General features: G+C 44.8%; 1 protein-coding gene across 1 annotated transcript; it reads left to right on the top strand.

Moving 5' to 3' along the window:
* The first annotated feature begins 9,053 nt into the window (after positions 1-9,053).
* LOC120989821 (5-hydroxytryptamine receptor 3A-like) lies at positions 9,054-59,846 on the top strand. The gene is made up of 6 exons (XM_040418206.1): positions 9,054-9,116; positions 10,132-10,241; positions 34,594-34,763; positions 43,062-43,219; positions 45,218-45,428; positions 59,623-59,846. The coding sequence occupies exons 1-6, from the start codon at positions 9,054-9,056 to the stop codon at positions 59,844-59,846; spliced, it is 936 nt and encodes a 311-aa protein (XP_040274140.1).
* Positions 59,847-65,308: the final 5,462 nt, after the last annotated feature.

Here is a 65,308-nt window from a genome sequence, read left to right as displayed (position 1 = left end):
TTATTAAGAAGCATGTGTATGAAAAGCCAGTCTTTAGTCAACGTGCCTCATTGTCCTTTTAAGTACCTCTAGAAGGTAGTTGTGTCTGCTATACATTGTATGCGTAGCCTCCTGTAGATGTACTGCTAGTATATGTGATTAGGAACATGTCTCTTCTGGTTCTCCTGTAATGACACTAACATTCAGTAATTGGGATAAAATAAAAGCTAAATTGGAAATTGCGGAGATTCTTGCATTTCTTCCTATACTTGAAGACTACTCAGCATTTCACAAAACCTTTGACGTGACAGAAGTTTTGCTCAGTAGGGGTCCAGTTGCTGAGACTAAAATGAAGGGACACTGTATTGGGCTTTGCTCAGATCTCCTTGAAGAGCCATGTGTGCGGTATATGGACTCATATACTTTCTATGGATCCGTACACTAGAGAACAGCAGAAGGGGTGCATCCCTCTTCTGAGCGCTTCTGTCCCTTTGTTTCAGGAATAGGTAGGCATCTCAGGTAGTGTTGAGCGAATCAAAGTATCCGAAGTGAACTTCGATCCGAATTTCAGGGAAAATTTAATTCGCCAAGAAGCCGAAATTTCCTTGTGCTTCGTGGTAACTAATCAATTTTCCCTGAAATGGCGGTAAAATGAAAAAATTAAAAAATCATACATGAAGAGACAGCTGTGGGTATCTTAGTTGAAGATCCTGCTCATATCTCGTGCATGGTGACGTATGGCCTCACCACGCTGGCCAGAGTGATGATGTCATGATTTTGTGCTGGATCTTAAAGCAAGATGGCTGTGGTGGCCTCTTTGTGCACAAATGGATAAGGTAAGTACAATTTTTTTTATTTTTTATGATTAACTCCTGGAAGGCCTTAATATTAATCTCAGATGCCGCGATCAGTGATGAAAGTGGCATCTGAGGGGTTCAATTACTTACAAAGAAATGCACTTTGTGATGAAGTAGTTAGTCTCAAATCAAATTTTTTTTATTTTTATTCGCGAAGCAAGCATATCAAATTTTTAAGAACTTCTCTCATCTCTAGTCTCAGGATCCAAATACTCACCAGTCAAAATGATCAGTGATTCTCAGAGTGGTCATCATCATCATCCACGTCAAAAGTTTTTGAAACTTCTATTTGTATGGCTGTAATGTACTGCAGCTCAATAATCCAGGGACACATCAAATCCTTTTATGATGACATCATTTTTTGGCAAGACACAGAGGCTTTTACTGTGATTGTATCATTATCACACTACTTAGCACGGCGCTTTCCGGAAACACATTAATGTACATTCAATGGCTAATCACTGAAAAAAACTCTGACAACTCACATTTAGTTGATTTTCTGAATTCTCAATATCCCACCTTGCCTTGAATGGAAAAGATAATAGACCTATAGAGATAACCACTGTGAGTTGCTACAGTGTGGAATCCATACTGCAATGGCAAATACAGGCGACTTTAAACTTTTACAATGTTTGAGAACATAGGATCGTTGTGGTCATCAGTTTCTCCGAGACCCTTTTGACATTCCCAAGCAGGGTGCAGGGATATAAAAATGATGAATGCAATAGTTAATGCACCAAATTCCTGTCTCCTCCACTCCAGCAGTATGGTGTGCCATCTACACACACATCACCACTGCCAGCCAATCTATGCCCTCAGCGGTGATGTCCATAACATGTAGGCACAAATAAGATCTATGTTTCTTTCTTCAGTACCCCAGAAGGACTGCTGCAAACAGTTAATTACCATTGTTTCTTGAGTTAAATGTTGTGATTTGTTGGGTACATGACACCTTGACAAATCGTGTTAGGTTGTTAGGAGATGGACTGGGTCCACCTCTTAACCAGTTACACTTGAGGGAGTCTAGTCTGAGCAGTGCAAGGGAGAAGACATGTGTGTTACAGCTCCAGCACAACCAGGCCCAAGTACAGAAAACCCTAATCTCTGACCATACAACTGCCCAGAAAGCAGCCATGCTACCAAAGTACCCCAGACAGAAAGAGAGACTAGACTTCTAAGAAGGTCTAGAACTCACAAGGCCATGCATTGGACTCAGATAGCAAGGTTTTGTGCTTGCTTATGTCAGAAAGACTTTGCTGATCTGGAAGGGAATATTGTTAAAACATCCTACCACACTTAGAGATTTATGAGCCACCAGCAGGGGCGGACTGACCATTCGGGCACTTAGCGTACTGCCAATATAGGCAGATACTCTGCTAAAGCACATTAGAAGATGGTCCGGACATTATCAGCATATTATCAGGTGTCGGTATACCGCATACTATCATATTATCCGGAGGAGACCGTCACCCATTAGCCATAAGTGCCGGAAGTACTGCCAACCTCGGCACCTATACTCGAATATGGAGTGGAATGCAGAGACGTACGTCATGTGGAATGCACAAACCGGAAGTAAGATATCAGGCAAGGAAGGGAGACCTCTAGTTGCGCAAATACAATAAACAGGAAGATGATACTGCCCTGAGTAAGTGGTGACATGTCTGTAACGTACAATCTGCCCTGCAGGATGGCAGTGTACAGTGTTCATGGCGTTTAAATCATCATAGGTGCAGATGTGGACAGGTGGCACTGTGATAGTTACTAGTGGCATAGATGTATTTTACACATGTAGCCTACCTGTGCTCCCACCTCCTGTCCCCCCCACTAGTGACCCTGCTCCCCCCTCCTCCTGTCAGCCCACTAGTGACCCTGCTCCCCCCTCCTCCTGTCAGCCCACTAGTGACCCTGCTCCCCCCTCCTCCTGTCAGCCCACTAGTGACCCTGCTCCCCCCACTAGTAACCGTGCTCCCCCCTCCTCCTGTAACCCCACTAGTGACCGTGCGCCCCCCTCCTCCTGTCACCCCACTAGTAACCCTGCTCCCCCCATTAGTAACCTTGCTCCCGCTCTAGTGACCCTGCTCCCCCCTGCTACTGTCCCCCCACTAGCAACCCTGCTCCCCCCTGCTACTGTCCCCCCACTAGCAACCCTGCTCCCCCCTGTACGGAGAGGAGCCTGTCTGGAGTGTGGTGAGGCCTAGCTATGTGTCTGTCCCTCTGTGTGTCTGTCTCTCCCTGTGTGTGTGTCTCTGTGTGTGTGTGTGTGTGTGTGTGTGTCTGTCCCTCTGTGTGTCTCTGTGTGTGTGTGTGTCCCTGTGTGTGTGTGTCTGTCCCTGTGTGTGTGTGTGTGTCTGTCCCTGTGTGTGTCCCTGTGTGTTATCTGTGTTGCTACATAGGACTGCAGGGGACATCTACTATGTTATCACTGTGTAAAGGGGCCCGCTGAGACTTTATCGCCCAAGGGCCCACATGAGCCTGGAGCCAGAGCGGCACGATAAGTGAGTGGGGGCTGTGTGTGGGTGTGGCTTGAGGGTCAGTGGGACACAGGGGCCCCATAATCTCCTAATGCCCGGGGGCCTCATGAGTTGTCAGTCCGCCCCTGGCCACCAGTATCTTAGTTCTTCGCCCTTTGGTCCAGAAGGACTTTACTGTATGCCTGTGGTTCTGCTGAGAGACTGCAAAGTATCTTTAGATAGAGAGTGTGATAAGCACCATTGCTGCTGCTGTCTATACGCTGCTTCTGAGAGAATATTGCACTGATAAAAATGTGGAACTGTGCCTTGCTGCTATTTGTACTACTACCCTATCATCAAGTAAATAAAAAGAAACTTTAATGCGAAAAACAGGCCTGATCATTGTGTACATCGTTTCACTGGTCCCACCTTGCACCCAGCAAAACATCTAACATCAAGGGCACCCAAATCTGCAGCAGACAGGAGCCCCAGTACCAGGGTGTGCCCAGAGGGAAATAAGGGTGCACCCTCCTGTCATTGCTCAGACTTAGAAAGCGCTAGAGTGGAGATTGCCACCATGAGCACTAGCATCACCACATCTACTACTTCCTTTCTTCACGTACTTTCCAGCAGTCCTCTGCACTCTGTGTTGATTCCTGGATGTGGTGATTGGAACAGGAGGAGATAGCTAAAATATGGCGGCTTATTGGTTCTTGGCATGTTTTGGTAAGTTTTTGTTGGAAGGGAATGCAGCAGTGCAAAACCATGGGTGGGGGGGGGGGGGTGGTATTATAGGGGCTCCATGTCAGGTAGATATGTAAGCATACAGCGAGGGGGCTACCTTTGGTTGTATACTAACATAGCATAAAATACTTCTAGGGTACTACAATATGATTTAAACTATTTTAAGGACACTTCTTGGTGTATGGCACAATGTAATGCAATTACATGTATCGAAACAATGGTATGAACAGGTCTATACATTAGATAAATATCAGTGGGACCTGCCAATATCAGGTGGACTGGCTGACCATCTAATGTGTATGGGGCCTCCCAACTGTCCCCTGCTGCCAGATATTGGGGCATCTGGATTTCCACAAGCCCTTTCCTTTTGTTCTTAGGGAGTTGGGCAGTGATTTTCTTCCCTCTCTCCTTTTGGTCAGGCATGCATGTATATGGGGGATCAGGAGAGATAAGTGTTGGCCAACCAAGTGCTCTGCTGACAGTAGAGATGAGAGAATTGATTCTAACAAATCGATTCACCTCATTAGGCAGACTTTTTCACAGGTGATGATGTGCCCACCTGCCATATGACAGACAGGGCCGGACATCCCATCTTATCCTGTCAATCTCCTGCCTTCACCACTGACAAAGCTCAAACTCATCTTTGGAAGCAACCTTTTGTTTCACTCCTCTGCAGCCAATTGCTGGCTGCAGAGGTGACCTGCTCCCCTTGCGTCTTGAAAAATGGTCAAGTGATGCAAGGGAAGCCATTTACCGCTGCGGCATCAAACAGAAAGTTTACAACCAGGATGTCAAGTGGAGCAGCCGAGCCTAGGGAGCGAAGGGGCCGGTAGCCAGTGCCAGGAAGCAGGTAAGTATGCTTTCCCTTAGTACCGTAGGTCTGCCCAGGAGGAGGGTTTACCAACATCCCCAAACTTGCACAATCCTTTGTGAAATTGTGCAATTTCATTAATCAGAAATGAACAGATATTTACAACTTCTTATTGTGACTTCTTATTTCAAGTAGAAAGCTGTAAATCTCTTGAGAGTTAGATTATAACAGAAACAACAGGAGCTCAAGCACAGATAGCATAATGGAAATGTAATATCTGCTTTGATATTAAGCTAAAATCTCAAAGGGAACTAGAAAGCAAGATGGAGCGAAGCCAGAGAATAACCAATATCTCATATTTAGGAGTGGACATAGTTTTTCTCCTTCATTTTAGTGAGAAGAAGAAGAAGAAGACTAAGAAACGGGTCATTTCTTAATAATGATCAGAGATCCATCAGATACTGTAGAAGTCGAGGCAGAACAGTAATACAAATTGAAGATGTATTCTTTATCAGCCTTGATTTTCAGACGCTTCTCTTCAATCAATGCAATAATGGGGCAAGGCTGGATTCAGTATAGCGTCTTCTACCTGCTTCTTCTAATAACTTCAGGTTCAGGTGAGTACATTATGGATGAATTGAACCCGTAAAGCCTTAGATCATGAGAATCCTCTTGTGACAATGTAACATACCATGTTTACATTTGTTGCATTATTTCAAGAAAATAGAAAAAATTCCCAAAAATAGGACACGGGGCAAGGTCCTCATACACCACAGCTTCACCAGCCGCCTATTAAACCAAAGTAGGTTAAACAGCTCCTTTATTCATAAATCTATCTGATATTCCATAAAAAAAAAAAAATCTGAAATACCTTACATATTCATTTCTCCCATGTTCAGGCTGCCACGTCTCCGTGCATTACAATCCACGTGCACCCAGTCGGCATTTCCATATAGAAACATCCACAAGAGCTGGAGCAGCAATATTGCAGACAGCTGAAGACCGATGTTTCAGGGTCACATCCCTTTTGTCAAGCAAATATGTAACGTATTACTGATTTAATTTTTTTTTCATGGAATATCAAATGGATTTCTGAATAAAGGAAATGTTTGATCTACTTTGGTCCATAGAAAATAGAAACTTCATTCTTTAGTACATTATTCCACAAGATTAAGAAAGTCAAATTTCAGTTATCATATCACCCATCAAAGAATATGCATTTTAGGAAAAGTTTGCTAATGACACATTCAGACTCACAGGTATGTAAAAAATAAGTGGAGGTCAATGAGCTTGAATTGATTCCCTTTACAGAGGTTCAGCCAAAGGGTTTTGCCATTGTAAGTACTGTTCTTCTCAATACTATATTAACTGTACTGCTCTATACATGTACTGTACTGCAGTCTATACTACATATACTGTACTGCTCTCTCCCTGTACTGCATTTACTGTACTGTTCTATACACATACTGTACTGCTCTCTGCCTGTGCTACATTTACTGTACTGCTTTATGCATGTAATGTACTGCAGTCTATACTACATATACTGTTCTGCTCTCTGCCTGTGCTACATTTACTGTACTGTTCTATACACATAGTATACTGCTCTCTATCTATGCTACATGTGCTGTACTGTTCTATACATGTACTGGGCTGCATTATAGATGTACTGTACTGCTCTCTATCTTTACTACCTGTAGTGTACTGCTCCATACTGTACATGTACTTTACTGCTCTCTATAGTACATATACTGTACTGCTCTCTACCTGTACTACATGTACTGTAATGCTTTCTATAGTGCATGTACTGTGCTGCTCTCAACCTGTACTACATGTACTGTACTGCTCTATAGATGTACTGTACTAGTCTCTACCTGTACCATATGTACCATACGGCTGTATACATGTTCTATATTGCTCTCTATAGTACATGTATTGTACTGCTCTCTACCTCTGCTACATATACTGTACTTCTCTCTATAGTACATGTACTGTACACCTTTATACATGTACTGTACTGCTCTCTTATTTTGTTACTTATAATTAGAACAATAAACCCGCTCTCTATGGTACATGTATTATACTGCTCTCTACCTGTACTACAATTACTGCCCTATATACTACATGAATCGTATTACTCTCTGTACAGTACTGTACTGCTCAATACTACATTAACTGTACTGCTCTCCACCTGTACTAAATGGGAACTGGCTCAGTTTGCTCTCTGTACTGTCTTGTCCAGTCTCCAGAGAGGTATTTCAGAGCAGCAGGTGGCTTAGCTACACTGAAATGGACAAGCTTGTCCTCCACCGATGTACAAAATATCACTTTTGTCAAAATGAACCATGCATGGATTGGTAAGGATTTTCAGACACCTCCAGCTGAGGCCGAAGAATAGATCTGCCCTTGCTGACTGTGGTTATTAATCACCGGCCCATTCCACCACTGCTACTGTCTGGCTGCCTACCATCATTTTCTGTACCATATGGCTGCTGCGACCGCACCATCACAGCTGCTACTTCCTTTTGCTAATCCCTTACTGCCACTTCCATTACTACTACAGCAACTTTTAACTTTAATTATTGCTACTTATTTTCTTGGTTCGGTCCCCATCTTATTTTGTATGGGGTGCTATGAATTATAGTTACGCCCCTGGTGGGGACATATAAATAATGGAAAATATATTAATTAGCAGCTTGCATTAGTGTTATAGTGTTATAAGCTATATTTTATAAAAGCGTGATAACCCATTTACCAAAAATGAATACCAGGCAGAAGCATGGGAGCAGCGCTGCGGTAACCAGGCAAGGCCACTACTCAGTGTAGGCGCAGCTGATCGGGGGGAGATGCCGGGAGTCACACTCCAGCCAGTCTGCTTTTGATGACCTAAATATCATCAGTAATTAGACCCGGGAAAATCCCTTCAATATATTTGCTTATTTTTCCTTACTCTACAGTTTTTCTTATTTTAAGTTGACATTTTGGGAATTCTCATTAAAATATTTCCCAGTTAAAAGGCTGTCAAGTTACCAATATATATTGTAAACTGTGCTCTTGTTCTAACATATTACTTGCTTGTGGTTTTTGGACAGGAGGCAAAGGAACCATGAGAAGTGCTGAATATTTAAATTTGACCCAGGTCCGTCTAGTGCACTCCCTGTTACAAGAATATGAAAAGGATCTGAGACCTGTAAGGAACTGGAAAAATAGCACCATGGTGTATATAGACCTAACTATATATTCTATTACTGCCGCGGTAAGTACAGATAGCTGGCTGTCCCCCAACTGGACTTTTCATTTAACCTTATACAGTAAATACCATAATGGAAAAAAATATGAGGTTAGTTTTTAACCAACATAAGACTAAGCAAGGGGTAGACTGGGAACTTATATTGGCCCTGCAAAACAATCTAAAAGCGATGTCATATTGTAGGCAAGTCTGAATTGGTCGCAGGTAGGACCAACACAAGTAGGCAGAGTCGGCAGACCATCTGTCGTAGCCACATTGGCAGTAGGTGGGGCCATTGCAACAATACAGTGGCATTCTCCTTTAAGGTAATAGGACAGAGCTCCTTGAATCTTGTATGCAGCACTGTAGGCAAATATGAAGCACCATTATTTTTAAATATAGTCCTTGGGATCGCCATAACATAGTGACATATTGAACCCCAGTCATATATGGGGCATCATTCTAACACATACAGCACTAGTAGATAGCACCTTATGTGAAGAGCCGTACTAGTGAAGCCACAAAATATATGGGCTTCAAGGTCTTCAGTGCCATGCAGTCCTGAGTTACTGAATAGTCTTTTTTTTTTTGGGGGGGGGGGGGGGAGGGGGGGAGTATTATTATGTGATAACCTGACCAGTCTTCCTGGATTCTTCCTTGTGGAGCCCAGTAAAAAAGAGAACATTACCCATGAGCTCCTCCTGGTGTTCCTTTAAAATCTGCATTCAAACCTCAATATTTATAGCCAGGGTGGAGGCCTTTTATTTCTTACTGTCGGAGAACCTCTTATGATTTATATAATATATGTAGGTATTTCTCATTAGACTGTGTTCACATTGATAGAGTAATGTGGCGATATTGACACTATGTAGTGGGGTCCCTTACGCTTGCATTTCCATCCATTTAAAACAGAACAATTGTATCCATCATAGATATTTAAGCCTCGACGCAAATATGAACAGATTTTTTTTCTATTCTTGGATGACATGTTTGCGCCTTTGCAGGATGAGAAGGAACAGCTGTTATCAACATGGTGCATATATAATCAGGTAAGAGAACCAAGACTTCACCAGCTTCATCCAACCTTACATTATAAGGGCATTCATCATATATCCGCAGAATTTGTGACATTTTTACATACATGGGAGTCCATGGTGGGGAAGAGAAGTATGGAGTGGTGACCGATCACTCATGCTTCCACTCCACCCAACTGTAGGCACAGAGACTGCCCAATACTCTAACCAAAGGACTTCATTCTAGCAATTGCTGGGGGGTTCCAGTGGTTGGTCCAACTCCATCCCCATCTAATAGTAGGACTCTGACCACAGTCAATAGTTGGATAGGTGACGGAGCTAAGCCTATCCTTTTGATTCACTTCAAGATAGAGGCTTTTGTGTATGCCATGTGCATACCTGTTATAATTGATGTGCCATTTGTGAGTTGTTTGTCATCTTGATTTATTCCACCCCTCAGATATGGCCTTCTCCTCACACTGCAGGGTCTCCATGTTTTCATTTCAGCTTGAGCCTGTCTTTTCTCTCCAGTAATTTCTCTATTCTCTGTCAACTTTTACAAGCAGGAGGTAGGGAGACCGGTGTGACTCTCCAGAACGACACTGGAAAGTCAGCAAACACAGATGGTATAGACAAGCGGTATGAGTCTGGAGTTTTATATAGCTGCAGCTAATCACTGTTTACCCTCAGCTACTATATATCTGCACCCATGGTCCTTTAGATAGGGGAGACTTTATATGTTCAGCAGAATTCAGAAATATACAGAGGAACATGGAAGTTGGGGAGGGGTGGGGCCTGTGAGGTGCCAGATGGTTATGTCGTTTTGTAGTTCACAGGAATTCAGCCACATGGCAGAGAGTGATCTCCTGTTTCCAGATTAGAGCAAGCTCTAGACTGCTGGTTAGACTTGAGGTCACATGACCAGATTCCCATAATGAAAAGGTTCAAAATATATGGATGCAACTGAGTTAGGGTGTAACAAATTAGAAAATTATAAGTACAATGAAATTAATAACATTAGTAATATAATTTAATCATATTTTCTCTTTAGTATTGGAAAGATGAATTTCTAACATGGGATCCACTGGAGTATGACAATATTTCTCAAATTTCTCTTCCCTCTCAGGAGGTATGGATCCCGGATGTGTATATCAATGAATTGTGAGTATAAACACTAACTCCTTGTGGATATTGAAAAAAAATGAAACAAATAAGTTTCCTGCTGTTGAAATGGAAAAAAGGGCTGCTACAAATAATGACACACATAGAATCTCTCTGCAAGAAAAAAAAAAAGAGACAAAAATCTGATTCGACCCACCTGAATTTGGTAAAAATTAAAGTTGCACCCCAATCTGAAATTTTAGGTGGTTTGATTTGGGCGAGTTTTAAATAAAATAAAAAATTAAAAATAAATAAATTAAATAAAGTGTAGAAATAAAATAATATGACTTATAGGAAACCTCAAGGTGTCATGTACAAATTTTCTGGCCAGTTCAGGTAGAATCAATTCAAGTCGCTAAACTGATTTGTCTGAATCAAACCCTAATAGAATTTTGAGTAATTCATTAATCTCTAATAGGCGGAATTTATCTATCCTCCCGATCCAGAAAAATGGCAAAAATGTTTTGCAAAAATGAGCGACTTTTTGCCCCTTTTGAGGCTGAGTTCACACTTCAATTATTTGATCAGTTATTTCCATCAGTTATTGTGAGCATTAACAAGACGTGGGTCAAAAGCACAGAACAGGAGAAAATCTTTCCATTACACCTGATCTCTGAGTAGGCTTCACTACTGGTTTTGGCTCACAATAACTGATGAAAATAACTGACTAAAAAACTGAAGTGTGAACTGCACCTAAGCTGTGCTCACCACTTTTATACAAAAGTGGGTGGAGCCACAGGCAGAAAGAGTGTGGTGTAGGTGACCTAACAAATTTTCAATTACGGTCATAAATTATACAAAGAATCTACCTCAGGTAGGAGCAAAATTCTACTTCCTAACACACAAACATTTTAAGTGGAATGGTCACAGTGTTGTGCGTGACCGTAGAAGAAGAGAGTTTTGATTAAATATAACATGACACAGACAAATCACATACAGAATAATAGAGAGTAAAAAGTAAATAAACATCACTAGCCTAAATACAATATGGGGTAGGGCTCCGGTCAGCCATGCTATAACACATGGCTGTTTACCACGTTATAACACATGATCAACACCCCAGGGTGTACAAGAGATAGGGCAAATCAATACTTACATCCTACCTAGGATGAAGTTCCAAGTGGAGTCCCAACTAATATATGTGTGTAACCAGAGTTATATTCCTCGTTCCCACCCCTAGTGTGCATCATGCATGTCCTGAGATAGGTCTCTGAGATCACTACTTAGGAATGTGATCTTATCAACAGAATGGAGGGGGGGATGGTGAATATGCCTAGCCCACTACATTACAAGGAATATCTTACACAGAATACTAAAAGTAATATAAAAGAGAGAGAAATAAAGGGAACAGTATTAAAGGGGACAGAACCAATCAGTATTTAAAAATACCCTTATAATACATTCCACCCCGGGTTCTTCAACTTTAATTCATTGTCAACAACCAATCTCAGGACCTATTCTACATAACATAATATAACCTCTAGTCATTTGACAGAAAACCACTTTGGAACCATTGTCTATCTACAAAAAAAAAACTGTGTGTTGGACTAACAAGAAGTATCTTTTACAGAAGTCTTCTTTACTTCTGATCATTTTCTTGGATCCTAAACCTACAAAGTCTTTGGTGCAAAGTCCATTCTCCATTTTTGGTGTTCGTAGCACAACACAGCAACACATATGTGGTTTCCAGCTCTTTACAAAGTTCAGTCTCTTACCCCTCCTTTCTGTGTGTTCATGTGGAGGGGATTGCCGGTGTAATCACAATCTTTAGTGCATGTTTCAGAGTGTCCTTTTAGTGGGTGTAAGACAGTCCGTTACCTTGCCTGTGGGAGGAGCATTAACATTGGTACCTCCTCCCCTCACTGGTCTGCAGGTCATTACATCAGACCTGCTGGTTGATCAGAAAGTCTTGGGCAGACCATTACCTTTGAGGTCCACCTCTGGACAGCCGAGGCAAGGCCTTGTTCAGCATGGCAGACCAGTGATTGAAGTTGTTTCTTGTTGGGTGGCCTAATGTCACCGAAAGCTGTGTCTTACCACAGCTGGTGTCATTGACACTGCTGAGGTTGCCAGTCCTGGCTCTGTTAAACAGCTGATACAACCTGCTCTTAGGAAAGAGGTACTTGAACAGTTCCACACAGTCTAAAATATGTAATTAACTTCAATTTAAAAAAATCAGTCCAGAGTTTGAATAACATTTACCAATGATACCATAGAGGTCCTCTGCAAAAGCAAAAAAAACTTTGCTAAACCCTAAACCTAATCGAATTATCTGTTATTAAGATTAGTATTACTCGATATGTAATAAAACTTCAAAACAAACATATATATAATTTTTACAAGTAATAGAGATCCTCATCCTCGTTCCTCACCATTCTTGAACACATTAGATAAACAATAGCAATTATGGATTAGATGCTAGCTCAAGTGTCTTCTAATGCAAGATAACACTACAATATTTATCATATCACATTGTGATGTAAAACAAAAAAACATACATTTGTTGTAATATGTCTAAACTTGCTCAATGTCATCTGCTAGTTTATTACCAACCCTGAAACTGGACGTAATTAATATCATTTTTTATTCATGAACCTTCTTAAGTAACTAGTGCTGCAATCTTGTATCATACCTAATGAGGTTTTGTGGCTTACTCTGCCCTTAATACTCTTTGGCATTTTGGTTTGCAGATGTACCTGATGTCGAAAAGAATAGACTCTTCATGAATGCATACACCAGAACACAAGACTTCTTTCATGGGGTGTCCTGTAATTAGAGGATGGACAAAAGGGCTGTCCTTTTGTCTGTGACAACCACCCTATACTCCTCCCTCCCCTCTATGTCATCTAAGTCCACCCCTTTCAGTTGGACAGTTCAATCCTCTCTCTTCTAGTCAGTCTACTCTTAACCAGTCATGAGGACAGATCTCTAGTGTTATCAGAACATTTAACATGTCACAGTGATCATATATTACAAACATACAAACAAACAAATCTGACAATACAGACATGAACACATGAAGGGCCCATAGGAAGCATTTCATTGAATTCAATAAAAAAAATTGTATAGCTCAATCAAAAATTTGGCACCAATAAATACCAAAAATCTCTCAAGAAAAATGTTTTCATTCCCAATCCGTATTATAAAAAAACTAATATTGTACTCCATACATTCACATTTTCATTTATACATTTCTTGCTGCAGCATATTGTATTCATATCCACTCAAAGATTATAACCACGCCCTTATACTTGAAGTACAGACTGCACACACAGTTCTGCTAAGCATCCATCAAATACTTCACAACTGCACACATATTCATTCAACACAACTGCAACTTAAAGCCACGCCCATTCATATTCCACGGAATCATTTATGAATCTCAGCTACACAGCTTTCCTAGGAAAAAGATACACACACCCAGAATTACTAATAATCTCTATTGCTGTTCGGCCATTACTTGCCAATGCCTTCTGGTCTTCAATCTGTAATCAATCAAAATCTTATAACAAGACAGCATTCTAGTTATAATAATAAAACAACTTTCTTAAAACCAAATCATTTTATATGACTGAATTGGTGGTGCGCTTATAAAATTTTATTTAAGGCTGGGTTCCCACATTACAATTAGCTGCTTGGGAAAGAAGAAAGAAAAATTATTAAATAATCTTCACTTTTCTGTGTCTTGTAAAAAGCTATTGCATATCACTGACTAAACACACCCTACATTTCAGCAATCTTAGACTCTATTTGTCTTACTCTTCTGTCTGATACCTCATACCCCCTTCCCCTCCAATCCAAACCAGTCACTTCCTAAACAATCAAAACAATCAGCATTGCACAAAATCCAAAATCTCTTATCTAAGGAATGTTTGAGCCTAGCAAACTATGTCTCTTAACAAATGTTCTTAGTTGAGGCTGGGGGATGGGATCAGCCCACTGCACCAGTCAGTCCCCCTTTCCTGACTATTATCTCTCAAGAATTCTACTTCAGGGAAAGTAGGAAAAAAAGAGCTATACAATCAGACTAGAAGGTGGATGGGCCATAAAATACCACCATCTATGGGTCTATGTCCCTTAAACAAAAAACAATTCACAAATATCCACCATCTGTACATCTGTGCCATCTGAAACCAGAACAGAGATATACAGTATTTTTAACGCCTTCACTGTCTTTTTCTTAGTGCTAGCCATAGATCTATTGGCACACACTAGGTACGATGCTTATTCATTATTAACCGAAAAACAGTTCCTGATGTATCACACTTACTGTCCTTTAGTTCATATATTTGTTACAAACAAATCTAATCTATAATACTATGGTCAGGACTCACAAACAGCATTAGGGTGCCAAAGACATAAACCGTTCATTTCTGAACATTTAACACAAGTGCCCTTGTGATCATTGTAGACACTTGTGCGCTTTCCTCTTCCTAGTGTCATCAATTACACAGTACTGTTACAAACTCATCAGAAGCCCCCTCAACATTACAAGAGCTCTGATATCCACAATCTGCAAGCTCTCATTACACAAAGTCTTACAGATTTTCACTAGAATCTTTTCAGTTCTACAACTACCAAAAGAACCTTGCTAGATTCTACCGAGCCTACTGCAGCCCTACTCAGAGCTCATAACATATTTGCACAATATGTGCAACCACTAATAATGCGGTAGCAGATTATTAGAATCTCGTGAATGCCCAGGTTCCCATTTGGAGTGGCAGGTCCAAACCCCCCTCTATGTGAACACACTAGCAACAAAAAGCATATTCATAATTTAAATCCCACTTCTGACACCAACTGTAATGTGAATTCAAAAGATTTGAGAACGAATAAGCATATACAGGCCAACAGTGCCATTCGACCTCGACTGCGTGCAGCATGATGTAGGGCGTGCTGCGGGCTCTGCCCCCCCACCTCGGACCGCCCATCTCTCCTCTCTCCTCGCTCTCTCGCTCCAGCTGATCGATTCACGGCGTGGTGTGAGTGCAGGGCCGCCGGACTGACTGGAGCACTGACTGGAGGTCTAGGCGATGTGTAAGAGGAGCATGGGTCTTAATTGCCTTGTTCACCATGGGAAGGGGGGGGTTGGGGAGGGGGGGTTGTTTCACTGCTGCGGGACCCGATGTAGAATTAGGAAGGGAGCGGATGATATGGACCATCGTCCAATATAGGGTAAATGTCATGTATTTTGACATGGAATGTCCGCGGTCTGGTGGACAAACTTAAACGGAGAGTGGTCTATGATACCATCTCTAGACATCTACCTGCCATCGTGGGGTTGCTGGAGACCCATTTAACTGCTGAAAAAATGTATTATATGTGAAAATCCTGGACACAGTACGAGTACCACTCCCACTATTCGGCCTATTCCCACTATTCATAGAAATGTGGATTATGACCCATATGATCAATGGATTGATAAAGAGGGCAGATTTGTATTTTTATATGGCTGATGGATGGGACTGGTATGCGTGCTTGCGTTTGTATATATTCCCCCCCCCCCCCCCCTTTTCCTCTGAGGTGTTGAGAAAACTTGCAGAATAAATCTGTAAATGGGACTCGTGCCCCATATTAGTGCTGGGAGATCTCAATGCTGTTATAGATAATAAGGACAGGGTATCTGTGGTTAGGGGAGGGGGGAGCGCTAACGACCAGCCTACGACCCTTAGCAGGATCTGCCAGGAGTTGGGCCTTACGGATGTGTGGCAGTCTCTGTATTGAAAAAAAAGTGCCTTCTCCTGTTTTAGCAGATCTTGCAGGGTCATGTCTAGGATAGATTTATCCCTGGCGACCCCAGGATTTCTGGAACGGATACAAAAAATGAAGTATGAGCCACATGGTATATCCGACCATACTCCAATGTTGCTATCAGTGGTTGACTCTGCGCAAAAGGGCGGAAAACCTTTCAGGTTAAATCCACATTGGATCCATGTGGTTGGGGATCAAGAAAGGATTGGGGAGGATATTTTAGAATTTTGAGCATTAAACTACGGATCCACACATATACACTTTGTGTGGGATTCCCTGAAGGCTATGATAAGAGGGGTATACTGTAAGATGATAAAAAAAAAGGCGGAATATGCCAAGACTGAAAAGGAACTGGCAGAGAGTGTTGGGGCCTTGAAGGTAGATTCGGCTAGACAGAATGGGGAAAACGCCCGATTATTATTAATGGAGGCTAAGAGGGAATATCAGATCTTTCGATATGAAAAGGTGCAACATAAGGCCTTCTTTGCAGGACAGCGGGCCTTCTTTGAAAAAGGAAAACAGGTCGATTACTGGCATCCGTAGTCGCTAATCAAAAGACCCAAGCCTCGATAAAGCAAATTAAGCTACCTTCTGGCGCCTTAACTAATGATTACTTAAAGGGAACCTGTCACCAGTTTTATGGTGTCCTAACTAAGGGCAACATAAATAAGTGATTGATTCTCTTAGCACAATGCTGGGTCACTTTCTTTAATTGACCCAGTCAATCTGCCAACATCTTGTATTGAAAAGCTCCAGCTGATAATGATGAGTCATGAATATTTATGAGCTCCTGACTCTCCCCGCCCACCCGCTGCTGAATGACAGTTTGTTTCCATAGGAATCAGCAGCAGGTGGGCAGGGGAGTGGCTATAGCTCTGAATTAAATATACGCTGGACTCAATGACATCACGCTGGACTCCAATCAGCTTATTAGCATGCGGCATGAGGCATCTTTGTGTGTATATTATGAGGTAACCATCTGTCACACCAGTAAGTGAATACATCTAAGGTACTTTTTAGTAGTTAATGATTGTATATAATTAGTTAGATTATAATCAAATATCCACATGACAGGTTCCCTTTAAATATTAAATCTGCCTTCATAGAATATTTCACTAAACTATACCAGTCGGATCTCGGAGTGGAAGATGGAGCCTCGGTTCACTTTTTGGATAAAGTGGTACTCCCTCGCCTCTCCTATCAAGACCGTTCTAAATTAAATTCGCCAATTACTCTTGAAGAGTTGGAAGCCACGGTTGATAGTATAAAAAGCAATATGGCCCCGGGCCGAGACGGCTTGCCCTTTGAACTATATAAAGTACATCGTAAAACGTTATTGCCTCTCCTTCTTCAAACGCTTAATGAATCTTGGAGGAGCGGTTTACTTCCTCCCTCTTAGAGGGAGGCTTCCATCTCTCTAATTTTGAAGAAGGACAAAGATAAGACTGAAATTGGATCGTACCATCCAATTTCATTACTCAATACCGATTACAAGATACTAGCTAAATTGCTCGCTAATAGGCTGAGGGGGGTTATACACTGTCTGATCCATTCGGATCAGACGGGGTTTATCCCAAGACGAAATATACAATCAAATATCCGTAGAGCTTTTATTAATATATATGTTGGGGATGGGGAGGACCGCTCCATCCTGTCTCTGGATGCCGAGAAGGCCTTTGACAGGGTGGAGTGGCCCTTCCTATGGGAAACCCTGAACAGAATGAACCTGGGTGAACATTTTATTAAATGGATACAGTTGCTCTACTCTGGGTCCACTGCCAGTGTTAAGATAAATGGGATTGATTCAGAACAGTCCCCCCTACAGCGAGGCACCAGGCAGGGATGTCCCCTTTCACCTTTGATATTTGCCCTGGCTTTAGAGCCCCTCGCATGCAGAATTAGACAGTCTAAAGAGATTGTTGGCTTCGGCGGGAGAGTGTAATGACCGGCGTCACGCAAAGGGAGGGAAATGGGAAGGCCCTGTCAAAGGGAGAGGGAAAGGTGGTGACCCCTGACTCACCTTGCGGCTGGCACCTGACTGCCCTGACGTCCCTAGACGGGTTCCTCACCCGTACGCCGATCACGTGCCTAAACCCTGGCTTTCCCTAAGATGAGCCCTGTGTAGTGAACAGGGCGGTGGGATCACTAGTCCGCACCACTGACACTAAAGGAAAACACCAAGGAGAGGACAGACAATACAGACAAAACATATAATCCCAGGTGGGCGACAACAGCAGACCACCAAGGCCCACAGGGATCCGGAGGGTAACACTCTGGAACAACAACCAGGGAACACAGTTACACAGCTCCAGTGGGTCAGTATAGAAGTCCAGGCAGGAAGCTCTATATCTGGCAACCAGAGAATTGTGAGAGGGGAATATAAGGAGGTTGGGAGTGCTGGACAAGAAACAGCTGAGGAGAATGAGCTACTGATCCCTGAGTGAGCCAAAAAGGGTTGCAAGGCAAACCCAGAAAGCTACCATAAAGAAACAGCACTATGTTTCTACATAGAGCGCGCAGCCACCCGCTGCGACTTCCTGACCCCGGGTATAACGGAGTCAGGCGTGGCTCTTGACACCCTTGTGACAGTACCCCCCTCTCTACGAGGGGCCTCCGGACACTCAGGACTAGGTCTCTCAGGATGAGAGGCATGAAAAGCCCGAACTAACCTGTCGGCGTTTACCTCAGACGCTGGAACCCACATTCTTTCCTCGGGACCGTAACCCCTCCAATGCACCAGATATTGAAGAGAGCGGCGGACCCGACGAGAATCAATCATTTTGGATATTTGAAACTCTAGATTACCATCCACAACAACAGGAGGGGGTGGCAGCGGTGACGGTTCTAGAGGTGGAACATATTTCTTGAGTAACGACTTATGGAAGACGTTATGGATTTTAAAAGTCTGAGGTAGCTCCAGGCGAAAAGCCACGGGGTTAATGATGGCTACTATTTTGTAAGGGCCAATGAACCTAGGACCCAGTTTCCAAGAGGGAACATTTAATTTAATATTCCTAGTAGACAACCACACATAGTCATTCACTCCTAGGTCCGGACCTGGCGACCGTCTCTTATCAGCCATGCATTTATATTCACCTCTCATATTTTTCAAGTTAGCTTGCACCTTCTGCCATACCGATGAAAGAGATGATGAAAACCGTTCCTCTTCGGGAACCCCAGAAGACCCCCCCTCTTTGAAAGTACAGAATTGGGGATGAAAACCATATGCACTAAGAAATGGTGACTTGCCAGTAGATTCCTGACGGCGATTATTTATGTCAAACTCGGCTAACGGTAAATATGATGACCACACCTCTTGGTTTTCAGACACAAAACATCTTAGATATGTCTCAAGGTTTTGGTTGGTACACTCAGTCTGTCCATTCGACTGAGGATGGAAAGCTGAGGAAAAGGACCCCCAAACGGGAACAAAAAGCTTTCCAAAATTTAGAAATAAACTGGGTTCCCCGATCCGAAACAACATCGGAAGGGACCCTGTGAAGCTTCACGATTTCACTGATGAATACCTGAGCAAGAGTCTTAGCATTAGGTAGTGCGGGTAACGCAATGAAGTGTACCATTTTGCTAAACCTGTCCACTACTACCAAGATAACTGTTTTACCCGCAGACAAAGGTAAGTCAGTGATATAATCCATTGACAGATGTGTCCATGGTCTATTGGGAATGACAAGTGGCAATAAAGACCCTGCAGGACATGTATGAGAGACTTTCGCGCGCGCACAAGTAGAACAGGAAGACACAAAATCCATTACATCCTGACGCAACCTTGGCCACCAAAAACGACGAGACAATAGCTCCAAGGTTGCTTTACTACCCGGGTGCCCAGCAAGTGGCGAATTATGATGTTCCTTTAATAATTCGAGACGCAGGTTCAACGGTACAAACAATTTCTCTGAGGGGCAAGAGACCGGGGCGTCCCCCTGGGCCTCTAACACCTTCCCCTCCAGAACAGAGTGTACAGCAGAGACAACCACTACTCTTTGTAGAATGGGTACCGGATCACTCACATTACCCCCTCCAGGGAAACAACGCGATAATGCATCTGCCTTGGTATTTTTTGCCCCAGGACGATAGGTAATAACAAAGTTAAACCTGGTAAAAAATAGCGACCACCTAGCTTGTCTAGGGGTGAGACGCTTAGCTGATTCGAGGTACAGAAGGTTTTTGTGGTCCGTAATCACAGTAACGGGGTGGATTGCCCCCTCTAAAAAGTGACGCCATTCTTCAAACGCTAGTTTAATAGCTAATAGTTCCCTATTGCCAATATCATAGTTCTTTTCTGCTGCAGATAGTTTTTTAGAAAAGAAAGCACAAGGACGCCATTTGCCAGGAGACGGACCCTGAGACAGCACAGCCCCCACTCCCACCTCTGACGCATCGACTTCAACAATAAAAGGCTGGGAGACATCAGGTTGGATTAGTACAGGTGCCGAGGTAAACCTCTCTTTTAGAGAGGAAAAAGCAATTTTAGCGGCGACAGACCATTTATAAAAATCAGTCCCCTTCCTAGTCATGTCAGTAAGGGGTTTTACAATCACCGAGTAATTTTTAATGAATTTTCTATAGAAATTAGCGAAGCCCAAGAACCGTTGCAGTGCTTTGAGGTTCTCAGGAAGATCCCAATCTAAAATTGCCTGGACCTTCCTAGGATCCATACGGAAACCTGAAGCAGATAATAAATAACCTAGGAACTGTATTTCCTGAACGGCGAAGACACACTTTTCAATTTTAGCATATAATTTATTCTTCCGTAGGACCTGCAGTACCTGTCTGACATGCACCTCATGTGTTTTCAGATCAGACGAATAAATTAAAATATCATCTAGGTATATCACCACAAACCTGACGATAATATGACTAAAAATGTCATTAACGAAATGTTGGAAGACAGCAGGAGCATTGGTCAGACCGAAAGGCATGACTAGATTTTCATAATGCCCCTCAGGGGTGTTAAAAGCTGTCTTCCACTCATCCCCTTCCTTAATACGAATCAGATTGTAGGCCCCCCTAAGATCAAGTTTGGAGAACCACCTAGCTGTCACGGCCACGGTTTTGGCCGTGACTCCTTGGGAGCCGCATACTGTTGCCCGCGGTTTTGTGTTGTAGTTTCAACCGCAGCTTGAGGCATAATATAGTTGGCCTCAGGTGCGGTTGCCGCGGACAACAGCTATGTTTGCGGTTTCCTAGGAGTTGTGTGTATGTATGCACTTTTGTATGTCGGTGTGCACTCTCTGTTTTGTGTGGTGTACACTTACATCTTCTCCTCACTGTGGTTGCCCATGGCAACGTTTGGTTGCATGGTGTACATGTGGTGGCAGTGTCCCGGCCTTCGGGCTGACTCCCAGGACATGGTTGCCACCCATGTCGTTGCCTGCGGCAACAGCCACAGTGTGTTTCTGAGTTGGACACTTTCCCTTTTAATTTATGTTTCCCTTCCCTGGTGTTGGAAGGGTTAACCTCCTTCCTAGTGTGTGTGTGCACTGGGTGTGTCTGACTGTGGGTGTGGCTTTCTGGCCTATATAGCCTCGCTGTTAGCATGGCTCAGGGGGTTGTTTCAGCCATGCTTGCTGGAGCAGCCTCCTGTGTTATTATCTGCCTGTGAGAGCCACCCCCTGTGGTCATAAAGAAAATGTCACTTTATGTTTTATGTCATGTTGTGTGAGATGTCCATCTGATGTTCTGTTGGGTCCTTCCTTCGTTTGGTTTGTGCAGCTAATGGTTCTGGATTCTGTGTGTTCTCAGGGATCCAGTCAGCAAGGCTGTGGCAGGTTGGTTGAACTACTTAGTTCACCTGCCATTTCCGTTAGTCTGTTTTGGTTCCCCTTTTTCCCAACAGCTTGGCCAGTGAGACTCCTGCTCCTCCGTGCCTAGGAGGAGTAGGTCTTCTTACCCTGACTCCTAGCGCAGGGACCGGACGGAGGGTGAATTAGGGATCCGAGGTTCCTGCGCATGGGTCCTCCTACCTTTAAGGTCGGCCCATGCAGTTAGGAGTTAGGGTCAGGGTAGGGACGCTGTTAGGAGGTGACCTGCTCCCTATCCTGTTCTCCTGGCCGAGTAGGCCAACAGCATCTGGCATCGCACGGCTGAGGATTTCCCCCATCCTCAGCCGTGACACTAGCACCCGCAATCTGATTAAACAGGTCAGGAATGAGAGGAAGAGGGTATGGGTCTCGGATGGTTATCCGGTTTAGTTCGCGGAAATCTAGGCAAGGACGCAGGCCCCCATCTTTCTTTTTAACGAAAAAAAAACCTGCAGCCACGGGTGAAGAAGAGGGTCTGATGTGTCCCTTAGCCAAGCTCTCGGAGATAATTTTTCATGGCTTGTCTCTCCGGACCCGAAAGATTATATAACCTGGTCTTGGGTAATTTTGCACCGGGAATCAGGTTAACCGGGCAATCATAAGGACGGTGAGGTGGTAACTTCTGACAACCCTTTTCAGAAAAAACATCCTCAAAGTCCGAAATAAATGTAGGCAGGGTAGCTATGGAGGCGACTAAGCAATTGCTATTTAAGCAATTTTCTCTGCAATGCTCACTCCACTCCAATATCTCCCTGGCCTGCCAATCCACCACTGGATTGTGCGCTACCAACCAGGGAAGACCCAACACCACCGGAGTGGGAAGCCCCTCCAGAACATAACATGAAAGCAACTCGTTATGGTGGTCCCCTACCCGAAGGTGTAAGTTATGGACAATGTGAGTGAGGTTTCTCTGAGACAGAGGAGCAGAATCAATAGCGAATATGGGAATAGGTCTCTGTAGCGTACAGAGAGACAAACCCATAGTGTTGGCAAAATGGGCATCTATCAAATTTACTCCTGCTCCACTGTCTAGAAAAAAAAAAATAGTCTCCATCTTAACGCCAAAAACAACAACCGCTGGCAACACAAATTGCGATGTTCGTATGGAGGAAACGTATACCCCCCGGCTGACATCCTCCACACAGCCTGGGGTTAGTAGTTTTCCGACGGTCTTTTGTTTTTGAGGAAGGAAGGACAGACATTAATAAAATGACCCCTCTCCCCACAGAAAAAAACAAACCCCACGCCTACGGCGAGCCTCAGGAGGACGGACCTGACGAGTAGTTCCTCCTAGCTGCATAGGCTCGTCTAAGTCCGTACAGACTAACTGCTGCTTGGGAAGGGTTACCAATTGCTCCGGTTTTTTCAATCTGTCCCTAAGACGTCTATCTATTCTGATAGCAAGGGACATAACCGCATCAAGGGAAACCGCACCCTAGCAAGGGACCAACCGCATCCTTAATCCTTTCGGATAACCCAGAGCAGAACTGACTCCTGAGAGCCGGGTCGTTCCACTGGGTATCCGTAGCCCACCTACTGAACTCTGAGCAATACTCCTCTACTGGCCGCTCTCCCTGTAGGAGTCTCCGTAATTTTGATTCAGCCAGTGCGATTCGGTCAGGGTCGTCATATATGAGACCCAAGGCCCCAAAAAATTCATCCACTGACCGGAGAGCCTAGGAATCAGCGGGTAAAGAGAACGCCCAGGATTGCAGGTCCCCCTGCAGCAGGGAAATAACAACCCCCACCCGCTGTTCTTCATTACAAGAGGAGTAAGGGCGCAGCTTAAAATATAATTTACAGGCCTCACGGAACGTCACAAATTTGTCCCTTCCTCCAGAAAATCTGTCAGGAAGAACAACCTTGGGTTCCGCAACAACCTGGTTACCTGTAGCAACCGCTGGGCTTGCGGTCTGTTGTAATTGCTGCTGTTGCTGGAGGACCGACGCCTTCAATCCTGCCACCTCCAAAGACAGGCCTTGAAGTTGCTTTGACAAAGCAGCAATTGGATCCATACTGGATTCTAAGTAGGTAGAAAGAAAATAATTTTTTTTTTTTACCTACACAAAATAAGGGCCAGATATAATGTAATGACCGGCGTCACGCAAAGGGAGGGAAATGGGAAGGCCCTGTCCAAGGGAGAGGGAAAGGTGGTGACCCCTGACTCACCTTGCGGCTGGCACCTGACTGCCCTGACGTCCCTAGACGGGTTCCTCACCCGTACGCCGATCACGTGCCTAAACCCTGGCTTTCCCTAAGATGAGCCCTGTGTAGTGAACGGGGCGGTGGGATCACTAGTCTGCACCACCGACACTAAAGGAAAACACCAAGGAGAGGACAGACAATACAGACAAAACATATAATCCCAGGTGGGCGACAACAGCAGACCACCAAGGCCCACAGGGATCCGGAGGGTAACACTCTGGAACAACAACCAGGGAACACAGTTACACAGCTCCAGTGGGTCAGTATAGAAGTCCAGGCAGGAAGCTCTATATCTGGCAACCAGAGAAGTGTGAGAGGGGAATATAAGGAGGTTGGGAGTTCTGGACAAGAAACAGCTGAGGAGAAGGAGCTACGGATCCCTGAGTGAGCCAAAAAGGGTTGCAAGGCAAACCCAGAAAGCTACCATAAAGAAACAGCACTATGTTTCTACATAGAGCGCGCAGCCACCCGCTGCGACTTCCTGACCCCGGGTATAACGGAGTCAGGCGTGGCTCTTGACACCCTCGTGACAGAGAGGAGAGGAAGATAAAATTAGCCTGTACGCGGACGATATTCTTGTTTTCCTGGGGCGTCCCACCCGTAATGAATATCTTGGAAGAATATGGTTCTCTATCAGGCTATAAAGTTAACTGGGATAAGTCTGAACTCCTCCCCCTTGTCCGAACACCTCCCGATGGAGTATTAGGTATCAGACCACTCGGCCTTACCAACTCTATTCGATATCTGGGTATCAGAATTAGTGCAGATTTGACTAGATATAATTTCCTAAATATAATTTCTATTAACAAAAAGGTGAAGGAGAAGATCAGAACTTGGCAGAAGTTGCCCCTGTCACAGGCAGAAAGGATTGCACTGGTTAGGATGGTGGTCCTCCCTATTGCCCTATACCCCTTGACAGCATGCCCGATATGGATTGATGATTCATTTTTCGGGCTGCTGGATAGATTGCTGAATGAGTTAATCTGGGGGAGGGGAAGGGTTAGGATCAAGCAAAAATATCTCTGCCTTTCTGAGAGAGACGGTGGTCTTTCCCTTCCATTCCTTCAGGGATACTATATTGCAGCTCAGATAATGTGGTGGGTTGGGCGGGGGGACCATCAGTCTGCGACGCTGTTGAATATCCTGTCAAGGGACTTTCAGGGGCCTTACAGAGATATTTTTTCTATTTTGGAGACTGGGCATCCAGGGAAAGGGAAAGAACTGTGTTTAATCAGCGATACGTTAGACAGGGTTTGGAATAAGACTAAAAAGATATTGGGTGTAAGTAGTCCCACTTATTTCACTCCACTTTGGCACAATTGTAATTTAGCAGAATTTATGTTAATTAAAGATTATAATTATTGAAATTTACGCGGCATCAACCGCTTAACTCATATAATATCACATGGTAGTATTATCCCTTTTGATAATTTAATTAAGGGTACAAATGTCACCTTCTTAGATAGATATAGATATGCACAAATTAGCCACGCATTCACGAGCACTCAGGATAAAAGTCTTTTGATCACTAGGGCAAACTCCTTTTTGGACTATTGTTTTAAATTTAGGGATACACAACTCACTCACTCTCAAATATATTACAGATTTCGGGACTGTTTAGGAGAAATAACAACATTTAAAAGCGAGGGAGGCTGGGAAGTTAAATTAGGCGAAGGGAGCTCTGTTGTTTCGGATATTGTATATCAAAATATAAAAAAGTATAGATTTCCCAAAAATATAGATTGATCCAGTTTAGGATTGTACACCACCTGTACTATTCCCCCGCCTTCCTCGCCAAAATATATAAGGAAAAAAAGGATACGTGTTGGAAGTGCTCGGCTGAAAATGCTGGTCTAAGTTACTTGCTATGGAATTGTCCAGAAATAAGTGGATTTTGGACGAGTATTTATGAAGATCTATATAGAAGATACAAGATTAAATTGAATCGCTGTTTTATGCAGGCAATATTAGGTCTCTTCTCCCCTATTGATTTAACGCCCTATCAGATTAGAGTCTCTTTGGAGAGCTTTATGGCCGCAAAGGCCTTGATTCTTAAATACTGGGGCACACAAAATAGCCCTAGCTATTCTGAGTGGAGGGCTCGGATAGATACCATTGACGCTTATAGACGATTAGCAAGAAAATCAGAGTAATGTTGGAAAGGGTAGGTTCTTCATTTTTTCCGCCCCAAAAGTTTCAGCTATCTATGGCACTAGGGAACTATTCCAGGTGGCAACAAGGGTACAGTCGGACCCCGCAGCAGTGAATCAAGGGGGGGGGGGGGTAAAAAGGGGTCAATTATATAAATTGGTGTAAGATTACTTGTTATTCTTAAATTATATGTAATGGAATTTTGTATCTTTGGCTCAGAAAACAATAAAGAATCTTTTAAAAAAAAAAAACAACTGAGCTGATGACCAAATTTAGGACCTCAATTACTTAAGTCAAATACATATTTATGGCATGTAAAAAAAAAAAAAAAAAAAGCATATACAGGCTAAGTGAATAAATATATTTACTAAGTGTGATTAAATATAACATAACACAACACAGACAAATCGAATACAGAATAATAAAAAATAAATAGGCATTACTAGCCAAAATATGCAATATGGGGTAGGGCTCCAGTCAGCCATGCTATAACACATGGCTGTCTACCACGTTATCACACAAGACCAACACCCCAGGGTGTATAAGAGATAGGACAAATCAAATTCCAAGTGGAGTGCCAACTAATATTTGTGTGTAACCAGAGTTATACACCTCGTCCCCGCCCTTGATGTCACGCATGTCCTGAGATATGGCTTTGAGATCACTACTCAGGAATATGGTCTTATCAACAGAATGGGGGATGAGTATGCTTAACCCACTACATTACAGGGAATATCTTACACAGAATACTAAAAGTAATATATAAGAGACAGAATTGAAGGGGATAGAACCAATCAGTACTTATAAATGCTCTTACAATACATGACTGCATCACGACTGTGCTGTGGCAGTATCCTACATATTTTCATGCTATTGTCACAACCAGACAGCTGAGAAGCTCTCACAGGAGCCTTCTAGATCCTCCTCCTTGAGTTTCTTTGTTTTGGTTTCAGTTCCTCATCTCGTTAGTCTATCTCAGCTGTCATGCAGTTGGACTGATTGCTTCCCTTTAAGTTCCTCCCCATAATGCAGTAGTGTGCGGCTTATACAACTTCCTGGAGTGTGTGTGCATGCTGTTCCTATTTCCCAGTCCTCTGCAAGATAAGTGCTGTTCCTTTATTTGTGATTTTCTGTCTGCTGGATTTCAGGAGACACTGACTCCCTCCGTGTCTAGTGTAGGGAGCCGGTGGTCATGTCCCCTCACTATTGTAGGGTCTTCAGGTATTAGATAGCCGAGGTACGTGGATATGCGCCCATCCACCTTTGGGGTGTTCGCATAGGCTGAGCAGTCAGGGAGAGTGGCAGGTCTCATGCAGGGGTCTCCCTTTTGTTCCTTAGTTGTGGATCCAGTGAGTCATTGAATATATTGCATTGTCTTGTTTCCTGTACACCATCCGTGACATTATAAGCCGCCAAAACCGTCTCAAGCATGGATCTGGTTTCACTTTTGGCTGAACGCTTCCAGGGTCATTCATTGGAGGTAGCTGATCTCCGTAAGACTTTTTCTCAGTTTCAAGTGACCGGTTCAGCTTGCGTTCATGGAGTTTGTTCTGAGCCTAAGATCTCGCTCCCGGATACGTTCTCCGGGGGTAGTGAGTATTTTGTGCGTTTTAGAGAGGCTTGCAAACTCCATTTTCGCCTTCTTCCCCATTCCTCTGGTGATGAGGAACGAAGGGTGGGGATCATTATATCGCTGCTCAGGGGTAACGCTCAGTCCTGGGCCTTTTCGCTGCCGGAGGGGGCACGGCCCCTCCGTTCAGTGGATGAATTCTTTTTAGCCCTGGGTCAGATATATGATGATCCGGATCGTATTGCTCTGGCTGAGTCTAGACTACGTCTGTTATGCCAGGGCAAACAATCCGCAGAGATATACTGCTCAGAATTTCGGAGATGGGCAGCTGATACTGGTTGGAATGATGCTGCACTCCGAAGTCAATTTTGCCATGGTCTTTCAGAGGGATTGAAAGATGCATTTGCCTTTCATGAGAGACCTACCTCCTTGGATTCTGCTATGTCTCAGGCCGTTCGTATTGACAGGCGTCTTAGAGAGAGAGGAGAGATCTCTCCTTCCTGTCATACTCAGTCCCGGGACAGTGCAGCGGTCTCATTCTGTGCGCAGGGGTCGCTGTCAGCCCCTTCTGAGCAGGAGCCCATGCAGCTGGGGTTGATTGCCTCTGACAATAGAAGATTCAGCCCGCATGGGAGGGTTTGTTTTTGTTGTGGAGGTATAAATCATTTGGCAAATGTTTGTCTCTCTAGGAGATTCAGGCAGTTTTCTGGGAGTAATAAAGAAACAAAAAGGAAAAAATCTTTTAAAAATGTTCCGTCTGTTACTATTGGCAGGGTTGAGGCGGAAATTGAAGGTTTTCCGTTTGCTTGTAGTTCCTGTTTTGTCCTGCCTGCTAGGGTGGCGCTAGAGAGCAAGAGCATTTTTTGTGAGATTTTTGTGGATAGTGGAGCAGCTGTCAATCTCATTGATAATCAATTTGCAATAACTCATGGTTTCCAGGTATGCACTTTGGGAAAGGATATTCCTGTTTTTGCTATTGATTCCGCTCCACTTTCTCAGAAATCATTAAAGGGCATAGTTCACAATATCCGTTTAATTGGGAGTGATGCTCATGTTGAGGATGTGTCATGTTTCGTCCTTAGCGGTTTGCCTACTCCTCTAGTGTTGGGGCTACCCTGGCTCACTAAACATAACCCCACCATTGATTGGCAAGCGAGGCAAATAAATGGTTGGAGTGACTTTTGCAGAGAGAATTGCCTCATGACATCTGTTTCTGAGGTTTCTACTAAGACTGTACCACCTTTCCTCTCTGAATTTTCGGATGTCTTCTCTGAGAGTGGAGTTCAGGATTTGCCTCCGCACAGGGAGTACAATTGCCCTATTAATCTCATCCCAGGCGCCAAGCTGCCTAAATCTCATTTATACAATCTTTCCCAACCTGAGAGGGTCGCTATGCGTGCTTATATCTCTGAGAGTCTGAGAAAAGGACACATACGACCCTCGAAGTCACCTGTTTGTTGCCGCTGGTTTTTTCTTTGTTAAGAAAAAAGATGGTTCTTTAAGACCTTGTCTGGATTTCAGGGAGCTGAACAGTATCACTATTCGTGACCCTTATCCGCTTCCTCTGATCCCGGACCTGTTTAACCAGGTTGTTGGGGCTAAAGTCTTTTCCAAATTAGACCTAAGAGGGGCATACAACCTGGTCAGGGTCAGAGAAGGAGACGAATGGAAGACGGCTTTCAATACCCCTGAGGGCCATTTTGAGAATTTGGTTATGCCTTTTGGTTTGATGAATGCCCCAGCCGTTTTTCAGCATTTCGTGAACAGCATTTTTTATCATTTAATGGGAAAATTTGTATTAGTGTATTTGGATGACATTTTGATTTTTTCTCCTGATTTCAAGACTCATAAGGAACACTTACGTCAGGTCTTGCTCATCTTGCGGGAGAATAAATAATACGCGAAACTGGAAAAATGTGTGTTTGCGGTTCCAGAAATTCAATTTCTGGGGTTTCTTCTCTCCGCTTCTGGTTTTCGCATGGACCCCGAGAAGGTCCACGCTGTGCTTGAGTGGGAGCTTCCTGAGAATCAGAAGGCGCTGATGCGTTTTTTGGGCTTTGCCAATTATTACAGGAAATTTATTTTGAATTATTCCTCTGTTGTTAAACCACTCACTGATATGACCAGAAAGGGGGTAGATTTTTCTTCCTGGTCGGTAGAGGCGCGTAAGGCCTTTTCTAATATCAAGGAGAGCTTTGCTTCCGCTCCCATCCTGGTACAACCTGATATTTCGTTACCCTTCATAGTTGAGGTTGATGCTTCTGAGGTAGGGGTGGGTGCGGTCTTGTCTCAGGGTTCCTCTCCTGCCAAATGGCAACCGTGTGCCTTTTTCTCGAAGAAACTCTCCTCCGCAGAGAGAAATTATGATGTGGGAGATAGGGAATTGTTGGCCATCAAGTTGGCTTTTGAGGAATGGCGCCATTGGCTAGAGGGAGCCAGACACCCTATTACCGTGTTTACTGACCATAAAAATCTGGCCTACTTGGAGTCAGCCAAGCGTCTGAACCCGAGACAGGCCAGATGGTCTTTGTTCTTTTCAAGGTTTAATTTTGTTGTCACGTTCCGCCCTGGGGTTAAGAATGTGAAGGCAGATGCCCTGTCACGTTGTTTTCCGGGAGGTGGGAATTTTGAAGACCCGGGTCCCATTTTGGCTGAAGGTGTGGTGGTCTCTGCTCTTTTTCCTGAATTGGAGGCAGAGGTGCAGGCAGCCCAGTCAGAGGCTCCTGATCTTTGTCCTCCTGGGAGGTTGTTTGTGCCTCTCGCTTTGAGACACAAGATTTTTAACCGCTTTACGTCCGCCCATAGGATATAAACGTCCTATGGGTGGACGTCTATTTCTGAAAGCACGTTTTAGAACGTCCTTTCAGAAATAGCAGCTGCACGCTAATCGTGCAGCTGCTGATCGGGTTGCCCGCTGTCAGTGACAGCAGGGCAACCCTAAGACAAGGCAGGGACAGTGCCCAGGTGTCCCTGCCTTCTAGATCGCTGCAGACACAGCGCTCACCGAGCGCTGTGTCTGCAGAGAAGGAAGCGCTGTGCGCTTCCTGTTCCGGCCCGGCGGTCATGTGACCGCCGTGACCGGAGTGTGCAGGAGCTGTGTGAGGTCTCTCAGAGACCTCGATCAGCCCTGCTCTGAGGCTGTACAGCGCAGGATTGCTGCTGTACAGCCTCTATAGGGGTGTATTTGTCCTGTAACTGGGGCTACTATGTCAGCCCCAGTTACAGGAGAAATCAAGTGAAAAAAAAAAAAAAACTGAAGTAAATGTCCCCCAGAGGTCTTGTATGACCTTATGGGGGACGAAAAGTGTAAAATAAAAAAAAAAAAAATAAAAGGTTGAAAATAAAAAAATTAAAAAAAGTTTCACATGTAAAAAAAAAAAAGTCCCCAAGTAAGGAATGAAAAAAAAAAATTAAAAATAGAAAAAAATAAATAAAGTATACATATTAGGTATTGCCGCGTCCGTAAAAACCAGCTCTATAAAAATATCACATGACCTAACCCCTCGGATGAACACCGTAAAAAAAACAAAAAAAAAACTGTGTCAAAACAAGCAATTTTTGTCACCTTGCATCACAAAAGGTGCAACACCAAGTGATCAAAAACGCGTATGTCCCACAAAATAGTACCAATAAAACCGTCACCTCATCCCGCAAAAAATGAGCCCCTACATAAGAAAATCTCTCAAAAAATAAAAAAACTATAGCTCTCAGAACATGGACACATTAAAACATAATTTTTTTGTTTCAAAAATGCTATTATTGTGTAAAACTTTAATAAATGAGAAAAAGTATACATATTAGGTATCGCCACGTCCGTAACGATCTGCTCTATAAAAATGTCACTTGACTGAACCCCTCAGGTGAAGGCTGTAAAAATAAATAAATAGAAACTGTGCTAAAACAACCAATTTTTTGGTCACCTTGCCCCATAAAGTGTTATAATGAATGATCAAAAAATCACATGTACCCAAAAATAGTACTAATAAAACTGGCACCTTATCCCCTAGTTTCCAAAATGGGGTCACTTCTTGGGAGTTTCTACTGTAAGGGTGCATCAGGGGGCTTCAAATGGGACATGGCATCTAAAAACCATGTGGAGGTTCCTTTTCTTCTGCGCCCTGCCGTGTGCCCATACAGCAGTTTATGACCACATGTGGGGTGTTTCTGTAAACCGCAGAATCTGGGTAATAAATATTGAGTTTTGTTTGGCTGTTAACCATCGATGTGTTAAAGAAAAAAATTGATTAAAATGGAAAATCTGCCAAAAAAGTGAAATTTAAAAATTTGATCTCCATTTTCCTTTAATTCTTGTGGAACGCCTAAAGGGTTAACAAAGTTTGTAAAATTGGTTTTGAATACCTTGAGGGGTGTAGTTTCTACAATGGGGTCATTTATGGGGGTATCCACTATGTAGGCCCCACAAAGTGACTTCAGACCTGAACTGGTCCTTATAAAGTGTGTTTTGGCAATTTTCTTATAAATTTGAAGAATTGCTTCTAAACTTCTAAGCCTTCTAACATCCTAAAAAAATAAAATGACATTTCCAAAATGATGCCAACATAAAGTAGACATATGGGGAATGTTAAATAATAAATATTTTATGAGGTATCACTTTCTGTTTTAAAAGCAGAGAAATTGAAATTTAGAAAATTGCGAATTTTTCAAATTTTTGGGTAAATTTGGGATTTTTTCATAAATAAAGGTGAAATATTTTGACTCAAATTTATGATTATCATGAAGTACAATGTGTCACGAGAAAACAATCTCTGAATGACTTGGATAAATAAAGGCGTTCCAAAGTTATTACCACATAAAGTGAGATATGTCAGTTTTGCAAAATTTGGCCTGGTCAGGAAGGGGGCAAATGGCCCAGATGGCAAGTGGTTAAGGAACACCACGATACGGTCCTTGCTGGGCACCCGGGGGCAAGAGCCACACTGGATCTCATCGCTCGGAGATTCTGGTGGCCTGCGCTTCGTAAGTCGGTTGAGGGTTTTGTGGCACCTTGCGAGACTTGCGCTCGTGCCAAAGTCCCTCATTCACAGCCATCAGGTCCTCTCCTTCCTTTACCCATTCCTTCCCGTCCTTGGACACATCTGTCCATGGACTTCATAATTGACTTGCCTCGTTCCTCGGGGAAGACTGTGATTCTGGTGGTGGTGGACCGTTTTAGCAAAATGGTGCATTTCATCCCTTTTCCTGGTTTGCCCAATGCTAAGACGCTGGCGCAGGCATTTATTGACCACATTGTCAAATTGCATGGTATTCCTTCAGACATAGTCTCTGATAGGGGCACGCAGTTTGTTTCCAGATTCTGGAAGGCTTTCTGTTCTCGCTTGGGGGTTCGGTTGTCATTCTCTTCTGCTTTCCACCCGCAGTCGAATGGCCAGACGGAGCGCGTCAATCAGAATCTGGAGACATATCTGCGCTGTTTTGTGGCGGAGAATCAGGAGGATTGGTGTTCTTTTTTGTCCCTTGCTGAGTTTGCTTTAAATAACCGTCGTCAGGAGTCCTCTGATAAGTCACCATTTTTTGGTGCATATGGGTTCCATCCGCAGTTTGGGACTTTCTCGGGAGAGGGCTCTTCTGGTTTACCTGATGAGGACAGATTCTCCTCGTCTTTGTCATCTATTTGGCAAAAGATTCAGGATAATTTAAAGAGCATGAGTGAGAGATATAAGCGTGTGGCAGATAAGAGACGTGTGCCTGGTCCGGACCTGAATGTTGGTGATCTGGTGTGGTTGTCTACCAAGAATATCAAATTGAAGGTTCCCTCCTGAAAGTTGGGTCCTAGGTTTATTGGGCCTTACAAGATCCTGTCTGTCATCAATCCTGTTGCCTACCGTCTTGATCTTCCTCAGACTTGGAAGATCCATAATGTTTTTCATAAGTCCTTATTGAAACCTTATGTTCAACCTATTGTACCCTCGCCTTTGCCTCCTCCTCCGATTATGGTTGATGGAAATCTTGAATTTCAGGTCTCTAGGATTGTGGATTCTCGTCTTGTCCGCGGTTCCCTCCAGTACCTCGTTCATTGGGAGGGTTATGGTCCTGAGGAGAGGATGTGGGTCCCAGTGACGGACATTAAGGCCTCTCGTCTCATCAGGGCTTTCCATAGGTCCCATCCTGAGAAGGTGGGCTCTGAGTGTCCGGAGTCCACTCGTAGAGGGAGGGGTACTGTCACAACCAGACAGCTGAGAAGCTCTGACAGGAGCCTTCCAGATCCTCCTCCTTGAGTTTCTTTGTTTTGGTTTCAGTTCATCATCTCGTTAGTCTATCTCAGCTGTCATGCAGTTGGACTGATTGCTTCCCTTTAAGTTCCTCCCCATAATGCAGTAGTGTGCGGCTTATACAACTTCCTGGAGTGTGTGTGCATGCTGTTCCTATTTCCCAGTCCTCTGCAAGATAAGTGCTGTTCCTTTATTTGTGATTTTCTGTCTGCTGGATTTCAGGAGACCCTGACTCCCTCCGTGTCTAGTGTAGGGAGCCGGTGGTCGTGTCCCCTCACTATGGTAGGGTCTTCAGGTATTAGATAGCCGAGGTACGTGGATATGCGCCCATCCACCTTTGGGGTGTTCGCATAGGCTGAGCAGTCAGGGAGAGTGGCAGGTCTCATGCAGGGGTCTCCATTTTGTTCCTTAGTTGTGGTTCCAGTGAGTCATTGATTATATTGCATTGTCTTGTTTCCTGTACACCATCCGTGACAGCTATGTAGACTATGCTTGTTACACAATAATCAGCCCAATCCATGGGAAAATGTAAATTGCAGTCCAGTACAGCCACATGTTCAGTATGATTTTTTGGTAAATTTATAATGAAAGTCATACTAATAATGACTCATCTTTTCCCACAGCGTGGAGTCAGGAATAACCCCACCACAGAATTTTCTCTACATTACACACACAGGACTAGTAAACTACCAAAGATCATTGAAAATGACATCAATGTGTAGGTTCTACGTTTACTACTTCCCTTTTGATCAGCACAACTGTACAGTGACCTTTCAAAGCCACCTTCATACAGGTAAGTAATATTACATTCCTTCAGGACCACTATCAGGGCTAACACAGCTGTAAGTGTGAACAATAACAAAGAAGAAAATAGTCAGCGGCACTCACCAATGTGTAGCTTTGACTCGATGCTTTATTTCACAGAGGCATGGGGCAGACAGATAATCAAACACGCACCAAACAGCGACGGACGTTTCGCGCTACATGCACTTCGTCGGGCTGTGCGTCAGCGCGTACATTTGCGCTGCCCTTTTAAACATCAGCGCTGCACGTTGCTATAGCAATAGACAACAAAATGCGCCTGCATAAAGGGTCATTAGAAACATAACATATAAAGGCATATACAGAATTCAGATAAAATTCAAACAAAAGCGGCAATATCACATAGCATATATATTTGGACATAGAGGAATGCACTCAAATCGTTTCTGTCATTCAAACCAAGCTCTCCCAATGCTTGGGTTCGTAGAATCCACCTCTATCCCCCCCCCTGCAGAGGGGCGGACACGATCTCCAAGCCTGTGAAGGAGATACAATCCAAATTGCTTGCATGAACATTCCTTATGTGATCTATGAATCTCGGACAACCCTTCCCTGTCCTCACAGAGTTAAGATGCTCTCTTACTCGTTCGAACAAACACCTAATTGTTTTTCCCACATAGAACCTGCCGCAGCTGCAGAGCAGTAGCTAAACCACATATGTGCTCCTGCAGTTGATAAAACTTCTGATTCTATGTTGGATACCCGCAAACTCAATAAACTTTTTGGGGGAATTATACTTGCATAGTGAACAACTGCCACATTTAAAATTACCTTTTGGTATGTTATCAATTAGCCAATTGTTACTTTTAATAGGAATAAACCTGCTCCTCACAAGTTTATCTTTGATTGTGTGGCTTCTTCTGAAGGATATAAGTGGCTTATGTTCGGTGAGTTCACCTAGAGTCGCGTCCCTCCTTAAAATATCCCAATTTTTAAATATCACTGAACGGATACGTTCCGCCATAGGGCTATATTTAAAGGAGAACGCGAATCTGGTGCCTTCAATTTTTTCCTGCACCTGTTTGCTCCCTCCATTACTTTTAGTGAGTAAATCGCTCTGAGAGAACACCTCTTCTACTCTCTTCATATCCTTATTTAACAATTCTTCTGGGTACCCTCTTTCTGCCAGACGTTGCTTCAACTCCAATGCTTGTTTGTGGTAACCATCATCCCTGCTGTTTATTCTCCTGAGTCTAATGAATTGGCCGTACGGCACGACTTTTTTAACACTACGTGGATGAAAGCTGTCGTGGTGGAGCAAGGAATTGTTCGCCGTGGGCTTACGGAAGCCCTCTGTGACCAATCCATCGTCCCCAACCACGACAGCCACATCCAAGAATTCCAATTGTGTACCTCCTAAATTCAGGGCAAATGTCATTCCCATATCATTCGCATTCAGGTATTCCACAAATCTGTTGCATTCAACCTCTGTGCCTTCCCATACTATGAATATATCATCCACAAAACGTAAGAATGTTTTCAAATAGGATAGAAAAGGGTTAAAGTATGGAATAGATTTTAGGAACCGGGAGATGGAAAAAGATGCTTGGTTGGTCCTCTTACTTCCAATTTGGAGCACTGCGCGTGCGCCGTGCAATGTACTGTGCTACCCTATATGAGTGGTGTGTTAAGCAGTACTATTCTTATCAGTTTAATCCCTGTTACGTCCCCTATCAGGGGACGTGTATCGAATAGAGTTTAGACAACCGCAAAGAGTTGTCAATAGTTGAGACACTCATGACATCAATTTTATTCCTCTATGCGTCAATCTTGGTGTAGTGATGACTGTGCTCGTGCGCACGTTTGGGAGATTGCAGGCGATGGCGGTTTTTAAAAGCCTATGGTCGTGCTGAGGTAGTTCAGTGACAGTTAAGTGACCCAGAAAACAATGATTCTGCAGTGTGGACCCATTGTTGGCCTAGTAGGCTTTAATTATTACCTTAGATAATCGCAAAGAAAATAAATGTTTTTTCTATGCAAAATTATCCAGCCGATCGCTTTTGGTCTGTTCACAATGAAGCAACGACCTTATCATCTGGGGTGTGCCAACATTGCCATTGCCAACACACTCATAGAGGTGATCGCTTCATTGTGATACGCAAGCCCTTTCACCACAACAAGGTAACGATCACGAAGGGGAATTGACACATGTATGTGCCTTTTTTTTTGTTTTGTTTTTGCAGCCACAGTGCAGCACCAGAGGCCAGAAAAATTAGGCATGTACACATGCCTGAAAAATTAGGTATTGTTGCAGCCGCGGCCGGAAAAATTGATGTTTTCCAGGCAGAAAGTGCACTAAAACATTGCGGCTTGAACCCTAGTTGGTGGCGGAGAAGTCACGCAAGTCATCCGGCATGCAGAGATTATATACAGCAGCGTGTGGACCATTTGTAGCCCAAGGCATCTCATCAGGCCTTTTTTAGTCAAATGCATCCCCCACTGTCAGTCCCTTCGGGATCCATGCCTCATTCATCTTAATAAAGGTGTGGTAATATAGACTTTTTTGACCTAGGCAACTTCTCTTCTCAGTGAAAATACCTCCAGGTGTGCTGAAGGTCCTTTCTGACAGGATACTTGAAGCGGGGCAGGCCAGAAGTTCTATCGCAAATTGGGATAGGTCAGGCCACAGGTCAAGCCTGCACACCCAGTAGTCAAGGGGTTCATCGCTCCTCAGAGTGTCGATATCTGCAGCTAAGGCGAGGTAGTCTGCTACCTGTCGGTCGAGTCGTTCTCTGAGGGTGGACCCCGAAGGGCTGTGGCGATGCATAGGACTTAAAAAGCTCCGCATGTACTCCATCAACAACACATCTGTAAAGCGTCCTGTCCTTGCCGGCGTGGTCGTGGTAGGAGGAGGATTACTTTCACCTCTTCCCCAGTTAGATTCCCGTTGTGCTGTGACATCACCCTTATACGCTGTGTAAAGCATGCTTTTTAACTTGTTTTGGAACTGCTGCATCTTTTCCGACTTCCGGTAATTCGGTAACATTTCAGCCACTTTCTGATTATACCGGGGGTCTAGTAGCGTGGCCACCCAGTACAGGTTGTTCTCCTTCAGCCTTTTTATACGAGGGTCCCTCAACAGGCATGACAGCATGAAAGACCCCATTTGCACAAGGTTGGATGCCGAACTACTCATGTCCCGTTCCTCGTCCTCACTGATCTCATTGAAGGTCTGTTCTTCCCCCCAGCCACGTACAACACCACGGGTACCAGATAGGTGACAACAAGCACCCTGGGATGCCTGCTGTGGTTGGTCTTCCTCCTCCTCCTCAAAGCCACATTCCTCCTCTGACTCCTCTTCCTCAGACTCCACTTCCAGCGTTGCCGCAGGTCCAGCAAGCGATGCTGATAAGGCTGTTTCTGGTGGTGATGGTGACCACAACTCTTCCTCTTCACGCTCATCTATGGCCTGTTCCAGCACTCTTCGCAGGGCACGCTCCAGGAAGAAAACAAATGGGATGATGTCGCTGATGGTGCCTTCGGTGCGACTGACTAGGTTTGTCACCTCCTCAAAAGGACGCATGAGCCTACAAGCATTGCGCATGAGCGTCCAGTAACGTGGCAAAAAAATACCCAGCTCCGCAGAGGCTTTCCTAGCACCCCGGTCATACAAATACTCGTTGACGACTTTTTCTTGTTGGAGCAGGCGGTCGAACATTAGGAGTATTGAATTCCAACGTGTCGGGCTGTTGTTTCGCAGCTGAATATCGGAAAAGTGTGCCATGGCCGTGTAGGAACACCTGAAATGGCCACACACCTTCCTGGCCTGCTTGGGGACATCCTGTAAGCCTGGGTACTTATGCACAAAGCGTTGTACGATCAGATTCAACACATGTGCCATGCACGGCACATGTGTCAACTTGCCCAAATTCAATGCCGCCAACAAATTGCTTCCGTTGTCACACACCACTTTGCCGATCTCCAGTTGTGCGTTCAGGGCGGACAGGAGTGCTGGTCCGGTGTGACTCTCTGCTTTCAGGCCAGTTAACCCCAAGACGGCGTGACACTGTCGTATTCGGGATGTGGAATAGCCGCTGGGGAGCTGGGGGGGGTGCAGTTGATGTGGAGCAAGACGCAGCAGCAGAAGAGGACTCAGCCGAGGAGGTTAGCGAAGAGGATGGAGTAGGAGGAGTAGAGGAGGTGGCAGCAGGCCTGCCTGCAAGTGGTGGCGGTGTTACCAAATCCTCTGCAGAGCCACGCATTCCATGCTTGGCAGCCGTCAGCAGGTTTACCCAATGCTCAGTGTTCGTGATATACCTGCCCTGACCATGCTTTGCAGACCATGTATCAGTGGTCAGATGGACCCTTGCCCCAATACTGTGTGCCAGACATGCCATGACTTCCTTTTCCACAATAGAGTACAGGTTGGGGATTGCCTTTTGTGAAAAAAAAATTCGGCCGGGTACCTTCCAATAGCTACAAATTTTTTGAAGGGCTCAGACTCCACCAGCTTGTATGGTAAAAGTTGGCGGGCTAAGAGTTCCGACAAGCCAGCTGTCAGACGCTGGGCAAGGGGGTGACTCTGTGACATCTTCTTACGCTCAAACATTTCCTTGACAGACACCTGACTGTGGGCAGAGGAGCAGGAACTGCTGAAGGTGAGAGGCGGAGTGGCGGGTGGTTGAGAGGGGGCAAGGAGGACAGCAGTGGTTGACGTGGCTGAAGATGCTGGACCAGGAGGAGGATGGTTGCTTTGAGTTTGTGTGCTGCTTGTACTCATCATGTGTTGATCCCATAGGCGTTTGTGATGTGAGATCATGTGCCTTCGCAAAGCAGTTGTACCTAGGTGGGTGTTGGACTTCCCACGACTCCATTTCTTTTGGCACAGGTTGCAAATGGCATCGCTGTTATCAGAGGCAGACACACAAAAAAAATGCCACACTGCTGAGCTTTGCAATGACGGCATTCTGGTGGTGGTAACAGCATGGGTTGATTGGCGTGCTGTCTGGCTGACCCCGTGTGCCGATACATGTTGTCTGACTGTGCCACTAGCTCCTTGCGACGACCTCCCCTTGCTTCCAACTCGTCTCCTCCTCATCTCTGTCTCCCCATCTGAACTTTCCCCCTGTTCTTCTTCTCTTCGAGCGGGCACCCACGTGACATGCACGGACACATCGTCATCATCAACCGCTTCACTTGTATCTGACAACTCAGCAAAGGAAGCAGCAGCGGGTACAACATCATCATCATCACACCGTACTTCCATGTGTGTAATGCTGCCTGACTGAGACATATCCCTGTTATCTACATCCTCTGGTAATAATGGTTGCGCAGCACTCATTTCTTCCAACTGATGTGTAAATAACTCCTCTGACAGATCAAGTGAAGTGGCTGTGGTGCTAGTGTTGGTGGTGGCGGCAGGTAGGCGAGTGGTAACTTGAGAGATGCCTGAAGCTGAGCTGGAGGAGGATGGTGTGTCAAGGTTCAGAGCGGAAGCTGTAGAAGATTCGGTGTCCTGTGTTAGCCAGTCAACTATGTCCTCAGAACTTTTCGAGTTCAGGGTACGTGGCCTCTGAACACTGGGCATTATTCTAGGGCCAAAGGAAATCACAGCACCACGACCACGACGGCCCCTGTGGGGTGGCCGGCCTCTGCCTGTCATTTTTTTTTAGATTAGTGGTACTATGCGTGCAAGGTACTGTGCCACCCGATATGAGTGGTGGGCAGTGGGCACAGTACACTCTGTGGGCCTGACACACACTGGCAAGCAACTGCAATTATATTACAGAGATTTTTTTTTTTACTGTTTTAACTGCAAGCTACTGTGCCACCAGATATGAGTGGTGGGCACTGGCAGTGGGCACAGTACACTCTGTGGGCCTGACACACACTTGCAGGCAACTGCAATTATATTACAGAGAAAAAATTGTTTTACTGTTTTAACTGCAAGCTACTGTGACACCAGATATGAGTGGTGGGCACTGGCAGTAGTGGGCACAGTACACTCTCTGGGCCTGACACACACTGGCACGCAACTGCAATTATATTACAGAGAAAAAAAAAAAAAAAGCAGACTGTTGTACTAGCCCTAAAAATGGCTTTTTGGGGTGCTGTCAGGATGCTGTCCTTAGAGCAGATCAGATGAGTTTTTGAGGACTGGAGTGGACACAGAACACTGGCCTAGCTAACGATTTCCCTATTAAATCAGCAGCAGCAGCACTCTGCCTGCTCTCACTAACACTGCAGCTTCAGAATGAATCTAAGATGGATGCTGTCCTTGCTTTTTGATAGGAGGTGGGAGGGTCTGGGAGGGAGGGTCTGCTGCTGATTGGCTGGAATGTGTCTGCTGACTGTGAGGTACAGGGTCAAAGTTTGCTCAATGATGATGTATAGGGGGCGGACCGAAGATCGCATATGTTCGCCCGCCACGGCGAACGCGAACAAGCGATGTTCGCCGGGAACTGTTCGCCGGCTAATAGTTCGGGACATCTCTCGTAGTCACCACTGGACATGAATTTATCTCATGGTGAGATTGAGCCATTTATCGGGAACAAATGTAAATACAAATGCTCATTCCTGGTAACTAGCTCGTGTAAGTGTGCTGCCCAAAAAACAAGCAAAACACTAGTTTGTCAGGTGATCCATCATTTTTGAGGTACAAGAAAATCATTGTTTGTTTGGCAGCATATCATCCTGTGTTAACAGTGATGTGCTGCCAAAAACTGTGAAACTTTGTGGGAATGAATGCTCATAGTCGAGATTGTTCATACCCATAGAGAACAGATGACTGCTGCATTTAAATACAGGTAACAAATTGGTAGTGATCGGTTCATCCTCAATCACAGCCCGGTGTATTGGGCCATGTAAAAAGGCCCTAAATCTGTAGCAGTGTAATAAAAAGCAGGGTCATTCAGAGTACTGTATTAGTAAAAGGGAGCTCCAAAAACCAATAATTCTATATTATGAAAATAATCAACACAGAATTTTAGAACAATTAGGATTGAATAGAATTAAATTATAGGTAATTCTTTAACCAGCCAAGACAGATTAAAAACATTTAACCCCTTAAGCATGTGGCCTATTTTGGCCTTCAGAATTTATTTTGTGAAACTGGAATATCTCTTAATCCTTTTAGGACCAGGTAACTTTTTGGCAGTGACATTTAAATTTTTCCTTAACGGGGTTGTCTCATCATGAACAATGGGGGCATATCGCTATGATATGCCCCCATTGTCTTATAGGTGCGGGTACCACCGCTGGGACCAGCACCTACTGTATATCGAGAACGAAGCCCCGCAAGTGAAGGAGGGCGTACTGCGCAGCTGGCTCAGCTATTTCCGTCAGCCCTATAGAAACGAATGGGAGCGGGGGCCGCGCATGCGTGGTACGCTCCCATTCACTTCTCAGGGGAGCCGGCTTGGTGGTGGCTGGACCGGAGTCCTCCAGCCACCACCTTGCGGGGCTCCGTTCTCGATATAGGTGCGGGTCCTAGTGGTGGGACCGGCACCTGTAAGACAATGGGGGCATATCCTAATGATATGCCCCCATTGTCCATGATCGAGAACGGAGCCCCACAAGGTGGTGGCTGGAGGACTCCGGTCCAGCCACCACCTTGCGGGGCTCCGTTCTCGATATAGGTGCGGGTCCCAGCGGTGGGACCCGCACCTATAAGACAATGGGGGCATATCCTAGTGATATGCCCCCATTGTCCATGATGAGACAATCCCTTTAATGCTTTTCAAGAGCCATAACTTTAATATCTTTCCATCCACATAACCATATGAAGGTTAGTTTTTTGTGGGACCATTTAATGTTCCATATAATGTATAGTGAAACTATAGAAAAATTATTTGACCAGTGGAAAGAGTTTTTTAAAGGTCTTAATTATATTGTAAAAAATGTCATAACATTATTCTGCAGGTCATTATGATTGCAGCTAGACCAAATTTTTATAGTTTTTATATATTTTACTAAAACATATTTAAATATATTTAAAATATCTTTGCCTTGCCATTTTTTTAACACCCATCACTATTTTTCTCCTCATGGCGGTGTGAGACATGGTGAAATGGAGTTTTGGTTGGTACCATTTTTTGGTTACATTTTTGATCATTTTATCCCTTTATGTTAGACCAATAAATGGCAATTCTGGCATTGGGATTGTTTTTGGATGCAACGATAGTCACGATACCAATTGCGCTTTTTTATGTCACTTTTTCACTCTGTTGTAAGACATGACATGTCACACTGTTCTTTACTATGTCGTATTAAACACAACAGTCACAATATTAGGTATTGCAATTCAATAAGATACATATGTGTGTTTTAGTTGAACATATTAATGTGTCGTTATGGAGGACATTAGAGGAAATGAAGAAGGATCTGAAGAAGTTTTACAGTGAAGGAGAATGGATACTGCTCGGTATCGATGCCAGTTACGTAGAAGCAGATGATAAAGGGAAAACATTTGGTTTGCTAGTAGTCTACGTGAGTTCACTTTAATGGCTTCTTATTTAATCTATACTGTGCTAAATCCTTAGGGTATGTTCACAAGGAGTTTTCGTAATGGGAAATCCATTTAATTGGGAAGTTTAAATGTGGATTTGGCATGGAATCCGAACCAAGAATGAACATGTCACTTCTTTATTTTAATGCTACGACTTTTAAAACCGCCAGGGGGGTAAATTAACAAGTGTTTTTTCCATTGATATCAATGGAGATAATTTAAAAGTGTTTTCAGATGCGGAACCCACACCAAAACCACGTTGAAAAAACTCAGTGATAACATACCCTTAGACGCCCTAAATACTTTATATTTTTAGGCATTTTGTTTCCCCCCAAAAAAATATAAATGTTATAGTGGTTGACATAGAAACATCACAAAGCATAGTGATAGCTATGCGGCCTTAACCCAGCATCTAAATGCCCTTTTTAAGGTAGAAATGGCTTGTTGGCACCCTCCTGACATCCAAGGCACATCAGGGTTGCCAACCAGAATTTTCTTTTTTTCTGGACAACTTGTCCCAAATTTACGGACAGCCAATAATTTTTTGTGGACATGTAAAACCATAATGAATGATAAAAATTATAAGTAATGCAAGTGAATAGCTGAATATACTGATCATCACTCATTACCAGCATTTACTGTGAGCTGTAAAAATATAATTACCACTGTAATATTCTAATCAAGTACCACTAGCCTCAAAAACGTCAAAAAAACATTATTTCTTTTTTTTTTACTGACACAGGAAAAAAGTTGCCTATTTTTACGGACTGTCCAGAAATTTCTCTATGGTTGGTAACCATAGGGCACATGTGACACCCAGGTAAAGATTCACTTTGCTACTGTATAAATATATCTACACAGACTTGCCTAGGCAGATGGGCTTGTCAGTCACCCCACTACTCCCAGCACCTGGGGCATGTAAAAGGGTTATCTATCCAAAAAACACTCTGCAGTCATTGTAATTAATGAATATTGATATATTGATGTATTTGTTGATACTGTTGATACTGAATACTGTTGAATATTATGGTTCTTTACTTGGAGGTAGGGTGGAGTAGTCCTATAGAAGGGTAAATATTACAATACTGACATATACAAACTGACTGATAATTTTTTCATAGCCAAAGGGTAAAGAATAGGCAGAGACCACTGTCCAGGCCGGCCTCTGTTATGTACCTGGCGCTGGTGGGTCTCTTATAGATGAAGATGGAGAAGCTTTCTCTGGGAGATGTCCATTCTTGAGAGTCCTTATATCTGGCTGTGGCACTATACAGAAGCCAGCAGAGGAGACAGGAAGACAGAGGTGCTAGGTCTAACACCTTATTCGTGGGTCAGATTGGGACCTAACAGTAGGAGCCCGTGAGTGAGGAGTTCATTTCATTTTCATTCAGAGAGAGCAGCTGAGGAGATGACTGAGAGGTCGGCATCAGAGATGTTAATGCTAAAAAGGAAAGGCCCGTGGGAGCTGAGGAGAAGTGAGACAAGGGAATAAGACACATCCAGCAGTACATTATCTCTAGCAAGGTCACAGCAAGGTTGATGCAAGTAAAGCATATGAAAATGACCAAAGTTCTGTTCTTTATAGTGAAATCTAACTCTGGATAAAAGTTCCTAATACCACAAAGCTGCCCTATTTTAATAAAGAACCTAGGTTTATAGCTATTCTTGCATTCATTTACATTTGGCACATGTGACACCCAGGTAAGGATTTACTTTGCTACTGTATTCCTGTATCTACATGGACTTGCCTAGCCATACGGGCTTGTTGGTGCCCCCTCTCACCCCATTACTCCCAGCACCTGGGGCACATACAGTAGGTCACTAGCTGCATTTGGCATACTGAGTACAATAGTAACATAATGATTGGCAGGTCACTATCTTAAAGACATACATGCCCGGGAGCTTTCACAGACCAACAACGTAGGGTTTTGTATGTTTCATCATTTCCTATTTAGAAAATTAATTTGCTCTTTACATAGGTCATCTTCAGAAGAAATCCAACTTTTTATGTTGTGAATCTAATTATTCCCAGCGTGTTTCTCATAATTATGGATATTATTGGTTTCTACATCCCGCCAGAAAGTGGAGAGAGGATTTCTTTCAAGATCACCCTCCTTCTGGGTTACTCGGTCTTCCTCATCATAGTTTCAGAAAACTTACCTGCCTCATCCAGAGGAACTCCAATAATAGGTACGGACAACATCCAATGGTTATTTACCCCACAGTTTCGAGTGTGCCTCCTTGATCACATGTGGAAATTCTCAACTCAAAGAAATTGATAAAATGTCTGAAAACATTCATATATCAAATCTTCTGGATTATTTACATGACTGTTTTTTTTCTGTCCAACATGCTATCTGTCTTAAAAACAAACAGCACACACACCCATATGAGTCACCAAAGCTTTTCACACATCTGTTTTTTCATGGACGGCCAATCCTAAAAAGCTCAGTGCATGCTCTTTTCTGGCCCATTTTGGATGATCAAATAATCCATCAGTATTGCTAATGGCAAAAAAAACAGGAGTGTATCTAAAACAGAGATGACACATGAATGGAATATTTGCATGTCTTCTGTGTTTGGTACCCACTCCTACTTTTGGCTACAAAATCATAAGTAAATTCTGATGGGACCATACAGTCCTTAAATCTGCTACACAGACAGGATCCATTGTGTGTCTCATTTTTCCTTCCTTCTGACAGATCAGAAGAAGAGTGAAATAAATGATGATATTGTCAGCCAGGCCGAAAGCAAAAATAGTGGACCAGTCATGAAGTGGGGAGGGTGGGAACAGCACGAGAAGTTCACAGAGTGGACCTATGACATAGTGGTGAGGTGGATGCAGCATGAGGATACCACAGATTGGTCCAATGACAGGGTCTGGAGGTGGAAGCAGTATGAAGAGGCCAGCGAGTGGCACAATGACCGAGTCTGGAGTTGGCAGCAGTATAAGGAAGCCACAGAGTGGCACAATGACAAAATCTGGAGGTGGCAGCAGCAGCATCAGGAGGAAGCCACAGAGTGGCACAATGACCGAGTCTTGAGGTGACAGCAGGAGCAGCATCAGTAGAAAGCCACAGAGTGGCACAATGACAGAGTCTAGAGGTGGCAGCAGTATGAGGAAGCCACAGAGTGGCACAATGGCAGAGTCTAGAGGTGGCAGCAGCATTAGCAGGCCACAGAGTGGCACAATAACAAAGTCTGGAAGTGGCAGCAGTATGAGGAAGCCACAGAGTGGCACAATGGCAGAGTGTGGAGGTGGCAGCTTCATTAGCAGGCCACAGAGTGGCACAATGATCAAGTCTGGAGATGGCAGCAGCATGAGGAAGCCACAGAGTGGCACAATGACAGAGTATGGAGGTGGCAGCAGCATCAGTAGGCCACAGAGTGGCACAATGACAGAGTCTGGAGGTAGCAGCAGCATCATTAGGAAGCCACAGAATGGCACTATGAACGAGTCTGGAGGTGGCAGCAGCATGAAGAAGCCACAGAATGGCACAATGACAGAGTCTGGAGGTGGCAGCAACAGCATCTGGTGAAAGCCATAGAGTGGCACAATGACAGAGCCTGGGGGTTGCAGCAGCATGAGGAAGCCACAGACTGGCACAATGACAGAGTATGGAGGTGGCAGCAGCATCAGTAGGCCACAGAGTGGCACAATGACAGAGTCTGGAGGTAGCAGCAGCATCATTAAGAAGCCACAGAATGGCACTATGAACGAGTCTGGAGGTGGCAGCAACATGAGGAAGTCACAGAATGGCCCAATGACAGAGTGTGAAGGTGGCAGCAGCATGAGTAGGCCACAGAGTGGCACAATGACAGAGCCTGGAGGTGGCAGCAGCATGAGGAAGCCACAGAGTGGCACAATGACAGAGTCTGGAGGTGGCAGCAGCAGCATCAGGAGGAAGCCACAGAGTGGCACAATGACAGAGCCTGGGGGTTGCAGCAGCATGAGGAAGCGACATAGTGGCACCTATACCGAGTCTGGAGGTGGCAGCAGCATGAGGAAGCCACAGAATGGCACAATGACAGAGTGTGGAGGTAACAGCAGAAGCATTAGGAAGCCACAGAGTGGTACAATGACAGAGCCTGGAGGTGGCATCAGCATGAGAAAGCCACAGAGTGGCACAATGAGAGTCTGGAGGTGGCAGAAGTCGCATCAGGAGGAAGCCACAGAGTGGCACAATGACCGAGTCTGGAGGTGGCAGCAGCATGAGGAATCCACGGAGTGGCACAATGACAGAGTCTGGAGGTGGCAGCAGCATGAAGAAGCCACAGAATGGCACAATGACAGAGTGTGGAGGTGGCAGCAGCATGAGTGGGCCACAGAGTGGCACATTAACAGAGTCTGGAGGTGGCAGCAGCATCATTACGAAGCCACAGAGTGGCACAATGACAGAGCCTGGAGGTGGCATCAGCATGAGGAAGCCAATAGTGGCACAATGAGAGTCTGGAGGTGGCAGCAGCAGCATCAGAAGGAAGCCACAGAGTGGCACAATGACGGAGTCTGGAGGTGGCAACAGCATGAGTAGACCACAGAGTGGCACAATGGCAGAGTTTGGAAGTGGCAGCAGCAGCATCATTAGAAAGCCACAGAGTGGCACAATGACCGAGTCTGGAGGTGGCAGCAGCATCAGCATTAGGAAGCGACAGAGTGGCACCTATACCGAGTCTGGAGTTGGCAGCTGCATGAGAAAGCCACAGAATGGCACAATGACAGAGTGTGGAGGTGGCAGCAGCATGAGGAAGCCACAGAATGGCACAATGACAGAGTGTGGAGGTAACAGCAGCAGCATTAGGAAGCCACAGAGTGGTACAATGACAGAGCCTGGAGGTGGCATCAGCATGAGGAAGCCACAGAGTGGCACAATGAGAGTCTGGAGGTGGCAGAAGCTGCATCAGGAGGAAGCCACAGAGTGGCACAATGACCGAGTCTGGAGGTGGCAGCAGCATGAGAAATCCACGGAGTGGCACAATGACAGAGTCTGGAGGTGGCAGCAGCATGAAGAAGCCACAGAATGGCACAATAACAGATGTATGGAGGTGGCAGCAGCATGAGTGGGCCACAGAGTGGCACATTAACAGAGTCTGGAGGTGGCAGCAGCATCATTACAAAGCCACAGAGTGGCACAATGACAGAGCCTGGAGGTGGCATCAGCATGAGGAAGCCAATAGTGGCACAATGAGAGCCTGGAGGTGGCAGCAGCAGCATCATTAGGAAGCCACAGAGTGGCACAATGACTGAGTCTAGAGATGGCAGCAGCATGAGGAAGCCACAGAATGGCACAATGACAGAGTGTGGAGGCGGCAGCAGCAGCATTACGAAGCCACAGAGTTGCACAATGACCGAGTCTGAAGGTGGAAGCAGCATGAGGAAGCCACAGAATGGCACAATGACAGAGTGTGGAGGTGGCATCAGCATGAGGAAGCCACAAAGTGGCACAATGACCGAGTCTGGAGGTGGCAGCAGCATGAGGAATCCACAGAGTGGCACAATGACAGAGTCTGGAGGTGGCAGCAACAGCATCTGGTGAAAGCCACAGAGTGGCACAATGACAGAGCCTGGGGGTGGCAGCAGCAGCATCATTAGGAAGCCACAGAGTGGCACAATGACAGAGTGTGGAGGTGGCAGCAGCATGAGTGGGCCACAGAGTGGCACATTAAAAGAGTCTGGAGGTGGCAGCAGCATCATTAGGAAGCCACAGAGTGGCACAATGACAGAGTGTGGAGGTGGCAGCAGCATGAGTGGGCCACAGAGTGGCACATTAAAAAAGTCTGGAGGTGGCAGCAGCATCATTAGGAAGCCACAGAGTGGCACAATGACAGTGGGGAGGTGGCAGCATCATGAGTAGGCCACGGAGTGGCACAATGACAGAGTCTGGAGGTGGCAGCAGCATGAAGAAGCCACAGAATGGCACAATAACAGATGTATGGAGGTGGCAGCAGCATGAGTGGGCCACAGAATGGCACATTAACAGAGTCTGGAGGTGGCAGCAGCATCATTACAAAGCCACAGAGTGGCACAATGACAGAGCCTGGAGGTGGCATCAGCATGAGGAAGCCAATAGTGGCACAATGAGAGCCTGGAGGTGGCAGCAGCAGCATCATTAGGAAGCCACAGAGTGGCACAATGACTGAGTCTAGAGATGGCAGCAGCATGAGGAAGCCACAGAATGGCACAATGACAGAGTGTGGAGGCGGCAGCAGCAGCATTACGAAGCCACAGAGTTGCACAATGACCGAGTCTGAAGGTGGAAGTAGCATGAGGAAGCCACAGAATGGCACAATGACAGAGTGTGGAGGTGGCATCAGCATGAGGAAGCCACAAAGTGGCACAATGACCGAGTCTGGAGGTGGCAGCAGCATGAGGAATCCACAGAGTGGCACAATGACAGAGTCTGGAGGTGGCAGCAACAGCATCTGGTGAAAGCCACAGAGTGGCACAATGACAGAGCCTGGGGGTGGCGGCAGCAGCATCATTAGGAAGCCACAGAGTGGCACAATGACAGAGTGTGGAGGTGGCAGCAGCATGAGTGGGCCACAGAGTGGCCCATTAAAAGAGTCTGAAGGTGGCAGCAGCATCATTAGGAAGCCACAGAGTGGCACAATGACAGAGTGTGGAGGTGGCAGCAGCATGAGTGGGCCACAGAGTGGCACATTAAAAAAGTCTGGAGGTGGCAGCAGCATCATTAGGAAGCCACAGAGTGGCACAATGACAGTGGGGAGGTGGCAGCATCATGAGTAGGCCACAGAGTGGCACAATGACAGAATCTGGAGGTGGCAGCAGCATGAGGAAACCACAGAGTGGCACAATTACAGAGTCTGGAGGTGGCGGCAGCAGCAGCATCAGCAGGAGGCCACAAAGTGGCAAGGTGATATAGTGTGGATAAGGCAGCAGCAGCATCAGGATACCACAGAGTGTCAAGGTGACATAGTGTGCAGATGGCAGTAGCAGTTGCATCAGGAGACCACAAAGTGACCCGGTGACAGAGTGGGGAGGTGGGTGGCATTACCAGTACCTGCTGACGAAGGTGAGTGAAAGAAGGAGCACTTGGCATCAGATGTGTGGTATCAGGTGAGTGGCAGCATCAAAGTAGTGGCTGAGGCAGGTAGCCAGAAGAAACCCTCCCTGTTCCTCTGATAGGCTGCCAGCACTAGGCCGGCAGCCTATCAGAGGCCGCTGCAGGCGGCGCGATTACGTAATCGCGCCGCCTGAGCCAGCGAGGGAAACAGGCCGGAAGAGGCCTGCATCGCATCCTGGAGGAGGTAAGTATAAGTTTATTTTTTTTTTATATGTAAAAATTACAATACTGGCACATAAGGGGGGCTGCTGGCACAGACAAAAGGGGGGCTGCTGGCACAGACATAAGGGGGGCTGCTGGCACATAAGGGCAGCTACTGGCACATAAGGGGGGCTGCTGGCACATAAGGGGGGCTACTTTCACATAAGGGGGCTACTTGCACATAAGGGGGGCTACTGGCACATAAGGGGGGGCTACTGGCACATAAGGGGGGCTACTGGCACAGACATAAGGAGGGCTGCTGGCACAGATATAAGGGGGGCTGCTGGCACAGACATAAGGGGGCTCCCCCATGGTATGACCCCCTAGTAACAGCACCAGCCTCTCCCTGCTCTGCTATCCCTCTGCCCCTCCAAATCCTTATTATGAAATATTTCTCATTAGGATAAAGCACAACATCAGCTCCGCCGAGCCCCCCAGCCAAAGTGTTGAAGTGGTGTCTGAGATCCCCAAGGGCCAAGCCAAGTAATTGTAAGTTTTCACATGCAGCATACACTGTGCCACACAATATACAGTATACCTCTACACTGTGCCACACAATATACAGTATACCGCTACACTGTGTAGGGGTTATACTGTTTATTGTACAGCATGGCACAGAGGTTATATTGTCAGGCATGGTGTAACCTCCATACATTTTATGTACAGTATGCAGTAATCCGCCTTGCCATCTATGCTTTGAATCTGGTTTTATATGTTACTTGGTTTTTGTACATTTGCTTGCGTGTGCTAGTTGAGACCTGCTGTGATTGGGTTTTAGTTAGTTATTAAATGCTAACATGACAGTTTTTTGGTTTTGCACATTATTGATGATTGTATTTCATGACTACTCTTCTAAGGGTATTGCCTTCCTTTATACTGCAGTTCTCCTGTACCACTCTGCCTGCGACTTTTAGCAGTTTAAGTAGTAATTTATGATTTTCTTTTGCTCTCAATAAATCTTGTGTTAAAGGGAATCTGTCACCGGGATTTTGTGTATAGAGCTGAGGACATGGGTTGCTAGATGTCCGCTAGCACATCCGCAATTCCCAGTCCCCAAAGCTCTGTGTGCCTTTATTGTGCAAAATAAAACTATTTGATACATATGCAAATTAACCTGAGATGAGTCCTGTCCCAGAGTAAGGAACAGGACTCATCTCAGGTTAATTTGCATATGTATCAAATCGTTTTTTTTACACAATAAAAGCACACAGAGCTATGGGGACTGGGTATTGCGGATGTGCTAGCAGCCATCTAGCAACCCATGTCCTCAGCTCTATACACAAAATCCCGGTGACAGGTTCCCTTTAAGCATAAAATATATATATATATAATATATATATATATAAGCGATGAAAAAAAGGGCAGCACTCCAATAGATAAAAAATTAAAAAACTTTATTTACCCATAAGGCTGTAGCGACGTTTCGGCTCTTACATAGGAGCCTTCCTCACTGCTTGAGGAAGGCTCCTATGTAAGAGCCGAAACGTCGCTACAGCCTTATGGGTAAATAAAGTTTTTTCATTTTTTATCTATTGGAGTGCTGCCCTTTTTTTCATCGCTTGCATTTTACTGGATTGGCTTATATCCACACTGGGCTTTTTGCACCCTTCACTCATTTTTTATCTGTGACGGTGCTGCCATCTCTTTTTTTCTTTTTTATATATATATATATATATATATGGTGAGACGGTTGCAAGTACTCTTCTGATATGATTTCATCGAGCAGTTTTTTTGACACACGCCCTAAGAGAAATTTTACCTAGAAACTGCATTGGTTGGTGTGGCAAACATGGATGATCTAGTCTGATGCATCTGGAATTGGTGGGTGGAAATCCTGGCTGATCCACACCTTATTCATCTTGACAAAGGTCCGTCTCTCTACATTTTGGGTGGACAGGTGACTTCTCCTTGGGTTAACTATGGCCCCCACTGCACTAAACACCTGCTCTGATGCCATACTACTGGCTAGGCAGGACAGCTTTTCCAGAGCAAACTCGGTTAGTTGCGGCCACAAATCCAGTTTGGGTGCCCAGTAGTCCAGCGGATCCTCAATGTGGGGTGGCAGGGTCCAAGTATGCCACCACCTGCTGGTTCAGTTCCTGCTCCAGGTCTACCTGCTGCTGCTGGTGAGTAGTTTCTTCACTATGCGGGTGAAGAAAGCTACTCATTAGCGACTGTAGACTCAGGCTGCTGCTGATGGAGCTGGTACTGCTCCTGCCTCCCCACCCCTCCTCTACGCAAGCAAGTGAGAATGCATCGGGCCATTTGTGCAAGTGACTTGGAGGGACTCCCTGCCTCCATCTCCACTGCATACTGCCATGGTGTGTCTGGGTCCTCTATCTCGTCTTCCTCATCGCCATGTAGCTCCTCCAGCTGCTCCTGCTCCTCCTATCCTGTCACCTGAGTAGAAAAACCACCCATTTCGCTACACATTGCTTGTGCATTAATGTCCTCGTCCTCCTTCTCCTCCAGATCAGCCCCCATGGGGCTCATGTGGCCGTGAGATCTAGGTGCCTTGTCTCCAGTGCCCTGACCAGCCATAGTTACCAGCATCTGTTCCAGGACATGAAGCAGTGGAATGACGTCGTTCATCCCGTAGTCCTGGCAACTGACAAATAACATGGTGTCCTCAAAGGGCCTGAGGAAACGGCAGGTGTCACGCATGAGCTGCCACTGGCTGACATCGAAGTTACAAAGGGGAGTACTCCTATCCGCTTGGATCATCAATAAATCGATGATGGCCTTTCTCTGTTCATATAGTTGGTCCAACATATGGAGGGTGGAATTCCAACGGGTGGAAAGGTCGCATATCAGCCTATGTTGGGGGATGCTGTTCTGACGCTGCAGCTCAAGGAGGGTGTGCTTTGTGGTGTACAAGGGGCTGAAGTGCATGCAAAGTTTCCTGGACATTTTTTGGCTGTCTTGCAGATGGGTGGAACCGTTTGACAACCAGATTAAACACATGTGCCATGCAGGGCGCATGGCTCAGCCTTCCTTGACGCAGTGTCGACACCATGTTCTTCCCGTTGTTGGTCACCATGGTTCTAATTTTGAGTTGTCGCAGAGACAGCCAGGATTCAATTTCTTGATTAATCACACGGAGCAGTTCCTCCCCTGTGTGACTCCATTTGTTAAGGCAAACCAGGTGCAGAACAGAGTGACATGTGGTATGCTGGAAGGGCACTGTGACTTGTCCCTGCAGTGGAGGCTGTGGACACGGTGGAGGAAGAGAAGGCAGAGTCGGACATTGTTGCAAGATCAATGGCGTGAGAACGTGGAGGCAGAAGCGGCGTGACCTGGACAAGTTGCTGGTGTGGCTGTGCAGGAACCACATTCACCCAGTGGGCCGTAAAGGACATGTACTGTCCCTGACCGTAGTTACAGCTCCACACGTCGGCACTGCCGTTCACTTTAGCAGACACCGACATGCTCAAGGACTGGCCCACCTTCTGTTCTACATATTTGTGCAGGGCTGGTACTGCCTTTTGGCAAAGAAATGATGGCTTGGAACTCTCCACCTTGGCTCGGCACAAGCTATCAGTTCTCTGAAAGGAGCAGAGTCCACCACTTGGAAAGGGAGGGACTGCAGCACTAGAAACTTGGATAGGAGCACATTCAGCTTCTGCGTCGTTGGATGCATGCACGCATACTGCTGTCTCTTGGCAATTGCTTTTGTGAACGATTGCTGACGGAATGAGTGACGAGGAGTAGGGGGAGCAGGAGCATCATGAACAACAGACGATGGGAGGGACAGCTCTCTTTGGCTTCTACATATGGCCACACTCACCTCCTCCAGCGGCTTCACAAGAAACTGCTATACCGCCAATATGCCCCTATGCGCTTTCACCAGAAAGACCTGCAACAGTGAAGTGCGTATATATTTTTATTTTTTAACTGAAATACGCCCCTACATGCTTTCACTGGAAAAAACTTAAACAGTGAAGTGCATATAAAGATGTTTTGTAGGACTGAAATACGCCCCTATACGCTTTTAACAGAAATCACTGCAACAGTGCAGTGCGTATAAATATATATTTTTTTTAATGAAATACGCCCCTATACGCTTTAACTGGAAAAAACGTAAACAGTGAAGTGCGTATATATTTTTCTTGTAGGACTGAAATATGCCCCTATGCTCTTTCACCAGAAAGACCTGCAACAGTGAAGTGCGTATATATTTTTCTTTTTTTACTGAAATATGCCCTTATACGCTTTCAACAGAAATCACTGCAACAGTGCAGTGCATATATATTTTTCATTTTTTTCCGGAAATACGCCCCTATACGCTTTCACCAGAAATAACGTAAACAGTGAAGTGCGTATATATTTTTCTTGTAGGACTGAAATATGCCCCTATGCGCTTTAAAAAGAAATCACTGCAACAGTGTAGTGCGTATATATTTTTCATTTTTTTATTAAATACGCCCCTATATGCTTTCAGAAGAAAAACCTGCAGCAGTGAAGTTCGTATATATTTTAGTTTTTCCACAGCTATAAGCCACTAAAGGCTTTTCAACATAGCACTTTCACCCCAACAACAAATAGCTGGAATGTCTAATGGCTATTTGGATCCCCAAATAATCTTTCCCTGCACTTGCAAATCACTTTCCTATCACTGTCCCTAGCGCCTTGTGACATCTCTGCCTGCACTCAGATGCTGTGAAATGATTCCTCCCTATCCTTTCCCTGCACTTATAAATCGCTTTTTCTGTCTTTTTTTTTCCACAATAAGGTTTTTTCAATCGCTGTCCCTAGCGTCTTTTCACGTCTGTCCCTGCACTCTGAACGCTGGAAAATGTCTGAATCCAAGATGGGCGCAGTATTTATAGGGCTGTGACATCACAGTGCTGGCAGGCTGCTGATTGGCTGCATGCATGAATGTCAATCTGGGTGATCCCGCCTTCCCAGAGTTCCTTGCCCCATGTCCTCAGTCCTCACACGTGTAGCTGCCATTTTAGGAATAATATGATTCGTTACCACGAAGAGCAATGAAATTCGCATTTGTTGCGAATCAAATTTTTCCTGAAATTCGGAACTAATTCCACTTCGTCAGCTTCGATTCGCTTATCTCTAATCATTGCTCTTGTCGCACCCAAGCTCCACTCTTTTCTATGACCAGCCCCTCCCTCGCTGCTTTGCCACTCCCTGGCCCTGTGCACATCATCACTATGCTGGCACTAGCAAATAACAGCAGGCCATAAATGTGCGGCTCATGATGCTAATGGTTAGAGAATAACTTCACTTGGCTAATGCAAAGAAAACATCTGCAGAAATTCCAGGGCATTTTCTTTTAGACCAGAGAATTTAAGATAGTTTTATGTTCCCGTATGTTAACAGCACATTTTCTTAAATAAGTGTTCACCATCTTACACAGAGAAGGCATATCCACCAGATATTTCATAAATGTCTGATAGGTTGGTATATTAGAGGTGAGAACATGGTTGCACGGTTCTCTCTATTTAAAGGCAAACCGTCACCATGAAAATGTGAATTAATCTGCAGGCATGTTATAGAGCAGGAGGAGCAGAGCAGATTGATATATAGGTTTGTGGTTAAAGATTCAGTATAATCTGTATTTCCTTAATTTTAAATCCTGCAGGTTGTTGCCTTTGAAGTCAAGAAGGCAGTCCTATCAGTGATTGCCAACCTTCCCTCTTGGTTGTGTATACAGAGATGGCTGTCAATCACTGATAGGACCGCCTCCTGGACTTCAAAGCCCAGAATGAGCATGGGCATAAATGAGTAAATTGTGTTTTATTAATCTCTTCCCATAAAACTATATACCAATCTGCTCAGCTCCTCCTGCTCTAAAATATGTTACCTTCAGCTCAGATACAATTTCAACGTGTCAGGTTCCTTTTAAGTCTATGGTACTTACCAGGGGCGTACACAGATCCCATAGGGTTCCATAGCAAAAAATAGTATCGTCCCAGTTTCCCAGTACATGTACATAATACAATCTTCAACAACATGGAGGTCAAAGCTAAACTCCCTTGTGGTAGAAATGTTTAATTTTAAAAAATCGCCTCACCCATTTTATTTGACTTCTATGGCAGCAAGAGTGGAACAGGTCCTTTACAGGGAGTGCAGAATTATTAGGCAAGTTGTATTTTTGAGGATTAATTTTATTATTGAACAACAACCATGTTCTCAATGAACCCAAAAAACTCATTAATATCAAAGCTGAATATTTTTGGAAGTAGTTTTTAGTTTTAGCTATTTTAGGGGGATATCTGTGTGTGCAGGTGACTATTACTGTGCATAATTATTAGGCAACTTAACAAAAAACAAATATATACCCATTTCAATTATTTATTTTTACCAGTGAAACCAATATAACATCTCAACATTCACAAATATACATTTCTGACATTCAAAAACAAAACAAAAACAAATCAGTGACCAATATAGCCACCTTTCTTTGCAAGGACACTCAAAAGCCTGCCATCCATGGATTCTGTCAGTGTTTTGATCTGTTCACCATCAACATTGCGTGCAGCAGCAACCACAGCCTCCCAGACACTGTTCAGTGAGGTGTACTGTTTTCCCTCCTTGTAAATCTCACATTTGATGATGGACCACAGGTTCTCAATGGGGTTCAGATCAGGTGAACAAGGAGGCCATGTCATTAGATTTTCTTCTTTTATACCCTTTCTTGCCAGCCACGCTGTGGAGTACTTGGACGCGTGTGATGGAGCATTGTCCTGCATGAAAATCATGTTTTTCTTGAAGGATGCAGACTTCTTTCTGTACCACTGCTTGAAGAAGGTGTCTTCCAGAAACTGGCAGTAGGACTGGGAGTTGAGCTTGACTCCATCCTCAACCCGAAAAGGCCCCACAAGCTCATCTTTGATGATACCAGCCCAAACCAGTACTCCACCTCCACCTTGCTGGCGTCTGATTCGGACTGGAGCTCTCTGCCCTTTACCAATCCATCTGGCCCATCAAGACTCACTCTCATTTCATCAGTCCATAAAACCTTAGAAAAATCAGTCTTGAGATATTTCTTAGCCCAGTCTTGACGTTTCAGCTTGTGTGTCTTGTTCAGTGGTGGTCGTCTTTCAGCCTTTCTTACCTTGGCCATGTCTCTGAGTATTGCACACCTTGTGCTTTTGGGCACTCCAGTGATGTTGCAGCTCTGAAATATGGCCAAACTGGTGGCAAGTGGCATCTTGGCAGCTGCACGCTTGACTTTTCTCAGTTCATGGGCAGTTATTTTGCGCCTTGGTTTTTCCACACGCTTCTTGCGACCCTGTTGACTATTTTGAATGAAACGCTTGATTGTTCGATGATCATGCTTCAGAAGCTTTGCAATTTTAAGAGTGCTGCATCCCTCTGCAAGATATCTCACTATTTTTGACTTTTCTGAGCCTGTCAAGTCCTTCTTTTGACCCATTTTGCCAAAGGAAAGGAAGTTGCCTAATAATTATGCACACCTGATATAGGGTGTTGATGTCATTAGACCACACCCCTTCTCATTACAGAGATGCACATCACCTCATATGCTTAATTGGTAGTAGGCTTTCGAGCCTATACAGCTTGGAGTAAGACAACATGCATAAAGAGGATGATGTGGTCAAAATACTCATTTGCCTAATAATTCTGTACAGGGTGTATAATCACAGTGCTCGTTCTGAACACCATATTCCTCACTGCATTTACACCAGAGAACTGCCACACATACATTACACAGAATATTTTAAAACTGGCACCACTAGAGGGAGCTCAGTGCATAGAAATCTATACAGTTACCATGTATATCAATAGAAGCTGTAAACAACCTCCTAGCGGTGGCTGTGGAAAGTGAAGTTAATCCATGTTGGAAACAGGAGAAGTAATTCATTGGTCCCCCTGCCCCTCAACCCACGCCCCATAGCTTTTGCATTGTCTGCCTCCATGTATGGTACACCATTGGTACTTACTGAAATGGCAAAATAAGCTTTCACCATTGAACCCCACAATATGTATGGGTCCTCACATCTAGAGGTGGAAGCTCATGTGTCACACATTCATAATATATCCTACAGACACAACAGAAAAGTCTTAGATGGGAAAACTACTTAAAGAGTAGATGATCAAATCGATTTGTACAATTCGATTAACCTAAGTTTTACACCTGAGAAGGGCCCGTTCCCGAAGATAAAGACGTTCCCCCTGCCTTTTCATTGATTGGGCCAGACATCTTGGCAGTCCATAACAATCTTACACGTGTTCCACTGCTCCAGGTAGCAGGCACTGAGTCTCTGCTTCCGCTGCTGGACAGCGACTGTTCATGCACTGCTATACTTCCGGGTAGAGGAGCATGAACAGTCGCTGCTCCTGAAGTGGAAGCAGAGCCTCTGCGCTTGTGCTGCTAATTGGGTGAAGCAACATAAGCGTGAGAACATCAGTGCGGGACAAGGTGTCTGGCCCAGTTAATCAAGGGACAGGGGGACTGTCTTCAGCTTTGGGGATATCTCTTTGCAGGTGTAAAACTCAGGCTGATGACACAAATAAATTTGTATTCCAAAGAAAGTGAAAAAGTCCAGCTTCCAATAAAAAGTGTTTCATCTTTATTCTTCAGAAATCATGAATAATAAAATCCAAGTGTCACATCATACAAACAGGACAGCGTTTTAGTCTACGCGTTTCGGATACCAAAACACGAACCTTATTTTGGTGTCCGAAACGCGTGGACTATAGGCACATGAAGTTCAGTCATGTATGCGGTGTACGAGTAAATGGATTTCACAATTGTGCAGGAATAGGGGCTGCATTCAGCTCAGTCCTGGCAGGAGCTACACTGCCACCACCCTGCTACCAGTCATCATGGAAAGTAAGCTTCCCGATACTAAAACTAATTAGAGTTGAGTAAAGAATTTTAACAACACACGTGCAGAACAGGTAACAATAATGGGCAAGATCTTATTTATTCCACTTTCTGAAATACATAGTCAGGTTTCTGCTTGCAGTTTTGGAGAAGTTGCACTTTGTCTCCTTTTATGATCCAGACCTAATTTTGGCTTCCAAAACTGCATGCAGAAAATTGACCGTGTGGCCGGACCCTGAGGCTTGTTTTTACAATGTCATTGACTTACTGTGGTCTATATTTGTATTTTCAGAGGTGTATTTCTTGGTCTGCATGGCTCTGCTCATCATCAGCTTGACAGAAAGTATTTTCATAGTTCGTATAGTCAATAAGAAAAATATCCAGTCAAAGGTTCCCAAATGGATGAAGAAATTGCTTCTGGGACATATGGCTGTCTTTCTTCACATGAAGGACAAGAGACGTTATTTTGGGTCTCTTGATACAGGGAGAGAGATTGACACCACAAGCACTGGTTAGTGGCCATATATCCTTACAAAATATGGTATATAGTAACAAACCGAGTCCACATACTGTATATGTCCATTTAGAATGTATACATAATTGTATATGACACCTCTCTGTATAAAATTTATCACCTGGGACCATTTTCAGAATTCAATGGATTCTACCATGGCCCTCAAAAAACACAATCTCTATGATATAATCCTTCTCCCATCCTTGTATATTTAAAGGGGTTCTCCAGGAGTACAATCCTGATGACATTTTCTCAGAATAGGTCATCAGTGTCAGATCAGTGCGTGTGCAACTCCTGATGCCCCCACGGATCAGATGTTTGAAGAGGCTGCAACGCTCCATGGAATTGGTATTGCAGCCCAGGCCCACTCTCTTGAATGGCCATATAAGAGATGAGCGAAGTTATAAAAAATTTGATGCGGCCATCTTGATTGAAAACACTGCTTGAAATCTCGCACGGTGACATGATGACTGCGCCAGGCCAGCACACGTCACGCAAGATTTCTGCAATCGAGATGGCCACGAAAGCACATTTTTTTTACCGCCATTTCAGAAAAAATAGATTCGTTACCACAAAGCGTGAGGAAATTCGGCTTCACAGGGAATCAAATTTTTCCTGAAATTTGGATCGAAGTCCACTTTGGATACTTCGATTCTCTAAACACTAATGCTGTCACTGGTCTAGTAAGAGGCTGCTGTTCTTTCCAGGGTGCAGGTACATGCAGGTACTCTTTAAGGTCAATGAAGTCCATTGTATATTCAAAAGCGGATGGGCCCAGGTAATTAATACTGGATTTAAATAGACATAGGCTGGGGAAGACTTTGGATGTGAGCATGCTGGCCCTTTAAGAGGCTGAGAGCGAGCGCTCTCTTTAAGGGACAGACTAGGCAGAGGAGTGCAGGCCTTAGCCTGCAACAGAGGAGGAGAACAGCAGTGGGCAAAATGGAGCACCAGTGGCCGGACCTACTGCAGATGGCAGAAAAAAGCGTGCTGGTCCGGGTAGCCAGTAAAATTGAATGTGGGTGCCAGGTAAGAGACATGGCACCTGTGCCAGCTCAGGAAAGTGGGGCAGTGGTGGGCACAGGCATCCATCGTAACAATGTGTATGTGTAAGCCGTTTACCGGGGTGGGCTCCCCAGGATACAGCAAAGACACGAACAAGGAAAACAACTCCACCAACAGCTTTTTCTAAAACAGAATTTTACTTAAACGTGATAATGAACACAACCACAAATGCTGGGAACAATAAATTTACATACACCCAGACCGAAGGCTGATACCCTTGTTCTGCACAGCGCAGCACCCTCCGATGGATGCAGGAGAAAAGTGTGGTAATTTACCTACTGGCAGACACAACTAAACAGCCACACCTTACCTGTTATTACCCTAAAAAAACAAGAATAACTGTTTGGGTGTGTGGTGCGAGCTAGCCTGTGGTGCAGAACAACGGCTTACAAGCTCTACCGGATTCCCCCTCCCATAACTGGTCCTGTAGCACGTGCCTAAATATTCCTCCTGAGCAAAATGCCAGCCTGGCTTGAGTTTGTGGGAAGTTTATCAGCTCTCCAGTGTGAAATGTCACTTTAAGTTATGGAGTCCTTGCAATGGACAGTAGCAACACTTGTGGCCTGACACAGAGACCCTAACTAACTAACTACAGGCCTGGTGTAATGGGGCACCAAAGGCGCACTCGGTCTCCCATCAGCCGCAGACCTGCTGCTTAGCTTCGGGAGCTAGGATCTGTGTTTGGCCTTGTTCCCAGGGCGGCTTTTGCTAGCTGGGAGGCTCCCTGCTCCTAGGTCTGCCTTGAGCGCCGAGCTGATCACTCGGTGCTCGACTTGTTTGTCTGTCGGTCATGTGACGCTGGCCACGTCACATGACCCTCACTCCCCACTATAAATACAGGCAACCTGCTGGCTACAGGTTGCCTGTGATTTTGGTCCCTTAGGCTGTGTATTATTATTGTTATTTAGCTTACCTTTGGATTTGACCCTTGATCTGCTTCCTGACACCTCTTCTGCCTGCTCCCTGAACCTTGACGCTACCTCTCGGATTTTGACCTCGGCTTGCTTTTGGATTTTGTCTTTGCCTCTTCTCTTGTACTGACTTGACCTCCTGGACTGACCCCGGCTAGTTGACCCGCCTCGCCCTTCCGTTTTTGGTGGTACCTTGCTTGTTCCACCTCTCTGTCCGCTCTAGTGCTACCTCTCATTGGCTGTCCACTTCCCTGCTATCTCTCTGCTTGCACTTACTCAGGTCAGGGACTGTTGCCCAGTTGCGCACCGTCACCTAGGGTGGGTGGTGCAAGTAGGCAGGGACAGGGGACTGGGTGGCAGCTCAGGGGGTGCACCTCCGCTCTATCTTTATACCCGCGACTCTACCCCGTGACAGAATCACAGGCCTTAATTTAGCATGGACCCTCTACAGAGCCTCACCGAACATGTGCAGGGTCTTGCTCAAATAGTACAGGAACTTGGGGAGAGACTACAGGTTCAGGAGACCGTCTGAACTCCCCCCATTCTTGCTCACGCCACCGTTCAGGTAGAACCACACATTTAATTACCCGATCGGTTTTCGGGTGACCGCTGAAGTTTTTTAGTTTTCAAGGAAAACTGTAAACGTTATTTTCGACTACGTCCTCACTCCTCTGGTCCTGATCCACAGAGGGTTGGTATTATCATCTCCCTGCTTCAAGGGGACCCCCATGAATAAGCCTTTTTTTTGCCTCCGGATTTCCCTTGTCTTAATTTTGTGGACCTCTTTTTCCAGGCGTTAGGGGTTCTTTATGATGAACCAGACCGAGCCTGTGGCAGAATCCAATCTTAAGGCCCTCACTCAGGGGAATCATCTCGTGGAGGATTATTGTACGCAGTTCCGCAAGTGGTGCGTTCCCTCGGGTTGGAACGAACCAGTGCTCAAATGTCAATTTAGGGCAGGCTTGACTGAGAAGTTAAAAGAAATGTTGGTTTGTTATCCCTGTCCTGACTCTTTAGAGGAGACCATGACGCTAGCCATCAGACTAGATAGACGGATCAGAGAGAGACAGCGAGAGCATTTGTTTTCTCCTCATACCCTTCTTCAACCTGAGGTTTCCCCAATTAAACCCAAGATGGAGGCCCACTTGGACGAGCCCATGCAACTCGGGATGACGCGAAGAGAGCTACGCCGTCGTCGGGGCTCTTGTTTTTATTGTGGGGATCCCGACCACTGGATCCGTCAGTGTCCTAAAGCTCCGCCTTCTGGAAAGTCATCCAAGTCTGAAGTATCCAAAGACAAGGTACTCCCGGAGGTGGTAAGAAGTAAATTATTGTTGCCAGTTTCTATTGTCTTTGGAGTCTTAAAGGGGTCAGGAAATGCCTTTGTGGAGTCAGGATCAGCTTTTAGTTTTATTGATTACAAATTTGTTGAACAAATGGGAATTATTATACTACAATTGTCCACCCCGATCCAGGTTGTCGCCATCCATTCTACCCCCCTGCTAGGGGGCACGGTAAAACTCCGTACTCCGGAGGTTACCCTATCTGTGGGGGTCTGCCACTCAGAGAAATGCTCTTTCTTTGTTTTAGAGAATCTTCCTGTTCAGGTTGTCCTTGGTATGCCCTGGCTTCAGCAACACAATCCGGTCATTAACTGGAGTTCGGGCGAGTTAGAGAGATTCCTCATTTTATTTCTGATTATTCAGATGTTTTTTCCACCACTGAGACAGATACTCTCCCTCCCATAGGTCTTATGACTGTGTTATCGACTTGGTACCTGAGTCCAAATTTCCTAAAGGACGGATTTAAAATCTTTCCGGTCCTGAGCGCAGGGCCATGAAAGACTATATCCAGGAGAGTCTCAAGAAGGGACATATTAGGCTCGCCACCTCTCCCCTGGGAGCAGGATTCTTTTTCATTAAAAAGAAGGACGGTGGTCTCGGGCCCTGCATTGACTATAGAAATTTGAATAAAATCACTATTTCGAATCAGTATTCCATCCCGTTGATTCCTGATTTGTTTAAACAGATTTTGGGTGCTTCATGGTTTTCTAAATTTGATTTGAGAGAAGCGTATAACCTAGTTCGTATTAAGGAGGGAGATGAGTGGAAAACTGCTTTTAATACTCCAGAGGGACACTTGTTATGCCATTCGGTCTTTGCAATGCCCCAGCTGTGTTTTAGAATTTCATGAACAACATTTTTAGAGAACTCATCGGCAAAGTTATGATTGTTTATCTCAATGATATTCTTGTCTTTTCACCTGACTGGGATTCTCATGTGTCTCACATCAGATTGGTTCTTAAAATCCTCAGGGAGAATCATCTGTCCGTTAAATTAGAGAAATGTTTGTTTGGAGTTCAAGAGATTCCTTATCTCGGCTATATTCTTACTCCTCATTCATTTAAAATGGATCCCAGTAAGGTTCAGGCTATCCAAGACTGGGTAAGACCATCCTCCTTAAAGGCACTCCAACGCTTTTTAGGATTTGCCAATTTTTACCGTAAATTCATAAAGAATTTTTCTGTTATTGTCATGCCCCTTTACTGACTTAACTAAAAAAGGTTCTGATCTGGTTAACTGGTCGTTGTAGGCCTGTCGGGCCTTTGATACCCTTAAAAATTGTTTTCAGATGGCTCCAGTCTTGGTTCAGCCCGATACCGAGGAACCTTTTGTGGTGGAGGTTGATGCCTCAGAGGATGGTGTGGGGGCCATCCTTTCTCAGGGGTCTTCTAACCTCACTAATTTAAGGCCATGCGTAATTTCTCTGTCTAAGGATGTACGGTCTTATGTTTTGGCTTGCGATGTTTTTGTCAGGTCTAAGACCCCGAGAACACTTCCCGCTGGTGAACTACAACCACTACCTATTCCCTGCAAGCCATGGTCTCACATTTCCATGGATTTTATTTCTGATCTGCCCAATTCTGAGGGGAAATCAGTGGTGTGGGTAGTGGTTGACCGTTTTAGCAAGATGGTACACTTTGTTCCTTTAAGTAAGCTCCCTGATGCGAAGACCTTAGCATCCTTGTTCATTGAACATGTGGTACGTCTGCATGGGGTCCCTGAGAATATCGTCTCTGATAGAGGCGTTCAGTTTGTTTCTGGTTTCTGGAGGGCTTTTTGTCGAAGATGCAACATCTCTTTATCCTTTTCGTCTGCTTTCCATCCACAGACCAATGGGCAGACGGAACGGTTAAATCAGGCATTGAGGTTTTTCTAAGGTGCTATGTATCACATAACCAACTCTTATGGGTGAGATACCTCCCGTTGGCAGAATTCGCTATTAACAATTGAGTTAATTCTTCCACGGGGGTGTCTCCTTTTTTTTTGTAATAGTGGTTTGGATCCTCGCTTTTGTTCTAGTCCAGTTCCAGTCTGGGCACAGGTTCAAACGAACCTGGAAAAGGCCCAGGAAACCCAGTGTAAACATGCCAATAATAAACGTTCCAAGGGGGTAAATTTTGTACTCGGCGATAAGGTGTGGTTGTC

Source organism: Bufo bufo, chromosome 1 (genome assembly GCF_905171765.1).
Source record: "Bufo bufo chromosome 1, aBufBuf1.1, whole genome shotgun sequence".
Taxonomy (NCBI): Eukaryota; Metazoa; Chordata; class Amphibia; order Anura; family Bufonidae; genus Bufo; species Bufo bufo.
Note: the sequence above shows the minus strand (reverse complement) of the source record. Positions and strands in the feature narration are given on the sequence as shown.

Bases quoted from the DNA above. Each gene is read 5' to 3' on its own strand.
- LOC120989821 (XM_040418206.1), top strand. From the start codon at position 9,054: ATGTTTGCGCCTTTGCAGGATGAGAAGGAACAGCTGTTATCAACATGG. The intron at 43,220-45,217 runs GTGAGTTCACTT...CTCTTTACATAG, and splicing joins TTGGTTTGCTAGTAGTCTAC to GTCATCTTCAGAAGAAATCC. The intron at 45,429-59,622 runs GTACGGACAACA...TTGTATTTTCAG, and splicing joins CAGAGGAACTCCAATAATAG to AGGTGTATTTCTTGGTCTGC.